Source organism: Magnolia sinica, chromosome 3 (assembly GCF_029962835.1).
Source record: "Magnolia sinica isolate HGM2019 chromosome 3, MsV1, whole genome shotgun sequence".
NCBI lineage: Eukaryota > Viridiplantae > Streptophyta > Magnoliopsida > Magnoliales > Magnoliaceae > Magnolia > Magnolia sinica.
This window is the reverse complement of record NC_080575.1, coordinates 102,697,831-102,769,919: the sequence shown is the minus strand read 5'-3', so window position 1 is coordinate 102,769,919 and position 72,089 is coordinate 102,697,831. Positions and strand designations below refer to the sequence as shown.

Genomic DNA, 72,089 nt, shown 5'->3' with positions numbered 1-72,089 from the left:
AGGATTTCATATAATCATTGTTGTGGACTAAAAAAAAAAAAATCAAGGGTGTAAGTCTCTTTTCTAATTGTTTCCTTTGATGTTGCTCACCTGAATCAAGGGTCAGTATGATCTTTTGGCCCTGGCCCGAACATGTGATTACACTTGAATGGTCAAAGTGAATTTCACATACATCTAAGGTGTACCCCTAAAAAATAAGAGGCAGGCATCCCTCTCCTGGCTGTTAAAAAAACTAATATTGTTATTTAAAAAAACAAAAAACAAAAAAAAAAAAAAACTGAAGTGGCCAACCCTTGATTTTTTTACGTGTATACCATGATTTGTATGTGAGATCCACTCCAACTATTAGATGTGTAATCTGACTTTAGGGCCATGGGCAAAAAATTAGGTTGACCTATCATTCAGGCGGGCCACATAGTTGGGAGAGACAACCACGCATGATTTTTACAGGGTCCATTGTGATGATTATATCAAATCCACACCAACCATTAAATGCCACACCAAAACTTAGTCCTGACACCCAAAAATCAAGCCCATCCGATGATTCAATTGGATCACATGAAGGGAAACAATTTGGAGGGTGATCATTCCCTATATACCATTACCAATCTTGTGCTCCATCTAAATCATGGATGGGGATGACTTGTGGGCTCTGAGCCTAACACAGGTGACACACCTGATGGTCAGAGTGGATTTCACGTAAACACCACCATGGGGCCCACCGAATGGCCACCCTAACATTAATTATTCCTCCCATATTTAAACTGGTTGGACATCCAACGGTTGGACTTCGTACTCCATTGATAATATCTTAGGGTTGTTTGGATGCATGGACACATCACCATGTGCAGTATTTAAATGATGGACATGGATGCCCATTTCCATGTCCATGTTGTGCTTCGGCATGTGAACATGGTTGTCCATGAGGTGAGCTATAGCACACGTACCAAATGACACACGCACATTTGAGACCTAAATCCCATGAGAAGTGGCCTTTAGAATGTGAACATGCTTTCACATAAGTCGGTGATGCAAGCTCAAAGCCGGCGTGCAAAGTATTTTCATAATAAATAAAATCATCATGTTGGGAAATTATTATTTAATGAAATAAAGATAAGAAATATTTTCTCAACATATGGAATCAGAGTCTTATATAAAATAAAATACTCTTCAAGAAAATATGTAACTCTAGCACCTATGTTTAAATATGCTAATAGACTATATTAATTTATAGAGTTGTTCCATTGCTCTCAAAGCATTATAAGTCATAGTGCTTCATGTTGTATTTATCACTTGAACGGTCCAAAATATCAATCTGAATTGTCTACTAGAGCCAGGTTATTAAAGGATTAAAATAATTCAATTGAAATTTTTTTATTTGCTAACATTCTGGCATACCAAGTGAGACATGTCATATAAATGGTCAGGATTATACGAATATTGCTGATATTATTTAAAGGCGATATTTGAGATGTCTTGTCTGTATTCAAACAAACCACTTCAAGTGTATTGAAACTATTCTTAGTTTATGAACTCAGCGTAGGGCCATCCAAAAATTTAGTCGAATCTAATAACTGAATTAACAAAGTGGGCCACCACATGTAAACATGCCTGTGTGGCCTGATGGTCGAATTTTCGTTTCTCTTCATTTATCAGATATATGCATGGCCCACATTATTGTTGCGCAGCACGCCAACGCAGTGAACCGAGATCCAATCTCCGGTCTCACTTACAAATGAGAAACAAGAAGAAATATAAACTACAAGAAAAATCAAAGCATTTCAAACAAAACACAAGCCAAGATATACGTGAAAAAACCCCAACAAGGGTAAAAAACCACCGATGCAAACTTCCACTATGAAGAAAAACGAAGATTACAAGGCAATATATTAATCTCTCCCTTAGAAGTATATAGAAAACCCTTTGCCCACACTTTAGAATTATTTCTTATACCCTAGAAAAGCTCTAGGGACACCTATTTATAGTTTAGGCAACTTCCCTTTCACACCTCTGCGAAAATCGACTCCAAAATCCGCAGTCGACATCAAATCTGGAAACAAATCTGCGTAACCTTGACTGGTCAAGCGAACCCCTCGACCGGTCGAGTATGGGCCACGACCGGTCAAGCACATTGGAACCCAAAAACTGATGCTCGCTGGACTTTGAGTCGAGCCAATCCACAACTAGTCGAGTGGGCCACTCGACCGGTTGAGCGGCCCCTAGATGTGGCTCTACATCTTAACAATCTCCCACTTGGAGACACATCGCCATAAACCTTCGTATTCTACATCTAGAGTGCACCATCTCCCCGTCTTCTAGCCTGAAGACCAATCAAAGCTAAACAGAGCTTCAACTTCTCCCGTGTGACCGCCTTAGTCAGCATATCCGCAGGATTCTCACTTGTATGAATCTTCTCCAGATCAATCGATCCATCTTTCAGTAACGAACGTATGAAGTGATGTCTGATGGCAATATGCTTGGTCCTTAAATGAAAGGCTAAATTCTTAGTCAAATGTATTGCACTCTGACTGTCACTGTATAGCTTGCAATCTCTTGCTTCTTATCCAACTCTTTCATGAAACCTTGCATCCACACCATCTCCTTGCACGCTTCTGTAGCCGCAACATATTCTGCTTCCGTCGTACTAATGGATACTATCTTCTATAACTGAGAGACCTAACAGACTGCAGCACTACCCGGAGTAAAGACATAACTTGCAGTGCTTCTTCTGCTGGCAATATTTCCTGCCAAATCTGAATCTACGTAGCCCTGTAGCTTGATTTTCGATCTACCATAGTACAACCCTATATCCACTGTACCTACCAGGTATCTGAGGATCCACTTCACAACTTCTCAATGTTTCTTCCCGGAGTTGTTCATGAACCTGCTAACAACTCTCACTGCTTGAGCAATGTCTGGCCTCGTGCTCACCATAACATACATGAGACTCCCTATAGCTGACGCGTGTGGGACTTTAGCCATGTAGTCTCGTTCCGCTTGCGTCTTTCCACCTTGCTTCTTAGAAAACTTGAAGTAGTTAGCTAATGAAGTGCTAACCGGCTTAGCATCTCCCATATTGAATCTATCAAGTACCTTGGCTATGTACTCTGCCTGTGACAAAACCAGTTTCTTGTTTTCCCTATCACGATTTATCCTCATACCTAGGATTTATTTTACAGCTCCTAAATCCTTCATGGCAAATTCTCTAGACAGTCGTCTTTTGAGATCTGAGATGTCCTTCATACTTGAACCGGCCACGCACAAGCATATCATCAACGTACAGAAGAAGGATGATGTACAACGAATCAAACTTCTTCAAATAATAACAATGGTCTGCATAACATCTCCTAAAACCGTTTCCCGACATGAAACTGTCGAACTTCTTGTACTACTACCTCGGGGCCTACTTCATGCCATATAGACTCTTCCTCAGTCTGCACACCTTGTTCTCCTTTCCTGGTGTCACGTATCTTGTCGGCTGATGCATATATATCTCTTCTTCAAGGTCCCCATGAAGAAAGGTTGTCTTAACATCTAGCTGCTCTAGATGCAAGTCCTCTGTATCCACTATATTCAAGACCATACGAATCGTAGACATTTTCACCATAGGTGAAAATATTCAGTAAAATTAATACCCGCCTTTTGTTGAAACCCTTTCACAACCAATCTGGCCTTATACCATTTCGAACCATTGTGCTTCTCCTTCAGTCTGTAAACCCACTTGTTATGAAGAGCTTTCTTACCTTTGGGTAAAGTGACTAGCTCCCATGTATGATTAGACTCAAGAGAGTCCATCTCATCATCCATAGCCTGCTCTCACTTAACTCGTGTATCCGACTGTAATGCCTCTTCAAAACACTTTGGTTCATCATTATCTGTCAGCAGTAGATAATGTAAGGAGGGTGAGTATCGGACCATGGGTCTCCTTTCCTGAGTAGACCTCCTCACAACCGGTGTATGTGGCTCTGTCTCATAATGCTCCTGTGCATGATCATCTTATGGCGCTGTAACACCCGTATCCGGTAACTCTTCCAACTCTACGAATTCCTTTTCCTAGGCCTTATTTTCCTACACACTGTCCTTATGCATCACTTTTTCATTAAAGACTACATCCTTGCTTCTGATGATTTTCTTATTTTCTGCATCCCAAAACCTGTAGTCAAAATCATACTACCTATAGCCTATAAATGTGCACCTCCTGGACTTCGCATCCAGCTTGTTTTTATGCTCTGCATCAATGTGAACATATGAAGTACAACCGAACACTCTGAGATATGCAAGGTTCACTTCTTTCCCAGTCTACGTTTCTTCTGGTAGCCCACCATCCAATGGTGTTGAGGGACTTCTATTGATGAGATATGCGGCAATATTTACAGCATCTATCGAAAAGGTCTTGGGCAACCCTACATGTAACCTCATGTTGCTGGTGCGCTCAAGGATGGTCCTATTAATGCGTTCAGCCACACCATTCTGTTGCGGTGTCCCTGGAATCATTTTCTGATGTTTGATTCCATTTGCTGCACAATACTCCTCAAATCTCTTATCACAGTACTCTCCCCCATTATTAGATCTGAGACATTTTACTATCTTACCTGTCTCGTTTTCTATCATTACTTTCCACTTTTTAAATACATCAAATACATCAAATTTATACTTTAAGAAATAGACTCACAGTTTTCTACTAGCATCATCAATAAAAGAAATAAAATAACGTGAGCCACCAAGAGATAGTACCTGTGCCGTCCCCACACATCAATGTGTACAAGCTCCAACAGATGCATTTTTGGAGTGCGTCCTATCTTCTTGAAGCTTACCCTCTTCTACTTGCCATACACGTAGTCCTTGCAGAATTCTAAGTCAATAGACTTCAGCCCTAGTAGCTTCCCTTTTGACAATAGTACTTTCATCCCCTTCTCACTCATATGTCCCAACCTCTAATGTCATAACTGTCCATTCACTCCAGTTAATGCGATTGCGAGTGAACTATACGATCCTGAAATCACGTACAAGGTACCTTCCTTCTTGCCTCGAGATATCACCAAGATACCTTTTGTGATCTTCCAGGAATCACTGGTGAATGTCGTCACATAACCAGTATCGGTCAACTGCCTCACTGAGATCAAGTTACATTTCAAACTCGGTACATGTCTGACATCCTTTAATTTTAAAGTTGTTCCGTCTTTCTGATTTACATGAACGTCTCCTTTTCCACCAATACTGTATGGCTCATCATCACCCAGGTAGACTCTTCCAAAGTCACCTGATACATAATCACGTAGAACTTCCTTACATGAAGTGGCATGAAACGAAGCACCCGAATCTATGACCCAAGACTCACTCCTCGCATCAAGAGACAAGATCAACGCCTCTGTGTCACTCTGATTCACTGAATTTTTTTCGTCTTGAGAATTTCTTTCTTATTTCTTGAGCGCCCTGCAATCACGTTTCATGTGCCTCTTCTTGCCATAATGTCAACACCTGTCTTTGTCTTTCGGTCCCTTAGACTTCTTCCTTGACTTAGAACGTTCGTGTTTATTGCCTCATTTGTTCAGCAATCTTCCGCTTCCTTCAACTTTTATAGCATTCCCTGAATCCCCTGAAACTCCTGATGCCTTTCTTCTAGATTCTTCGCTGAGAATTAGATCAACCACATCATCAAATTTCAACTTTGTCGACCCTGAAAAATTGCTCACAGCAATTACCAAACCATTCTAACTGTCTAACAGACTGGATAAGATCAATAACGTTGTGACATCATCCTCAAAAATAATACCAATGGATTCCAACTGGCTCGTGACTGTTTTGAACTCGTTTAGATATTCAGTCACGCTCTCACCATCTGACATTTTTATGTTGAATAGTTGTTTCATAAGATGAACCTTATTGGACGCTGAGGGTTTTTCATACACGGTGACTAGGGCTTCCATTAATTCTTTTGTAGTTTTCATTTTGGATATATTAAAGGCGATGCTCTTAGATAAAAAGAGTCGGATCATTCAGAAAGCATTCCGATCCAATAAAAATCATTCATCATCTGTCATCTTTTCTGGCTTCTTCTCTTTTCCTCCTATAAGAATATAGAGGTCATTCTGATATAGATAATCCTCCATCTGCATCTTCTAGAATTCTCAATTCTAGTCTTCCCTTCTTCCGTCATTACTCCTAATAGAACTAAACCAATAGCTCTGATACCAGTTGTTGCGCAGCACGCCAACAACGCAGTGAACCGAGATCCAATCTCCGGTCTCACCCACAAACGATAAACAAGAAGAAATATAAACTAGAAAAAGAATCAAAGCATTCTAAACAAACCACAAGACAAGATATACGTGAAAAAACCTCAACAAGGGTAAAAAAACCATCGATGCAAATTTCCACTATGAAGAAAAATGAAAATTACAATACAATATACTAATCTCTCCTTTGGAAGTACATAAAAAACCTTTTGCCCATATTTTAGAATTATTTCTCATGCCCTAGAAAAGCCCTACGAACACCTATTTATAGTTAAGGTAACTTTCCTTTCGCACCTTTGCGAAAATTGACTCCAAAATCCGCAGTCCACATCAAATCTAGAAATGAATCTGCGTAACCTCGAGCGGACCCCTCGACCGGTCGAGCATGGGCCACGACCGGTTGAGCACCTCGAAACCCAAAAACTGATGCTCGCTGGACTTTGAGTCGAGCCAGTCCACAACTGGTCGAGTGGGCCACTTGACCGGTCGAGCAGGGCACTCGACTGGTCGAGCGACCCCCAGATGTGGCTCCACATCTCAACAATTATCATGTTACTCTTCATTTATTAGGTATACGCATGGCCCACATGATCATTACATGGGCATAATTTCATAGACATGTTGTCTACACGAGAAAATTGCCTTATCATGAGCAGCTCCATCATCACACACATGCCCATTTTCACCTATGTGGTGAAAACAAGTAATTCTATTAGATTTTTTCAAGAGCCTTTTTAGACTTGAAAAAAAAAAAAAACTTAAGCCCTACTTCACAACGCATAAAATGAATTGATTAAAAATAATTAGAAATATATTAGTTTTCCTCTATGAGAAATTGAAAATAATGAGAAAAATATTAAATTAGATATACAAGAATTACAAATGACGTTGAAATTTTTTGAGGAGAAATATATTAATATCTCAACAAATGATATCAGAGCATTTTTAATTCAAAAAAATGATCTAAATGATATCAAAGCATTTTATAATGTAAGAAAATGATCTAATACCAATATCAAGATATAAAATTATCCTTCATGACAAATAAATAAACAGATATAATACTTATTTAGACTGTTTAACTTTTTTAGTTTTGGTTCCATGTGGGACCATATCCATCCAAAGGCTCTCGCATAAGCGTCTTAGAAGAAGTGTCAGCGGACTCAGGATGCATTTAAAAAACGTACAAGCTTCGCATGTGAAAAAATGGCATGGTGCCCATTTTCACCTATGTGGTGAAAACGAGTAATTCTATTAGATTTACTCAAGAGCCTTTTTAGACTTGAAAAAAAAAAAAAACTTAAGCCTTATTTCACAACGCATAAAATGAGTTGATTAAAAATAATTAGAAATATATTAGTTTTCCTCTATGAGAAATTGAAAATAATGAGAAAAATATTAAATTATGTATACAAGAATTACATATGACGTTGAAATTTTTTGAGTAGAAATATATTAATATCTCAACAAATGATATCAGAGCATTTTTAATTCAAAAAAATGATCTAAATGATATCAAAGCATTTTATAATGTAAGAAAATGATCTAATACCAATATCAAGATATAAAATTATCCTTCATGACAAATAAATAAACAGATATAATACTTATTTAGACTGTTCAACTTTTTTAGTTTTGGTTCCATGTGGGACCATATCCATCCAAAGGCTCTCGCATAAGCGTCCTAGAAGAAGTGGCAGCAGACTCAACTTCACAACGCATAAAATGAGTTGATTAAAAATAATTAGAAATATATTAGTTTTCCTCTATGAGAAATTGAAAATAATGAGAAAAATATTAAATTAGATATACAAGAATTACATATGACGTTGAAATTTTTTGAGTAGAAATATATTAATATCTCAACAAATGATATCAGAGCATTTTTAATTCAAAAAAATGATCTAAATGATATCAAAGCATTTTATAATGTAAGAAAATGATCTAATACCAATATCAAGATATAAAATTATCCTTCATGACAAATAAATAAACAGATATAATACTTATTTAGACTGTTCAACTTTTTTAGTTTTGGTTCCATGTGGGACCATATCCATCCAAAGGCTCTCGCATAAGCGTCCTAGAAGAAGTGGCAGCGGACTTAGGATGCATTTAAAAAACGTACAAGCTTCGCATGTGAAAAAATGGCATGGTGCCCATTTTCACCTATGTAGTGAAAACGAGTAATTCTATTAGATTTTCTCAAGAGCCTTTTTAGACTTGAAAAAAAAAAACTTAAGCCCTACTTCACAGCGCATAAAATGAGTTGATTAAAAATAATTAGAAATATATTAGTTTTCCTCTATGAGAAATTGAAAATAATGAGAAAAATATTAAATTATGTATACAAGAATTACAAATGACGTTGAAATTTTTTGAGGAGAAATATATTAATATCTCAACAAATGATATCAGAGCATTTTTAATTCAAAAAAATGATCTAAATGATATCAAAGCATTTTATAATGTAAGAAAATGATCTAATACCAATATCAAGATATAAAATTATCCTTCATGACAAATAAATAAACAGATATAATACTTATTTAGACTGTTCAACTTTTTTAGTTTTGGTTCCATGTGGGACCATATCCATCTAAAGGCTCTCGCATAAGCATCTTAGAAGAAGTCTCAGCGGACTCAGGATGCATTTAAAAAACGTACAAGCTTCGCATGTGAAAAAATGGCATGGTGCCCATTTTCACCTATGTGGTGAAAACGAGTAATTCTATTAGATTTTCTCAAGAGCCTTTTTAGACTTGAAAAAAAAAAAAAAAAACTTAAGCCCTACTTCACAACGCATAAAATGAGTTGATTAAAAATAATTAGAAATATATTAGTTTTCCTCTATGAGAAATTGAAAATAATGAGAAAAATATTAAATTATGTATACAAGAATTACAAATGACGTTGAAATTTTTTGAGGAGAAATATATTAATATCTCAACAAATGATATCAGAGCATTTTTAATTCAAAAAAATGATCTAAATGATATCAAAGCATTTTATAATGTAAGAAAATGATCTAATACCAATATCAAGATATAAAATTATCCTTCATGACAAATAAATAAACAGATATAATACTTATTTAGACTGTTCAACTTTTTTAGTTTTGGTTCCATGTGGGACCATATCCATCCAAAGGCTCTCGCATAAGCGTCTTAGAAGAAGTGGCAGTGGACTTAGGATGCATTTAAAAAACATACAAGCTTCGCATGTGAAAAAATGGCATGGTGCCCATTTTCACCGATGTGGTGAAAACGAGTAATTCTATTAGATTTTCTCAAGAGCCTTTTTAGACTTGAAAAAAAAAAAAAACTTAAGCCCTACTTCACAGCACATAAAATGAGTTGATTAAAAATAATTAGAAATATATTAGTTTTCCTCTATGAGAAATTGAAAATAATGAGAAAAATATTAAATTATGTGTACAAGAATTACAAATGACGTTGAAATTTGTTGAGGAGAAATATATTAAGTTCTCAACAAATGATATCAGAGCATTTTTAATTCAAAAAAATGATCTAAATGATATCAAAGCATTTTATAATGTAAGAAAATGATCTAATACCAATATAAAGATATAAAATTATCCTTCATGACAAATAAATAAACAGATATAATACTTATTTAGACTGTTCAACTTTTTTAGTTTTGGTTCCATGTGGGACCATATCCATCCAAAGGCTCACGACATAAGCGTCTTAGAAGAAGTGGCAGTGGACTTAGGATGCATTTAAAAAACGTACAAGCTTTGCATGTGAAAAAATGGCATGGTGCCCATTTTCACCTATGTGGTGAAAACGAGTAATTCTATTAGATTTTTTCAAGAGCCTTTTTAGACTTGAAAAAAAAAAAAAAAAAACTTAATCCCTACTTCACAACGCATAAAATGAGTTGATTAAAAATAATTAGAAATATATTAGTTTTCCTCTATGAGAAATTGAAAATAATGAGAAAAATATTAAATTATGTATACAAGAATTACAAATGACGTTGAAATTTTTTGAGGAGAAATATATTAATATCTCAACATATGATATCGGAGCATTTTTAATTCAAAAAAATTATCTAAATGATATCAAAGCATTTTATAATGTAAGAAAATGATCTTATACCAATATCAAGATATAAAATTATCCTTCATGACAAATAAATAAACAGATATAATACTTATTTAGACTGTTCAACTTTTTAGTTTTGGTTCCATGTAGGACCATATCCATCCAAAGGCTCACGCATAAGCATCTTAGAAGAAGCGGCAGCGGACTTAGGATGCATTTAAAAAACGTATAAGCTTCGCATGTGAAAAAATGGCATGGTGCCCATTTTCACCTATGTAGTGAAAACGAGTAATTCTATTAGATTTTTTCAAGAGCCTTTTTAGACTTGAAAAAAAAAAACTTAAGCCCTACTTCACAGCGCATAAAATGAGTTGATTAAAAATAATTAGAAATATATTAGTTTTCCTCTATGAGAAATTGAAAATAATGAGAAAAATATTAAATTATGTATACAAGAATTACAAATGACATTGAAATTTTTTGAGTAGAAATATATTAATATCTCAACAAATGATATCAGAGCATTTTTAATTCAAAAAAATGATCTAAATGATATCAAAGCATTTTATAATGTAAGAAAATGATCTAATACCAATATCAAGATATAAAATTATCCTTCATGACAAATAAATAAACCGATATAATACTTATTTAGACTGTTCAACTTTTTTAGTTTTGGTTCCATGTGGGACCATATCCATCCAAAGGCTCTCGCATAAGCGTCTTAGAAGAAGTGGCAGCAGACTCAGGATGCATTTAAAAAACGTACAAGCTTCGCATATGAAAAAATGGCATGGTGCACATGACTTTGGTTATAGTCAGTTCAAACTACTGTTTTTGGCAGCGCTCGTAGTGTATCATGTAGCGTAGCTAAGACACTAAGTAGCGTATGCATGTGGGTTAGATCATGGTAGCATTAGTTACAAGGCATGTAGCATGAAGCATGTAGCATAAGGCATGGTGTGTAGCGCAGGCAGTATATACTATCTGAAACCTCTATCCTTTTTTTTAATTTCTTCTTCTATGCCAGTTCAATACCTATTTTAAAATAGTTGGTAACTAATTCCTATCACAAACGACACTACATTAAATCAATCCAGACCATCCAAATTGTAGTCCATATCATGGATAGGCCATTTAGATCAATTTGAACCATCCAAATTTTGGTATTAAAAAAAGAAGAAGAAGAAGAAGTCACGGGTAAAGAGATAGCACAGAGATTTTGCTTGAAATTATAAGGTTGGCTATCTATATTCGCAGTCAAAAACTCATAAGAATTATGCATTTGATAAATTTTATCATTTTTTTAATTAAAAAAGATTAAGTATCATATAACTTACGCTACACGCTATAAAAAGCCAAATGCTAGGGCTATAACCTACATGCTATTTAGAACAATGGTTCAAGCACATAAACCCAAAGCCACTGGTCAAGTTGTGCACTATGTAAGATGCCATATCTAAAAAGTGGTGTGCCACGCATCACTGACCTGATGGGCTACATATTGCATAATGGCACATGTCCAACTAATCAGATCAAGGACTTTACTTGGTTGATGTGTTCGATTTATTGCTAACTATCCATTCCTTCTCAAAGTACTCCAAAATCTACGGCTAGAATTGGTTTAGTCTTTAACATTGTACGATCATAGAATAAGGAGATGAAGAAATCGCAGTTTTCTTCGTCCATATCTAACCTTGAATCCAGAAGGAAAGCTTTCAAGGTAAGCTAAACTGTTGAAATCAAATAAAATTGATAATAATGAATTTTTTTCTTTACAACATAATTGATATGAGATATATAAGTCATAGACTCATAACTTACATGAAATAATAAACCTTCTAAAATAGTAAAAATGTCTAAATCTATCAAAATTCTTAAGGATAACTCTAAAAGGACTTTAAATTAAGATTGGACTTTTCAAACGCTAAAATAACTAGCAAAATTATAACCTAGTAAAAATAATAAGTTTTGACTTTAAAATGAAATTATTTTATCCTGCAAAGTCATTTAAGAAATATGGACAATGGTTAAGTGGCTTTCTGACAATATCTTATATGCACGATTTCCATATTTAATTGTAAAATTATAGATTAGAAGCTAGTATACATTAGATCTCTTTTATCCTATATCGAACTTATGGGCCTAAATTTTTTTTTTTCTTATCTGGGCACTCTAATGTTATTTTTTTTACCTATCCTACATCATAGTTGCACATGGGACTTACCTATGACGTGTTTATACCATTCAAAATCAAAATAATAGTTGAAGGTAAAAATAAGTTTTTAAAGTGATAAATAAATGTTGGCATAAAAATATATTTTTCACCACATTATAAATCTATAGTAAAGAGCATATACAAGTAAAAATCCATTTGTGCTTTACTTGATGTGGTATTGAGAAGTACATACAAGTTCCTACAGACTCCATTATTGGATGGGTGATATGACATGCATCCAAGGGGCACCCCGGGTGGGCCCCACCATCTATATAGCCTGCTTCCGCAATACTCTCAACTAGGTGGGTCGCACACGTGCACTGAATGTGGAACACTTATTTATCTTCCGAAATGGGTCCGATGCTTTGTACACGCCCGGCTCATCTGATGAGTCAGGGCATTTACATGGTGGAACCCACCAGAAGAGCAGCAGCTTGGATCTGGGCACATCTGTCACATTGGCACGTGATTACATGACCAAACAGAGGGAGTCCTTATATGGGACGAGTAAAACACCAAGCTTCTGGGCTCTACCATGTTTTATATGTAAAATCCACTGTCATCAGGTTGTATTTTCGATTCTAGGACCTAGGGATAAAATCATCGAAATCCAAAACTAAGGTGGGCCACACCACAGGAAACAATGGGGATGGGATGCCAAGCATAGGTTTTTGTGTGGTCCATGTATCTTTCATCAAACCCGTTAACAAGGTGTATCTCAGCAGGATGAAGTGTAATAAATATAAAAAAATCAGCCAGATCCGAATATCAGGAGAGCCAGACCGTGTAAACTTGGAGGTCTTAGTAGCAGTTTTACATTGTTCTGTTGGTGTGGCCCATCAGAGTTTTTATCAGAATGATATCTTTTAGACGGTTCAAATAACGCTTCTCACATGGACCGAGTGGATTTGCATATAAAACATGATATCTTGCTACGGACGTGTTGTAGACTATTCCAGTCCCCTTGTATGCGGCTGTAGGCTGTCAATGGGTATTGGGGTACTGGGGTCCTACGGTATCCGATGGAGCCATTTTAATGGGTCTGGTCCAATTTTTTGTACCTATCAAGGGTTCTGGTCGGGTCCGGTTGAAATTCGGGTATAGTCATGTTCAAGCCGTGTCCCATCAATTACAACCCGGTTAAAATTAGGTCGGGTCCAACCTCTATATATTAAATATATTAATTATTCCAATAATGTCATAAAGTTTCCTAAGCCTCTGGTAAAAGAGACCATTTACACCACGTGTATCAAAGTGGCACACGTCTATCGGATCTAATCCATCCATCCGAGTAGGCCCAACATGTAAATGCACTTATTTGATCCGAATCCGACTAGAAACCTTGATTTAAACATCTGATGGACACCCAATGGATACCCGAACAGAGTCTGATACCTGAAAGATCTGAACCCAGTTAGCTCGGGGTACAGGTACTATAGGATCCGACCCAAAACCAACCTCCTAACAGCCTCCTTTGTTTAGATTTCACCAACTATTCAAGGGAACGTTTGCCAATCTATCTTCCACATGCTTTAGATCATAGAAGGAAAATGAAACAGCTACAGCACTCTCGAGAATGACAAAGGCTTAAAGAGTGATGGACGCCATTGAAGTCATTGATGGGAGAGATGAATGTCCTATCATTGAATATGAAAGTAATGAGCGCCCACACCCGAAGTTTTTTAGTTCTTAAAGAAAATGCTATTAAAAGAAATTCTATGACAAGTCCCAGGTTGGACAACTGACTTTCAACCAAATTGCTGAAGCAAAGGCTACTTGGGTGGGAGAAGCGATTGAGAGTCATGGAAAGGATGAAACCCTGATTGCATTTCTCCGAGGATAGTTCAAAAACCTAAAAACTCAACTTGATACAATGTCTAGTTGGGTCAGTCGACTCAAAGACTCAATAACATGACCCAGACTCCATATTTAGTTTTTAAATTATGTATTTTTAGTAATAAATATATTTATACTTAGTAGCAAGAATACAACGTTAGACACGAATTGATTACTTCGCAAGCACCCAGCGTGATAGTGAAGACCATTTCTTATTCAGCATAGGTCATGGATTCAAAACTGGCATATCTCCTCTTGTTAATGACAGAGCCTTGACTAGAGGAGTTTCCAGACTCTTAACTCACTGAAAAAGTCAGTTAAGAGTCTTGGCAAGTCTAGACTGCGTCAATATTGCCAACAAATTACCAAAGGGTGATACACAGCATTTATTTCAGAAGTTTATGATAGATTTATCACCTTGGTTCTGAAAAATAATAATAATAATAATAAAGAAAAAAGAAAAATATGGGTTGGAGAACTTGAAGGCTATTAGCTTAATTGAAAGCTCATACAAATGTTGGCAGTGTTTGAAAGAAATTCTTAATATGCCCTTATAGCTCATGAATGTATTAATTCAAGATATGAGACCAGTAAGCCGAATTTGAAAGTTAATGATCAATTGGTATGGAACTGTCCATTACATACTTTTCAAGGATACAATTTCAGGTCCAAATGGAGGTAACAGAATGAAGTTCCTAACACCTCTTTGTATTAGTAAATTGCCCAGGGGATTCTCAAGGGATCTCAAGGTTTGCGCAAATCCACCCTCTTCCCCTTTATCTTCGAAATGGTCAGAGAAGCTCAGTGAAATGTTGAACTGACCCAAGGAAGGGTTAGTAAACTGCTTCCCGGTTGAAGATGGGAACTTTCAAATAACCCATCTTCAATCTACTAATGATACATTACTGTTTTGCAAGGCAGGAAGGCTCAAGTTGATGATCTGTGTAAGATCATTCATCATTTCTGGGTGGTCTCATGGCAAAAAATTAATATTCAAAGAAATAAATTACTCAGCATGTGCCTGTGCCTGTGCCTGTGCCATGAAGAAACAAATGCTTTTGCCCACGGATGACAAAAAGGCAAACTAGCCTCTACAGACCTCAGGGCTCCCTCTTTGCATTAGTAAACCAGCCAAGCATATGTGAGATGTGGTTGTCGGGTAATTGAACCTGATCAAGGCTTGAAATTATTCCAGTTGGAAGCTTCAGCACATGTTCCTTGGAGGTTGCATTATTTCGATCAAGTCTACTTCAGCTAATATTCGGCCATATTACATATCCTTGTTCCATATGCACAACCAACTGGTTAACAACTTGAAAGGAATTCAACAGGAATATCTTTGGCAACAGCTGAAAATTTAAAAAATAAAAATAAAGTTTCATATTATGGATTGAGGTGCGGTGTGTGAGCCAGAGTTGGAAGGGCTCAATATTCAGTCTCTTAAGTTATTGAACATCTCTCCTTTAGGAAAATGGTTACAGAGATTTGAGGCAGAAGAGGTTAGTTTACAGAGGAAAGTCATAACTTGCAATTCCCAGATGCATATAGATGATTGGTTTGCATGACAATCGTCACAGCACGGAGCCTTGGTCTTTAGAAAGTAGTGTTTAGAACGAAATATCTTTCCAAAAGGGAAGTTTTCTTTTTATCTTAGGGGACGGCACTCACGATGGATTTTAGGGTAGAGGCCTCTTAAATTTACCCACCATTGCTTATTTAAGATGGTTGCGGAGGAAGGAGAATACATCACTAAGCGCCTGTCAATCTGTCGTCCAAATGGTTTGGTTCCCATTTTCAAAGGAACCTCTCTAAGGAGGACATTGTAGAATCTGTATATATATATATATATATATATATATATATATATATATATATATATATATATATAGGACAAATAGATGGGTGTGAAACTCACACAAATCTAATTGATTCTCAGTCAAATCATTTTATATATTCATTCAAAGCCAATTCTCCTCTACTATGAATGAATGATCCTATACTTGGGATGAGACATGCTCACAATATACAACTTAAAAGAAAAGACAAATGATCATCCCAAAGAGATGTATCATTGTCTTTGGGATGCAGAATCAATTAATCACTTATTCATGCATTGTCGCTTCACTTAGAAGATGAGGTGAAGCTCTTCGATCTCTGTGGTATTGCTTAGGTAATGCCCTGCATCATAAATTAGTATGTTTTGTCACATTTCGGCACACACTAACATGAAAAGAACTCTTTGGTGGCTTGCTCTCCTAGCCAAACTATGGTCAGGTTCAAGTGAAATATCAAATTGTTACAAGATATAAATCATTCTCCCAGAAGGCAAAATGGCTGATGGTAGAATGAGCAGGGGCTGCTAGAATCTCTGTCAAATTTCTCGTAGAATCCTTCCAAGTGTACCTTAGGGGACCTTTTCTTCTTTGTTTTGACTGAAAGATTTCTCATCACGGTTTTTATATTTATGCTTCTCTTTCAATAAAATCTGGTTACTCTTCGAAAAAAGAAAGGGATATTTATTCAGGTGATCATCATTAAAACACTTACTATTCAGTTAAACAATAGGACCCTGGTTTAATCTACTTGTTACAGATGATATCATGAAAAGTCTAATTTCTCCTTGAATCTAGGATTTTCTGTCCTCTTCACAAATTTGTCACCTGTTTACTAGCTGCAGAGACACGCCTAGTAACAGATCGCATTGTTACAAACTCCTCAGCAGCAGAAGGATGGATGCCCACCTGGTAAAATTACAAATACCTTTCTTAGAAATAACAGAACATACATATCACACCACTTTTCTCTCTCTGCTTTTTTCTTCTTCTTTTTTTATTGGAGCAAGCAACAATAAAATATTTTACTAAAAAGAACTGAAGTTCAGAAATACAAAGATGCCCACACCAAATCTATCAATAGTCCCACATTTAAATGGTGGCAACTAGTAGCTGTAAGCTCACACAGAGGTTGCAGATAACATAATCGCATAGCAGATTAAATGTGGAAATAAGATGTGATGGAAACAAATAAAAAAGAATAATGTGTAAAAGTAGGTGTATTCTCTGTTTCTTTAGTCCTTTTATACCGAAAGAAAACATAATTTGAATAAAAACAGGATTAAGTCATAAGTCTTAAGTTGAGTTTGATAGGGGTTCTATACTTCTCATCAAAGGCAGTACGTGCTGTCATTGTTTGGATATATCAGTTGGGGCAGTGTTGCATAACACCATATGTTCAATTTTCACATGTTCGATCCCAACAGATTTCTAAGGAATGAAGTTCTAGCTCAATCGGTTACCATGTCGTCAGAACCTCATTTTGTGGGGTCAGTGCTACTTTGTTCCCCCACATGAAAAGAAAAGCATCTTATGTATGTTTCTCACGTCTAATACAGGGAAACTTTTAAAAGAAAAAATGAAGAAAGTTTCAAGAGAGAAGTTTGGCTTACCGTGCTGTCAAATTGTGCCTTGGTGGCTCCACACTTTAGTGCAACGGCAATACCCTGTCAACAACACCCAAATAGATATTATAAGACTGTGTGTGTGTCCACACGTGCATGTGTCTGTGTGTATTCAGGAACAGTAGGGCTTGTTTGTTTCACCCATTTCCCTAGTAATGTGAAGTAATTGTGTCATAATTATTGTTTTACCACAGTCAAACCAAACATAGGAATGGCCAGTCAAATGCAGATCAGTCATAATTATTATTTTACCACAATCATAATTATTGCACTTTTTCATATAATGACTATAAAAAATCTCTATCCAAACTGCAACGTCAGTTTATTTTTATGATGATTTGGCATTGAAGTAATGAAAAGTTACCATCATTATGATTTTACCACGGATAAATCAAACAATGTCAAATTTTCATCATTGCAGTCCAATGCAGCTCTTGTTAGGAGATAAAATAATTTTTTATCTGTTGAAAGGTTGATAGTTAAATAAGGCCCATTGGGCCCATTCACATTTTTTACTACTATAAATAAGAATAGAGAGCTAGGATTTCAATATACCCTAAGCATCTCATGTTCTTTTTCTCTCTCCTCTCTCGTGCTCTCTCATTGTTTCTCTTTTCCATCTTTGTTCTCCTTCTTCTCATTATATCTTCTTATAAGCCCTCAAGATTAACACCATGTAGTCGTTTAACATAGTATAAGAGCCTAAGTGCTCCTGAGGTTTCTTCTTCTAGGGTTTTTTCTTCTTCTTCTAGGGTTTCTTCTTCTTCTTTTCTCTTTTCTTCTTTTCCTTTTGCTTTTCTTCTTCTTATTCTTCAATTCTTTCTTCGATTTTTTTTTTTTTTTTTTGAATGACTTGCTAATTTTTGTGTTACCTTAGCTAGGGTTTGCTGAACTTTTTCTATTGAAGAATATTTTTGTAATGCCTTGGCCAGATTTGCCTGTTTTTTTTTTTCCTGTTGAAGGAGATTGTTATATTGGCTTGGCTATGGTCAGCTAATTTTTTCTATTGAAGCAGATTTTTGTGTTGCTTTGGATCAAGTTTGCTGACCTTGTCAATTAGGATAGATTTTTAGGTATTTTTGTGTTACCTTGGCTAGGGTTTGTGGTTCCCTTCTTTTCCTTATTTTTCTAATCTTTCCCAACAAGTGGTGTTTCCCTTCTTTCCCTTTCTAATCTTTGGTGGGTCCTTCCTTCCCTTTCTAATCTTCTTTTCTTTCTTTCATCTTTTCCTTTTTCCTTTCCTACACAACATCAACTTCTTATTAAGTGGTGGTTCTCTTCCTTTCCTGCAAAGCAATACCTTCTTATTAACCTTTTTTTTCCCTTCACCCTTCATTCTTTTTTGAGAGTTGTTATCCCTTTCCTCACTGACTAATTGTGATTCGTAAGAAGGGGTGGCTTGCGGCTAAAATTATTTTTTTAGGGTTTTACATCATGTGTTACTGGATTTGAAGCCTATTTGATATGTAGTTGAAACCCTTGTTGATTTTTATGTTGTCCGGTTCAATATGTTGTTGGAAATTCTTATTCTATTCCTCTTCTTCTTCTTTTTTTGAAGGAAAAAATAAAAAATAAAAATCCGAGGGATTTGTTGTTTTTATTGAATAGTTGGAGATATTGTTGGACCTCCTAGTTGGAGGTACTAGACTGGATTGTCTCTTTTTGTGTGACATGTGCTCACCTCTTCTCCACCACCTCCTTTAACGACTTAGAAGCTTCTTCATTTCATGTGCTCCTTGCCAAGATAAGTGATGTGACCAATATTTATACCGGGTAGTTGACCTGTACCCATTTATGTACCAGACAGTTTGTTTGGGCTTGTTTGGACTGGTGGTTGTCCTAGCATTGGCTAAGACTTATGATTGCATTGGACTTGTTTGCTCTGAGCAATTGCCTCATACTCATTGTTTATATTGGACATTGGCCCATTCTTATCTGTTACGGATAGTTATTTGGACTTACAATTATGTTGGGCAATTGGCCCCACCTTAGTTGAGCTGGATAGTTCACCAGACTTGTTTGTTTATATTGGACAATTAGTCTATTCTTATTTGATCCAGATAGTTGTCCGGACTAATGATTATGTTGGGCAATTGGCCTAACCTTAGTTGAGATGGATAGTTGATCCAAACTCGTTTGTGCCAGATGGTTGTTTCAATGGCTCACATCACTGAAGTTGCAGAAGTGCTTGTTTGCCTAAAGTTATTGGTCATCTCATCGCCTCCACTTTTCATCCGCTCGCTCACCTCTCATCACAACCTACGTTACTTTTTTATTTTTTCTGCCTTTAAGATATTTTATGTGCCTCTCTAAACTCAAGTTCATCTTCTCAGAGCATCGATTTTGGAGAAGAATTTATTTCTTTCTTAGGTTTGATTACGTTAGCCCTTGTTCCAAGTTGGGCCTCATTAGGATGCTCTAGCTTAAGGGAAAGTGTTGAAATGTAGATAGTTGAATAGGGCCCATTGGGCCCAAGTCCATGTAATAAGGCACATGGTTCCTTAGCATATTAAGCTAACAAGGACTAAGAAAAGTGAGATTGGTAGATGCTAATGTTTACAAAAATGAAAAGCATGCACCCCCTTTTGAAAGTAAATAATTTATTGGATTGAAAAGGCCGAAGCCAAAATAATTACAACTCTAACCCAAATAGGAAAATAAGAGCTATCGCCTACTATATTTGCTACAATGGACCAACCCATTATATCCATTTTTGCCCTTAGAAACACCTTCTAAACCCACCCGCATCGATTCCTAAAATATCAAACGTTTCTTTCCTTCCATATGAACCAAATACCCGCCAAACAACCTCCATACAGCCTTCACTCTCTTCCCCATCCCAGCCCCCAGAAAAAGAAATTGACCCTAGCATCACCCACGATACCCCAAATAGCTCAAAAAACATGTCCCAGACTCCCTCTGTGATAGAGCAGTGAAGGAAGAGATGATAGACAGACTCTTCATTTTGAAGACATAAGATGCATGTGTTCAAAATTATCATACTCCTTTTTCATAGATTATCGATCGTGAGCACCTTAGTCCCTCCTGCGAGCCAAACCATTGATGTCACCTTGGTGGGTGCCGCATATCTCCACACAGGCACTGTGTGACTCACCTAATTTCCTGATGAAGACCATTGAGTATGCTATAAAACAATTTCACGGAAAAACGACCTAATTTTTCTTTGGACCACACCAATACATCTCTCTCTCCCACAAAAGGCCTTATACTTTGCAACATCTCCATCAGCCTGACGAATTTTTGTACCTCTTCTTCCAAGAGATTCCTATGACAAGGATGGGCCTAAATAACTTCTCCTAATCATGAACAACATCTTGCCACCAAAATGTTTGCCTCTACCGAAATTCTAGCTAGCCTTGGACACACTTGCCACAATGATCTATCCCTAATCTAAGGACCACCCCAAAATTTGATACTTTTTCCATCCCCTAAGGAGTAACCCATCCCCTCCATGAACTTTGCTCTTAATCTTGACACCGCCTTCCATATATAGCCTATGCCCTATACAAGGACGAAGGTTTAGTCCACCTACCTCCTTCTTGTATCCCATACTTCCTACCCACCACCTCCCTCCAAGGATTACCTTCTTTCACCCCAAATCTCCAATTTTTCCTATAAGTGTCGAATTCATCACCTCCAAATCCCATCCCCCCGTTCCCCCTTCCTCAAATGGTTTGCATGCTGCTCCCATCTGAATGAAATTTATCTTTTTCTTTTGCTCCCCACCATATAAGAAATCCCTTGTCAATTTTTCCATTCTGTTCAAAACTGATATCGGACATTTGAAAAGAAACATATAGTATACTAGAAGATTAGACATTGTTGCCTTTATTAATGTTAACCTCCCTTCGAAAGATAGATGCCTACTCTTCCCTCGAGAAAGCTTTTCTTCAAATCTTTCAATGACTTTATCCCATAATGACTTCATCCGCTTCCGAATATAAAGAGAGGCACAAATAGGAAGTAGGATATGTGCCTTCCGAGCATCCAAATATAACTCCAGAATTCCTCTTTTCTTCCTTTGAGAAACCAACCACCAACAACTTGCTCTTTCTCATGTTCACTTTTAACCATAATACAACCTCAAAGCATATAATAATCTTTTTGAGATTAGCCATCCTAGTTTCATCCGCCTTATAGAATAGGCATCATATCGCTCGATTACTATAAATGGGTGATTTAGAAATCTAACTTGTCCAGCTTAAAGACTTCCCCTAATACCACCGCCTTTATCTATAATCTTGCTCAAGTTCCACAACCACCATAAATGGGTATGGAGATAATGGGTCCCCCTGCCACAAGTCTTTAGATGCCGAGAAAAAGCCTTTTGGAGATCCATTTGCCAACGCCAAGAACTTAGCCGACTTTACATTGAATCCACCTTCTCCAATTCATCCTACATCCCATCCGATCTAGCATGCAATTGAGGAATTTCCGATCCACATGATCATATGCCTTCTCTACATCCAAATTACACACCACCTTTTTATTCTTTTCCTTGAACCAGAAGTCAATGCATTCTTGAACAATAACAGAACTATCTACTATCTGTCCTCCAGCCACAAAGCCCTTTGAGATTTGGAAATCACAATTGCTAGTACCGCCTAAAATCTAAATGCCAAAATTTTTGCAAACACCTTGTATGACCCCTGAGAAGACTAATTGGCATGAAATCCCTCAAACATCCCACACCTTCCTTTTTCAGGATGAGAGCAATGAAAGTCACCCCTAAATTTGCCACAAAGGGCCTTTTATCGAAAAGTCCATTCCTGGGGCCTTGTCACTACCAAACTCCCCTATTGCTGCTTTGATCTCTTCTTCCATAGCCAGTTTTTCTGATGAATCTACCTCCCCTTTGGAAATTCGATCAAGTTGCAAATTATCTAGTCTTGGCCCTTTCCCATCCTTCCCCTATGAGCAAATTCTCCTAGAACTTCACTGTTGTTGCGCCTTTGGAATGCTCTCTACCTTCTCCCCTTCTACCACTATATCTCGCTCGGGCACCTTTGGAATACCCTCTACCTTCTCCCGTTCTACCACTATGCTTCATCCGATATCTCCAACCCCTCCTCTTTTATATCTATCTCCTGTATCTCTCAATAATGCCTCCAACTAGGATTCCCAGATTCAAGTACCTCCTTCCTCCACACATTAACTTTGCCTTTAGAAGCTTAAGCTTTTGGAATAAAACAAAACTCACATAGCCTTGAACTGAAAAGAGAAAAGGGAAAAAAAAAAAAGGCCACCATTCCTTCACTAATTGTTTAAAACCTTCAACCTATAGCCATGCTAATTCGAACTAAAAAGGCTGAGGCCCCCAATTTTCCTCATCTAGCTCTAAAACGACAGAGCAATGGTCGGACACTGGCCTCAGAAACTGTATTTGATGAACCAATGGATATTGGTCAATCCAATCACCAGAGATTAAGAATCGGTCCAGTTTTGATCTCACAACCCTTTCTTGCCCATTGGTCCAACTAAATTTCACCCCACCCATCAGTAAATCAACAATCTCATTTTTTTCTAATATCCAGTTTGAGAATTCCTATATAGTTCGGTTAATACGAACCCATTTGATTTTTCAAATGGACATCTAACTACATCAAAATCGTCACCCACACACCATGGCAATCTCCACCCATCTCGGTTCTTGTCAAGCTCTTTAAACAACATTGAGATAGAGAAATTCCCCTTCCAGCAATCCTTTTAAACCCAAATCTTTGAGTCCCAGGGTCACAATGTTCCTCCCAATGAACCTATCACATCATTCAAGTGACACCCATTCTTTGTTGTTGCCTCCCCTTATAGATTCTACTAACCTGCGATCAATCAATTCCAATTCTTTTTTCTTTTTCCTTTTTTTTTTTTTTTGGTAGCACCCCCCATCTGTGCCTTGAAGCATCTACATAAATTCCTAATCCGTCGTCGCTTATGCTGACAACCCAATCCTCATACAAACCAGCTTATAATTCTCATTGGACACCTTTTCTAGCCATCTTACCCCTTACAGGATTGACAGGGGAAGCCTTCGCATCATAGTTGACAGACTGCCAGTTTTTGTAGCTCCCTCCTTCCCTTGACCGCCTTTTTTTTTTTTGCCCACCCTGAACCTCCAGCATCTTCTGGCGTCCCCTTTCTTCTACGAAGTGAAACAAAGCAATGCGATCATCTTCACTGTCACCAAAGGACACACCCACTAACCGTCCCACGTCCCATTGAATCCTTTATCAATTTCATCCCTTGGGCCATTGACATTTTACTTGACTTCCTTCTTTCTGCATCCCCAAAGTCCTTAGAGCACGACTCCTGACCATGACACAGCCTCTCTGCTTTTCTAGTCAACACTGCCAGTGAAGAACCTCCCAGGACCTCCACTATTCTACCCTGCACCACTGCCGCTGTAAATTCCTCAACCCCATCCCCCTGGAAGCTTTCAACAAGAGATAGTCTGATCCTCGACCCGCCTTGCTTTCTCCACATGATAAATATATATTGCCGTCTTGTTTTGATCTGATTCCTGATAGCTGACTTCCCAGCATTGACTTACAAGCAAACCGAGACCACCTTCAGAAGGGATATCTGCAAAGAGAAAGTGTTCATTCTCCACACTCTTCATTAAAGCCGGTATTGTTTCGTTGCAGGTCCCTCCAGTTGTAGACTTAATATTATAAATGATCAGAATAAACTACTAAAATCTCACTTAAGTATACCACATTCCCAGAACAAGAAAGAGAATTGCAGATAAAACAGTTCGCGTCGAAATAAGCATATTGTACTGGACTGATGACAGTGAATGTCCTAAAAGAACTAGTACCTGCATAATTTCAGGTGCGTCTGGACCACACATGGATGCCCCAAGAACTTTATCAGTCTCAGCGTCAACGACAAGCTTCATAGCTGTTTTTTCTTGCCTTCTGAAAACATAAAAAATCAAGTAGAAAATCAGGACAAGTGCTGATGAAATAGTCAAGAACTCTCCAAGAGAATGACAAACATATTCACGGAATGAAATGCCACTAAAACCAAGCTTTACTGTATATGTTAATATACACACATGCAAATGATCACATAACGCTTGCATGGAAAACATAATTATACACATGCAAATGATCACATAATGCTTGCATGCGCAGGCAGGACCGATGCCCATATTCCAGTACGCACGGCAGCCATCCAAGCCAGTCTCATGATCCTTGCCAAGCAAACAGATGGAGAGCCATGTGACAGTATTGCAAATGCAAACATGTATACATGCACGAGCACAGAAGCTAACATGAAAGATGAACGCATGTACACCCTTGTGTTAGGATAAGCACCTCTGCTAACAGAATGCAATATGCTCACATGGGATGCAACTGGATAGTTATTTAGCCAGTCTTTACATATGTTACAGCTATAACCAGGAATCCCTGGTCATGACCTGCATAGCTTCTTCTGGGACACAGGTTATATAGGGTATCCCTGTATCCACAGTAAGAGAGTTAAAGCCTTCAATGAAAAAGGTAGGTTATCATAGTCCATCTATGCTCTTTCTCCTAACTAACCGGATGGGAAAAATGCAGACCATTTAGGGAAGTTCCATGTGTGATCTTTACAAGGCATACTTGCTGGTTGGGCTCCACGCTTCAACTCGATAATGTAATAGATTGCCCTCTTAGGGGGCACTAGGGCTGTTAATTCATAGGGCATCACATCTCCAAGGCCCTCCAGTACTAGCTGCACTTTCTAAGAAAGCAATCTTGGTATTGGATCTGCTCTCCTGTTAGCATGAACATGAATTAGATCTATTCTTCTTCTTTCCATCATCATCAACATAGCCTTGTCCAGCTTATTGGGATCAGTTGTACTAAACCTGGATGCCAATATTGCCTAAGCCCTACCCTTGGTAAGTGTACAGCCTTCACATCCTTCTCACCACCTCAATCCAGACCCTTCAGCTCTTCAAGCCTTTGTATCTTCCTTTCAGGCTCTTCAACCCACTATTCTTCTTTATCCTTAAACAAGAGAAGCCCCACAAGATTCTTTTATAGTCTTATTTTGTCTTTTTTTTTAGTAGTGAGGGTGGTTTCTTCAAAACCCGATGAATAATATATATATATATATATATATATATATATAGAGAGAGAGAGAGAGAGAGAGAGAGAGGAATGCTCACCTGCGCACCTTCTTATGTGAGCACCCGTGCGCACATTTGCACGTGTCTTAGGACAGAATCTGAATGGTCAACGTGATGCGGCACCCCTTGAAACCTCACAAGCCCACCTTTCAACCCAATACAAAACTCTAGTGGGCCACGGCAAAAGGAAACAGTTTCCTCCCTTGATTTGCATTTCTCTTTGACATGGCCCACTAGAGTTTTGGATCATGCTGGAAATTGGGCCCATAGAGTTTCAAGGGGCATCACGTGGACCGTTCAGATTCCATGCCCATGACATGTGTGCAAAGGTGCTCACGTAAGAAGGTGCGCAAGTGAGCATTCCTCTCTCTCTCTCTCTCTCTCTCTCTCTCTCTCTCTCTCTCTCTCTCTGTGTGTGTGTGTGTGTGTGTGTGTGTTTGTGTGTGTGTGTGTGTGGATAGATAGATATAGAGAGAGAGAGAGAGAGTCATGCTCACCTGTGCACCTTTGCACACATGTCATAGGCCCAAAATCTGAAAGTTCCGTGTGATGTGGCACCCCATGAAACCCCTAGGGCCCAACTTTCAACCTGATCCAAAACTCTAGTGGGCCGTAGCAAAGAGAGGCAAATCAAGGGAGGAAACTATTTCCTTTTGCCATGGCCCACCAAAGTTTTGGATCAAGGCAAAAGTCGGGCCCTAGGGGTTTCATAGGATGCTGCATCACGTGGACCGTTCAGATTTTGGGTTCATATCACACGAGATGAGTTCTCAAAAAGTTCTCACATGTTCTTGTGAGAACTAGTGCGCAGGTGAGCATATATATATATATATATATATATATATATATATATATATCAAAATCTCATGGTGATTTTGATACCTTTTGCAATCCCCTTTTTTTTTCAGACATCCATACCACATTTTTTGAATTGAGACAGTACCTGTGATTATCTCTTTATTGTATCGGTAAGAGGACATCATAAATGTTAGCACACACAAAGACAAGAATGCAAGTGTCTGCACTCTGCACATGCACAGTATAAGGATTGATAGAGGTAAATGGGATCAAAATAGAGTCAAGGTGGCAGGTGTCGGATCTTGGGTAGGACTTAGAAGCAATGACGGGCAATGGCCAACACTATTATTCTAATTGGTAAAGAACAATCACTAAAGGATTTTGAAGCTTATCCAATCATTTCAACATTTCAGATTCACTATGCTTACCCAGAAATGGTGTTCTTCATTGGATTGAAAGTTGAGGTGAAAATCAAAATATCTCCCTTTGCCTGCTCTACAGCTTCTTGTTCACTGACTCCCACTACAGAGAGAGGTGGTATACTACCAAAGAGCAAGTATGAACATTTTGTCACAATCATATTATGAGAGAATAGGAAAACAGAAGATAACACTTGCATGATTAATAAATTCTAATTTTTACTAAAAATGTAAAGGAGTTCAAAGAAAACAAAGGTTCAACTAAACTAATAAAGAGTGTATCAGTCCAACCATACAAGTAATCCATTCTGATGCACCTTCAAACTTCCACCAAATTCTCACTGCCAGATATTTAGATTTTTCAATCAAATGAATCAGAGTTATCAATTTGTTTTCTATAACCTCTAGAACCTTGAGGAATCACCATACAAAATGCAACTTCAGTGGGTAGGGAACTGTTCGACTAGTTGGTAAGCCTAGGGGTGGCAATGCATCAAGTTTGGGCCGGGTCGGGGTCAGCCTGAGCCCAACCCGTTTAATAAACAGGCCAAGAATTTTAGCCCAAAACTGACCTGCAGCCCATTATCCTAGGGCCCAATCTGACCCATTTAAAATTCGTTGAGCTGAAGCCTGACTAGTCCCAACAAATTTAATTGAAATCAAGTCGGACTCAATCGACCTGGCCCAACCCAATGTGACCAAACTCAAGTTTAAGAATGAAATACGGGGCTAAAGGTACGCCCAGCCCAGCCATCATGTGTGTCTCTATACTTATATTCTATTATTTTGTTTGGTTTTGGGCTAGGTGCCTAGGTCAGGTCAGGTCATCTGACCTAACCTATTGACAGCCTATAGGGGCAGGTCGGATAGTGTACAGTTCAATGAAAGTCCAACCCCTTTACCTAAATGGGCCAGTTGACCCACAGGCTTACCGAACCCAATGTCACTCCTAAGTGTGCTCCAAATGATGGTCTGGTTGATATTTGGGCCCATATGGTCCATTCTATTGGACTACTGCATTTATTTAGTAGTTCGTTTTTTTAGCAATGGTCTGTCCCTTTTTTGGCCACTTACTCTTTGGGCCACTTTTAAGGTAGTAAATGATAGCTAAATGAACACAAGTCTGATTTGGAAACCGACTGAGTTGGTTTTCAAACAATTTCCTAAAATCGTGTGATTTTGAAATGAAATGAGCGAGTAATGACTGATTTGTGGAAGGGTTGTACAGTTGTGACAGAAGTTAGGGACATCTTAGTCACTATTATTACTTTATTAAAGACAGTTGGGATAGAAATAGTAGATGGTAGGATCAGCTTAGAGTTTCTTTTGCTTTGGAGAAACCATGCATATACATAAAGACATATGAATGAATGGTAAATAGTGCGTGATGTCTTCCTCTCTTTTTTTTTCCTTCCCTTCATCCCATGTTGGACTAATTTGGGGGTATGATGCTCCTATTGGTAGTTTGATGCAACCAGAGGCTTTAGGTTTGAAGTGACTTAAAACCATAAACTTTGAATAGGTATTGAACATATTGCTTTGATTCATCTATCTTGCATCAATATAACTTCTAAATTTAGAAAGCAAGCACATTCAAATGCTGACATGTAGGTTGTGACATATTTTCATTATTATATCTTTTTTTATGAATATGGGCGAATTATATTGAGATGAAAAAGAAGAAAAAGAGGTACCAATCAAGGTGCAAACAGTCACTCTTAGAAAAAATAAAAAAGGTATAAACAGTTGGTATCAGAAATCATGCTTTGTAGCTTCACTGGGATTGATGACAAGGACCAGTGGCATGGCAACAATTTAACAAGCTGACTTCATAGTCAAATGGACCAAAACTTCCACAGATATAACGATGAACAAATGCATGGCAACTACTGCAGTTCCATTCTCTCAGCAATTCTAGGTTTCATTGGATACTAATGAAATTCTTTGCACAGGAAATTCGCACATAGAATTTACTAGATGAGCAAAAATGTGTAAAAAAAAAATAAAATCGGAAACTTCCCTTCTACGATAAAGACAACTGAAAGAATTGTCACATTTAAACATCATCAGTACTGTAGACCTCATCTCAAACCATTGGGATTGAGTCCTATGCATCTTTTTCCAGAAACATGGTGAAACTATGTTAACCAAAGCACCCACCACTTGCATACAGACATCTACGTGATCTACTGTTTTTACTTGTCAAGACGAAAAGAGCCAACATGAATAAACTCTCACATTTGTGTTTTCACTTGTAAATCATGTCAATCTACAGAGACTCACTAAAAAGAAAAGAAAAGTCATCGGTAAGGTGTGAAAAAAAGAAAGGGGTCAGGCACCAGTTGCAATGCAAAAGAAAATTGGGGCCCAAAGTCGATCAAAACAAGTAAAAAATGGAGCTCAGTAGCAAGCCTGACAGGCGCAGCAAGAAAAGGCAGCAAGGGGCTCTGTGCAGCAAGTTTGGAGAGCAAACAACAGCTGAAATCATGTTGACATTAACCCCTCACTGATCTTACCAATAAAAAGTGTACAAGAAAAAGAGGACAGATGTTACCAGAAATAAAAGAGAACTAAATAAAGAGCAAATTTTACACATTCCTTCCTCTCAGGATACTACAAGATAATTCATTAGCTTCACGAAGCACATGGCTGAGCTCCACCTTAGTGGACTGGAATATATAACATACATCTACCAAGATCATACATTGAAAAGGGCTCTAAAAGAGAAACTGACAAAAAAAACCTTTGGGGAAGGAAAAAATGCATGGTAAAAATCCAGAAACAAGGACATGCAGATGATATTTATTGGAATTTTCAGGGAGTTTCTGGTGTCTGGTTTAACAGAGGATACACAACATTGACACATTTATCAATTGATATGTGAATTAGTGTATTCCAAATAATCAGTTATGCAGCGGTACTTTTTTCTTGTAATTTACTTCACACAGAATACAGCAGTGTCATGTAACATAACTTTGAAATTCTTACCAGAATACAGCACAAGGTATATGATTGTAGTCAGCTTTAGTAGGCTGTCCACCGAAAACAGTTTTCTGCAGGAGACATAGAAGAAAGGAAACAATATGAATTTTTTTTTGCTTTTCAATGGAAGGAATAAAAACATTTCAGTGAATTCATTAATGGTAGCTCGTGAAGCATCAGATAATTGACATACAGAGAAGCAGGTTCCCTCCATGAGGGCCACAGGAGTGAGATTCACTCGGTTTGTCACATCACCTACAGCCCATATGCTGGGAATATTGGTGCGGGAGTACTCGTCTACCTGAACACACACACACAATTGACCACTTTTTATAAAGGTACAAAATCTTGACATAAACTTATGAAGTCAAAGAATGTAATTTCTTGCTCCAATCTGCATCTCAGGGTACATTATAGTGCGATGTTAAACTAAATGTCATACATTTAACCCAAATAGATGTCACACTTCTATGCAGGAGAAAGGATTATCCAATCTACTTCTTCTAGGTTAAAGTAAAATGATGGACAAGTTTACAGAACATACAAGACAAACATACAGAAAAAGCAAGTTACCTTCACAGCTCCTAATTTATCTAGTTCAACACCCACGGCTTCTAAGTTCAACCTCTTTGTATTTGGAGATCGACCTGCAATTCCAGGATAGAGAAATTATTCGATAGTATAATCATTGCTTCTCATAATTCATATTATTTTTTTCACTTCAAAGATGCAATGCCTCTATAAATACAAACTCGAGCAAAAGGAAAAATGCATCATGGTTTATAGATCAGATTTTGAAGATTAAACATAGAGGAAACAGCAAACAGTCCCTGCAATTTTGAGAAGTTGGTAATGCTCCAAAGTTAGGAAAATAGTGGAATTATTTCTTTTAGATTGCAACAAATGCCAGGTTATGTAGTCAAATTTCGTGCAGAAGAAGAAGCAGAAGAAGTCAGGTTTACAAAGCACACCTATTAGGGAGCTTGCTGGATCAAGATTGAAGTAGTGAGGATTATTCTCAAAACCCTGAAGTGGAAATTAGCAGAGGCCATGAAATAGATATGGAAATTGATAGAAACAGTGTTCGAAATATCGGTATCGCGTTATGTATCACATCCTTGAGATACAAATACACGTATCGGTTATCGCATGGGATATATCGTTTGTATCGGGTAATTTATCGCACTTTTTGGGAAACATGAGGAAACATTGAGAAAATGGTTGAATTTTTCAATGAAACTTCAAGGATTGTTAGAAAGGACCTTAATACACACTTTTAAATCATAACATCTCAAAAAAGAAGTGCACGTATTAGGTTTCCTTTGTATAGGGTCCTAAGCTATGCATTGTCTAACTGAACTAATGCAACTATATTCAAATTAAATGCATAATATTTATAGTGTATGCGATGACCATTTCATCAAACACTCCTAAATAGTTCGAAATTAATCTCAATTGACAACTGGTTGAAGGAAAATTTTGAAAATAATAATAATAATAATTTTTTTTATTAATTTTAAATTAAAAAATGAATTTTATTTTCTGAAAATTCACAAGGACTTAACGAATTAGTAGATCATCCCTCATACATGCTTGATTTCATGTTTAGAGTGCAACATTGCAAGCAATTTGGGAGAAATTTGGAAATTTTTGAATTTTCCTCAACTTTCCCCAAATCGGACCACCAACACTCAAATTTCAAAATTAGAATGAATGTGATGATCATTTCATCGAATACTCCTAAATGCTTTGAAATTAGTCTCAACCGATAGTTGAAGGAAATTTTCAACAACCAAAAAAATGGAGACCATGAAGAACCAATGGATATCAAAATCAAAGCTCCAACTCCATGATTTTTCAAGCAAAACATGAAGAACCAATAGATTTATAACCATTTAACATTTATTTAACATAATTTCAACAAAGAAAAAAAAAAAAGGATTGGAAATTGAAAATGCTCAGTGGATCAAACATGTGAGATATATCGGCACTACTGTGTGTTTTGTATCACACAAGTGGGATACAAGCAGTGTTCGAAATATCGATACTATCGGCCGATATTATCGTTATCGCACCACTGCGAGACGAAACTCCTCCGATAACACCCGGAAGATACCAAAAATCTAAAACTTCAGATATCGCACGATATTATCGTCAATATCGCGCGATATATCGTCGAAAGATACCAAGTAAAAAAAAAAAACACCAAATATCGTCCGGGACTGTGTCATTATCCAAAAAAAAAATTGGAAAAATTACAAAAATATATAGAGAAACTTTTAATAGGTGGATTTCGATACCTGTACAAGAGATTTTTATGATCGGAAGCTTCCCTTTGGTGGGCCATTGGAATCAAAGCGTCGTCCGTAGGTTAGTGCAAACAAAATCTCCGATTTGGAAGAGAAATCCATCAAAATCTGGAGAAATCCAAGTGTTTAGGCAAAATCCGGCGAAATCCTTGCTGAAATCCGGAGAAATCCTCGCCAAAATCCGAAGATCTGTGAGATTTTGGAGAGATTTTAGGTTCCGGAAGGCCGGAACCCTCTCTGCTTCGAAAAAAACGGCGTCCGATCCCCCTTTTTTTGGAAATCAGGTGGCAGATGTACCGCACACCACCGAGTTGACTGGTGTGTTGACGTCACCAAGTTTCGTGGGTCCCATCATAAGGTATGTGTTATATCCAAACCGTTCGTCCATTTAGCAAGCTCGTCGTAAGGCTTGAGCCGAAAAATAAGACAGATCCAAAGATCAAGTGGACCACACTACAAATAGGAGTGGGAGATTAAACGTTTACCATTGAAACCCTTTTGGGGTCACGGGAGTTTCCGATCAATATGATATTTGTTTTTCCTCTTCATCCAGGTCTGTGTGACCTAATGAACAGATTGGATGGAAAATAAACATTATAGTGGGCCCTACGAATATTTTAACGGTGAGAATCAGCCCCACTACTATTTGTGGGGCGCAGCAAGAAAAGGCAGCAAGGGGCTCTGTGCAGCAAGTTTGGAGAGCAAACAACAGCTGAAATCATGTTGACATTAGCCCCTCACTGATCTTACCAATAAAAAGTGTACAAGAAAAAGAGGACAGATGTTACCAGAAATAAAAGAGAACTAAATAAAGAGCAAATTTTACACATTCCTTCCTCTCAGGATACTACAAGATAATTCATTAGCTTCACGAAGCACATGGCTGAGCTCCACCTTAGTGGACTGGAATATATAACATACATCTACCAAGATCATACATTGAAAAGGGCTCTAAAAGAGAAACTGACAAAAAAAACCTTTGGGGAAGGAAAAAATGCATGGTAAAAATCTAGAAACAAGGACATGCAGATGATATTTATTGGAATTTTCAGGGAGTTTCTGGTGTCTGGTTTAACAGAGGATACACAACATTGACACATTTATCAATTGATATGTGAATTAGTGTATTCCAAATAATCAGTTATGCAGCGGTACTTTTTTCTTGTAATTTACTTCACACAGAATACAGCAGTGTCATGTAACATAACTTTGAAATTGTTACCAGAATACAGCACAAGGTATATGATTGTAGTCAGCTTTAGTAGGCTGTCCACCGAAAACAGTTTTCTGCAGGAGACATAGAAGAAAGGAAACAATATGAATTTTTTTTTGCGTTTCAATGGAAGGAATAAAAACATTTCAGTGAATTCATTAATGGTAGCTCGTGAAGCATCAGATAATTGACATACAGAGAAGCAGGTTCCCTCCATGAGGGCCACAGGAGTGAGATTCACTCGGTTTGTCACATCACCTACAGCCCATATGCTGGGAATATTGGTGCGGGAGTACTCATCTACCTGAACACACACACAAAATTGACCACTTTTTATAAAGGTACAAAATCTTGACATAAACTTATGAAGTCAAAGAATGTAATTTCTTGCTCCAATCTGCATCTCAGGGTACATTATAGTGCGATGTTAAACTAAATGTCATACATTTAACCCAAATAGATGTCACACTTCTATGCAGGAGAAAGGATTATCCAATCTACTTCTTCTAGGTTAAAGTAAAATGATGGACAAGTTTACAGAACATACAAGACAAACATACAGAAAAAGCAAGTTACCTTCACAGCTCCTAATTTATCTAGTTCAACACCCACGGCTTCTAAGTTCAACCTCTTTGTATTTGGAGATCGACCTGCAATTCCAGGATAGAGAAATTATTCGATAGTATAATCATTGCTTCTCATAATTCATATTATTTTTTTCACTTCAAAGATGCAATGCCTCTATAAATACAAACTCGAGCAAAAGGAAAAATGCATCATGGTTTATAGATCAGATTTTGAAGATGAAACATAGAGGAAACAGCAAACAGTCCCTGCAATATTGAGAAGTTGGTAATGCTCCAAAGTTAGGAAAATAGTGGAATTATTTCTTTTAGATTGCAACAAATGCCAGGTTATGTAGTCAAATTTCGTGCAGAAGAAGAAGCAGAAGAAGTCAGGTTTACAAAGCACACCTATTAGGGAGCTTGCTGGATCAACATTGAAGTAGTGAGGATTATTCTCAAAACCCTGAAGTGGAAATTAGCAGAGGCCATGAAATAGATATGGAAATTGATAGAAACAGTGTTCGAAATATCGGTATCGCGTTATGTATCACATCCTTGAGATACAAATACACGTATCGGTTATCGCATGGGATATATCGTTTGTATCGGGTAATTTATCGCACTTTTTGGGAAACATTTGGAAACATTGAGAAAATGGTTGAATTTTTCAATGAAACTTCAAGGATTGTTAGAAAGGACCTTAATACACACTTTTAAATCATAACATCTCAAAAAAGAAGTGCACGTATTAGGTTTCCTTTGTATAGGGTCCTAAGCTATGCATTGTCTAACTGAACTAATGCGACTATATTCAAATTAAATGCATAATATTTATAGTGTATGCGATGACCATTTCATCAAACACTCCTAAATAATTCGAAATTAATCTCAATTGACAACTGGTTGAAGGAAAATTTTGAAAATAATAATAATAATAAATTTTTTTATTAATTTTAAATTAAAAAATGAATTTTATTTTCTGAAAATTCACAAGGACTTAACGAATTAGTAGATCATCCCTCATACATGCTTGATTTCATGTTTAGAGTGCAACATTGCAAGCAATTTGGGAGAAATTTGGAAATTTTTGAATTTTCCTCAACTTTCCCCAAATCGGACCACCAACACTCAAATTTCAAAATTAGAATGAATGTGATGATCATTTCATCGAATACTCCTAAATGCTTTGAAATTAGTCTCAACCGATAGTTGAAGGAAATTTTCAACAACCAAAAAAATGGAGACCATGAAGAACCAATGGATATCAAAATCAAAGCTCCAACTCCATGATTTTTCAAGCAAAACATGAAGAACCAATAGATTTATAACCATTTAACATTTATTTAACATAATTTCAACCAAAAAAAAAAAAAAGGATTGGAAATTGAAAATGCTCAGTGGATCAAACATGTGAGATATATCGGCACTACTGTGTGTTTTGTATCACACAAGTGGGATACAAGATATATCGTAGGATATATCGGCCAATATCGTCGATATTTAAAACATTGGATAGAAGTGAGTCTATGAGGCTTACTGCATGTCATCAAAATTTGATTTTAGTTTTATTTGTTAAACTTCTAAACATATACATATTGGCAATGGGATATTTAGACTTGTATATGTACTTAATGTTGCATAAAATTTACTTAACAATTGACTAATTGACAGCAGGAAAAGTTTTAACTTTATAGCATCGACTTGTTGACTTTGTGCCACAATAGAAACAATTGAAGTGAGATCCTTCTGAGTTTTATGAGAGCTCAAAAAGATACCTGTTCATATGGTATATAGGAATAGAGAAGCACAATATTTGAATAATCCACAATCTTCCCAGTGGCACCATAAGATAGTGTGCAACTAGGTTCCATTTGAGTTTTATGAGTGAACAAGATACTAGTTAATGCAGGAGCATTTTCACATCGGGCTCGAGTGGGGTGGCCTGTGGGATGCAGGGGCACACTCGGTGTAGGCAGCCCATGTGAGGCGGGCCCCACCCGTGTGAGGCAGGTGGCTCATGTGAGGCAGAACCCATGTGATGTGGGGCCTACGAGGGGGAGTTCGGCCGAGGACCTAACCCATAGGATGTGGGGCCTGGGCTATAAGGTAAAGGGATTGATTCGCCATGCTCTATCAATTCGATCTTTTCGAGCAAGTAATTAGTTGTCTTGCATCACTAGTGATGTAGGACATGAAATTCAAGTATGATGTACAAGATTCTCAGGCTGAAGATCACGTTAGTTCAAAAACGATTATACAAATTTCCACATCCCACATAAAAGTGCAAACACTCAATCAAGGGGAATCTTATGCAGATCCAGGCCTACACATGCTAGGGCCGGATCAATCAAAGTTATAGACCAAACAAGAATCAAAGGAGGGTAAATTCATCCACACATGCACAGAAATAATTCCCCAATCTAAGGGGTTTGCAAATTTCAATTCAGGGAACCTTAAGGTTGAAGAAAGGGCATGAAATTGGGTTTTTGAGTAATTTAGGGTTAGGTTTAGGGATTTTGGGTGAAAGCGGAGTGAAAGAGAGGAGAGAGACGAACTAGAGAAGTACCGCACACGTGGACAACAAAAATGGCCCAGATGCACGTGCGTGTGATCCCGGCCGCACATGTGCGGGGCCCACTATTCAGAAAGAGGCCACCTTGACCCTGGTCGGCCAGGGTTGGACTCCAAAACCCCCAAATCTCAGCTCGATCCGATGTACGATTTGTGCATGGTGCTCCGCCGAAGTTTCAGCCTTTTTGTAGGGCCATATTCTGAAATTCTGCTGTGGGGATGAGAATTGCTGCAATAGATGATTGATATGAAGTATAGATGATGGGGTGAGTTGAGAAAAGGGGATGGTAGAAGATGGGTAGTAGAGATGGCGATAGATGGGGGCGAATCGGGATAGATGTGGCTTCGCACCACGGTAGTTAACCCTTCGATAAAGGAAGAGTTTCGCACCCAATTAGGCTTCACAACTCAGAGAGTAGGAAAACGCATAATTTTTATTAATCTTTAATTAATTAAAAGAGCTACAAGGGGTGCCTATTTATAGGAAAATTCTATACCTCAAAACTCACGCTATGTGCACAACCTATTACTTGGCGATGAAGTAAACTAAAATAAAAACCAAATAAAGAAATCTAAAGCGTTCATGATGCTTTAAATAATAACAATAATCAAAACCTAAAATATGAAATCAATCCGACTAGTGGGCCACGATCATGAGATCCCATGATGGGCTTTTCTTGACTAATGGGCCCACTCTTTTGAATCAAAACTTCGTCTTCTAGCTAGGAGACCCTCCCTGGACGTCGTTATCGATCCAAATCAATGGTGGGGCCCTCTTTCTAGCATACAAGCGTAGGGGGGGTAGTGTTCGTGCACGTGTGGACGTCATGCGCGGGATGTCCCCATCAACTAGTCTATATGGTAATAGGGAAGAGAGAAGAAACGCAGCATTTGAATAGTCCGTAATATTTCCAATGGCACTATACGGTAACCATTAGAGACATTTTCCAATAACCCTCCCTTAGACATAAAGGGAGGGTTATTAAAAGAGGATCCACCAGAAAGGGCAATGGAGGAAAAAACAAAAGGTTAACCATCTCATTAGACATGGCATAAAATGTATCAGTTGAAGGAGCAGAAACCCCAATAATGAAGTTGATCAATGGTTGTGAACCATGTCCTTTATGGCCATTCAGCAATAAGCAGTCATTCTTAAGAGGACAACAAATTAATGATGCTAGTTGGTACCCTAGGAGGATCCAACCGAAAGCATCCATCCATTGTCCTAATTCATCCCTTATGATTGAGATGTCCTCAAAAAGGCAGTATCCTCTAGCCTAACCATAAGCTCCACTAAACCTCAAGCTTCTACTGTGACCACGATTCTGAAAATGCTTTTCTTCAACCTCATGAAACTATCAAGACTCAACCAGAAGAAATAAACACATCTGGGAAATGCTTAGAACGACATTATAAGCACACCATATCTCTATTAAAGTTCCTTGATATACATTGATAAACCATCCTCTTCCGCTCAAGCTTTTAGAGCAAGTTGTTCTTTGACGTGGTATCAGAACAAAAGGTCAAGTGTTCAAATCCCAGGAGCAACAAATTTGGCTCCGTAAGACATGGTATCAAAGCGGAAGGTCAAGTTTTTGAAACCCAATAGTAGCAAATATGCCTCCATAATATGTTCTCCCATAGGGGGCCAGGAAAATCAAGTCTAGCCCAAGGACCGGGAAATCAAGCCTGGCCTGTTTATGGTGTGAGTGATTGAGTGTCCCTCCACCCTTGCACCTTAATTTTTCCTATATTTTATTAGGCATCCAATCCGCTGATAACTTCACATAAGTTTGAATGAAGAGAAAAAACAATTATCAGCATGATCCAAAACTTTTGTGGCCCACTAATGGTCAATCACCATTGTTACCTATGGTATGGTCTACATAATTATTGGATCTGCTTCAATTTTTGGATAATGTCCTAAAATGATATGGAAAAACAGATGGATGGGGTGGATACTGAATATAGTTCTTTGAGTTCAATAAGACAACGCATAGCTTAGACCCTATACAAAGGAAACCTATTATGTGCACTTCTTTTTTAAGATTTTATTAGTTAAAAGTGTGTATTAAGGTCTTTTTTAATAATCCCTGAAGTTTCATTGAAAAATTCAACCATTTTCCCAATGTTTCCCCATGTTTCTCAAAAAGTGCGATAAATTATGCGATACAAACGATATATCCCATGCGATAACCGATACGTATCTATATCCCAAGGGTGCGATACATTGTGCGATACCGATATTTCGAACACTGGATACAAGATATATCGTAGGATATATCGGCCAATATCGTCGATATTTAAAACATTGGATAGAAGTGAGTCTATGAGGCTTACTGCATGTCATCAAAATTTGATTTTAGTTTTATTTATTAAACTTCTAAACATATACATATTGGCAATGGGATATTTAGACTTGTATATGTACTTAATGTTGCATAAAATTTACTTAACAATTGACTAATTGACAGCAGGAAAAGTTTTAACTTTATAGCATCGACTTGCTGACTTTGTGCCACAATAGAAACAATTGAAGTGAGATCCATCTGAGTTTTATGAGAGCTCAAAAAGATACCGGTTCATATGGTATATAGGAATAAAGAAGCACAATATTTGAATAATCCACAATCTTCCCAGTGGCACCATAAGATAGTGTGCAACTAGGTTCCATTTGAGTTTTATGAGTGAATAAGATACTAGTTAATGCAGGAGCATTTTCACATCGGGCTCGAGTGGGGTGGCCTGTGGGATGCAGGGGCACACTCGGTGTGGGCAGCCCATGTGAGGCGGGCCCCACCCGTGTGAGGCAGGTGGCTCATGTGAGGCAGAACCCATGTGATGTGGGGCCTACGAGGGGGAGTTCGGCCGAGGACCTAACCCATAGGATGTGGGGCCTGGGCTATAAGATAAAGGGATTGATTCGCCATGCTCTATCAATTCGATCTTTTCGAGCAAGTAATTAGTTGTCTTGCATCACTAGTGATGTAGGACATGAAATTCAAGTATGATGTACAAGATTCTCAGGCTGAAGATCACGTTAGTTCAAAAACAATTATACAAATTTCCACATCCCACATAAAAGTGCAAACACTCAATCAAGGGGAATCTTATGCAGATACAGGCCTACACATGCTAGGGCCGGATCAATCAAAGTTATAGACCAAACAAGAATCAAAGGAGGGTAAATTCATCCACACATGCACAGAAATAATTCCCCAATTTAAGGGGTTTGCAAATTTCAATTCAGGGAACCTTAAGGTTGAAGAAAGGGCATGAAATTGGGTTTTTGAGTAATTTAGGGTTAGGTTTAGGGATTTTGGGTGAAAGCAAAGTGAAAGAGAGGAGAGAGACGAACTAGAGAAGTACCGCACACGTGGACAACAAAAATAGCCCAGATGCACGTGCGTGTGATCCCAGCCGCACATGTGCGGGGCCCACTATTCTGAAAGAGGCCACCTTGACCCTGGTCGGCCAGGGTTGGACTCCAAAACCCCCAAATCTCAGCTCGATCCGATGTACGGTTTGTGCATGGTGCTCCGCCGAAGTTTCAGCCCTTTTGTAGGGCCATATTCTGAAATTCTGCTGTGGGGATGAGAATTGCTGCAATAGATGATTGATATGAAGTGCAGATGATGGGGTGAGTTGAGAAAAGGGGATGGTAGAAGATGGGTAGTAGAGATGGCGATAGATGGGGGCGAATCGGGATAGATGTGGCTTCGCACCACGGTAGTTAACCCTTCGATAAAGGAAGAGCTTCGCACCCAATTAGGCTTCACAACTCAGAGAGTAGGAAAACGCATAATTTTTATTAATCTTTAATTAATTAAAAGAGCTACAAGGGGTGCCTATTTATAGGAAAATTCTATACCTCAAAACTCACGCTATGTACACAACCTATTACTTGGCGATGAAGTAAACTAAAATAAAAACCAAATAAAGAAATCTAAAGCGTTCATGATGCTTTAAATAATAACAATAATCAAAACCTAAAATATGAAATCAATCCGACTAGTGGGCCACGATCATGAGATCCCATGATGGGCTTTTCTTGACTAATGGGCCCACTCTTTTGAATCAAAACTTCGTCTTCTATCTAGGAGACCCTCCCTGGACGTCGTTATCGATCCAAATCAATGGTGGGGCCCTCTTTCTAGCATACAAGCGTAGGGGGGGTAGTGTTCGTGCACGTGTGGACGTCATGCGCAGGATGTCCCCATCAACTAGTCTATATGGTAATAGGGAAGAGAGAAGAAACGCAGCATTTGAATAGTCCGTAATATTTCCAATGGCACTATACGGTAACCATTAGAGACATTTTCCAATAACCCTCCCTTAGACATAAAGGGAGGGTTATTAAAAGAGGATCCACCAGAAAGGGCAATGGAGGAAAAAACAAAAGGTTAACCATCTCATTAGACATGGCATAAAATGTATCAGTTGAAGGAGCAGAAACCCCAATAATGAAGTTGATCAATGGTTGTGAACCATGTCCTTTATGGCCATTCAGCAATAAGCAGTCATTCTTAAGAGGACAACAAATTAATGATGCTAGTTGGTACCCTAGGAGGATCCAACCGAAAGCATCCATCCATTGTCCTAATTCATCCCTTATGATTGAGATGTCCTCAAAAAGGCAGTATCCTCTAGCCTAACCATAAGCTCCACTAAACCTCAAGCTTCTACTGTGACCACGATTCTGAAAATGCTTTTCTTCAACCTCATGAAACTATCAAGACTCAACCAGAAGAAATAAACACATCTGGGAAATGCTTAGAACGACATTATAAGCACACCATATCTCTATTAAAGTTCCTTGATATACATTGATAAACCATCCTCTTCCGCTCAAGCTTTTAGAGCAAGTTGTTCTTTGACATGGTATCAGAACAAAAGGCCAAGTGTTCAAATCCCAGGAGCAACAAATATGGCTCCGTAAGACATGGTATCAAAGCGGAAGGTCAAGTTTTTGAATCCCAATAGTAGCAAATATGCCTCCATAATATGTTCTCCCATGGGGGGCCAGGAAAATCAAGTCTAGCCCAAGTACCGGGAAATCAAGCCTGGCCTGTTTATGGTGTGAGTGATTGAGTGTCCCTCCACCCTTGCCCAGTATGTTCTCATGTAGAGCTCCACCCCGCATGTGCAAGGAAGTGTTAAAGTCCCTTGATATACATTGATACACCATCCTCTAACAACTCGAGCTTTTAGAGCAAGTGGCTGTTTGACCATCTCTTCCCCAAACTTACCCTACTAACCTTGTTCAACCTATACCTAAACTCTTTCCCTAAAATTCTCACCCAACTTAGTAGTCACGCCACAGTAAAAGAAATGACATTGGCATCCCAAACTCAAACCTAAACAACATATATACCTCCAATAACCCTCCTCTTAGGACTCCCAAACCTCTGCAACCATCTCCCCTTTAGAGTCCTTACTAAACTTGCTAAGACTCTTTAATTCCAATCCCCAAAACCCCATCTTTATTGGGTACAATACAAAACCTTATCCCACCTCCAAGGTGATACTTCCCTAGACTTTAGGGGATAAACAAGGACATAAAACAGTTGGCATAACAGAGCTTTTATTAGGGGAATCTGCCCTCATAAAGAAGTTGACTACGCCATGATGTCAGTTTCCTTCAGATCTTTCCGTTCAGTTTTGACAGGCTTGGCACTGCATGACTGCAATATGAATATTAACTAAGCAGAGAACCTGCTTAGAACCAAGACAACAAGCAAGGTCAAATAAAAGAACTTCCTCAAATCCGCTCCCCTATGAATATACCTTGTCCAAGTTTAGTGGGTTGCACCCACTGCTTCATAGCATCTAAGGATCAATCTTGGGTGTAGGACCCGAGGCAAAGGCACATGAAAAGAAAGGATCAACGGCAGAATAAAGGTAAGGACCTCAGAAGTCTGAACTGTCCACTTTAGAACCCTTAAAAAGCCTGACAACATTCAAACCATCAGCCTCATAAAAAATGAAAAGTGAACAGAAAGGGACAAAGGGCGTCTCCTCTATTCAGACCCTGAAATTTGAAAGAAACCTTTAAGAGATCTGTCGATGAAAATGGAGAACCAAGCTAATTAGATCCAGATGATAATCTGCCATCCGAGATCTAAAACCTAACCATGTAACATGTACTCCAAGAAGTCTCAGTTAACATTATCATAAACCATTTCCATATCATCATCACCAAAATCATCATAGCCTCGCCGCAGTCATTTGGGGTCAACTATCCGTTTCCCCAACCATTTCGTATCTAAGGCCCTATCTTCAGCAATTTAAAAAGCCCACATATCCCTTCTAACCATCTCCTGCCAAGTTCTTTAGGGCCTGTTTGGTATGCGGGATTAAATTATATGGAATTAGCACTATTAATGCACAATGATTGCATGTCTAAAAATACCATGTTATTTTGATCATCCCATCCTACGTTTGGGATCAAATTATTTCTTTGAGAAAAACACGGTATTAAGTGAAGCCTGCGTTTGGTGGAATATGGAATTGCAATCAACCGATCAGATTTTACAACTGATGTCGTCCACCTGTATGCATATGCAACTCCAATGTCATGTATAAAGGGTGTATGTGGAAGGATGATGTGGATAAAACACATGCATCAATGTTGGACCCACAGATGTAGTGGATTTCGAAGTCCTCCAAAAATCCTGCGGTATCTACTTGTGGCACTGGATGATATGATACTAGGATTGATCCAGTCTGTCTCATCATGCTTCCGAATGCTGAATGGAATTTGCACGGGACCAAATGCAATTCCATACCAGCTAATATCATGCACCAAACAGGCCCTTAGGTCTTCCCCTCAATCCTAACCAAAGTTCCCTTCCTTTCCAAAACAATCACCAGTCTTCATTGCATGACAATTGCGACTGTTATTTCTTTTGTTTTATAAAAATGGGGACAGTTTTCTTTCTTTTGTTTTACCAAAATTGAGACCCTCCCTCCTCCTATGTGTGTGTATGTGTGTGCGTGTATTGTGTGCATGTCGCTGTTTCGTCTACATGTGTTTGTGTATGTACACATATGCGTAGCACACGCACACATCCATATGTGTATGATGGATATTGGATCAAATATGTCACATATATGTATAAATGTTATCGTTATGATGGATATTGGACAATATATGCCAATCGCCACCTGACTAAAATCATCCAGAAAGGAATTAAAATCCTTTCATAAACGAGAACTCACCAATTTTCATGCTATATTAGATAAATTATTAGGATCCCTTAAAAACTGCAATCCATCCAGACAAAGTCCCCACATCATCCAAGGTGATCTGCACAATCGTTATAGCTGTTGAGTCAATTCCATGAGTGTAAGATTTCTATACATGACAGTTTTGAAGTCATAGTTGATAAATCCATCATGGATCTTCATTCCTTTCATGATTAATATAGGCTTTCCCATTTCTAGCTGCCAAACTAGGATATATAACTAAAAAGGTCTGTCCTGCACATACCCAGGTGCATTCCTGCTCGCTAGGGGAAACAAAGTGAACAAAAAGTTTTTATAACTTATAGGTGTCAAAGCAGGCATTTAAGCAGTACCACAACGTGCAACCTACAAGCTTTCTGTAGATGAGTGTAAGGTTTCTAAGATGACAGATTTGAAGTAGTTGATAAATACATCAGCAGATGCTCATTCTTTCATGATACAGTAGGCTTTCTCATTTCTAGTTGATGAACTAGTACACAACAAAACAGTAAAGAAACTAAAGATCAAAACTGTGCATAGATTATTAGAATAATTCCCCATTAACTACCTAGTACCTACTAAGAACCTAAACTGCATGTCCTAAACACAGTAAGGTCCGTTCCTGCACATATGTAATGTGAACAAGGATATTTTTCTATAAGATACAGCCATTGAAACTATACATTTAAGAAATATCATGACGTGCAACCAACAGGCTTAAGTATCTACCTCTATAAGTTCTAGGCATCAATACCTGTTACAACTTACCCTTTATACAAAATAAAAATACTCTAGTGCTTACAAGATGAAATATCATTTTCTATAGTACCTCTCTATTCTCTAAATATGAAATCACCTAGAACTAAGGTTAATCTCAGGAACAGAAATGAAATGTAAGCATTAACTATTCCAAGCTTCTACAACTTGCAATTACCAATATGTACATAATTTTACATGGAAAAATAAAACATTTTCGTGCTGTCCTTTCCTCCTTTTCTTATTGCCACCAACATATGCATTGTGACTATGCATATGGCTGAACTACCATTTTGCATAAACCATGGCAATTGAAGTACTGCAAATGCTTTCTTTATAGAAATCCACGAACATTACACCGGACGAGAAATCATAGCTTCTGTCACAAGGCGCCCAACAGAAATACCATTGCTCAAAAAGACTTTCTTATGAATTATGATAACAACTCGATCAACATAACATTGCAAGATTCTACAGTTCAATCAGGTAACTAAGAAAGTCATTTGATCATTGCAGCTTGAAAATCTTCATGACTAAAAGATGGACTTGAAATTACCAGTTGCAAATAAAACAACATCTGCAACCAATTCTTCCCCACGGTCTGTGAGAACTCGTATGCCATCTTCTGTCTTTATCAACTATATAAACAAACAGGCAATCTTAGCAACAGGCTCAATGTCACCATAAAGGAAAATAGTAAAATTACAAGAAATGGCTTATTCATGAGTAAACATATCTGCTATAGGATTAGGGATACCTCCGACAAGTTTGTCCCTGGGTGCAATTTAATCCCCCTTCCTTCCAGATTCCTTGCCACTAATGCCCTCATTTCATCATCAAAACCTCTGTAAAAAGAAGTGCATAGAGAAGATATTACAATCTACACCCAGACATATGTAAATTAATTCATTAGTGGCACAGAAATTTAAACCAAATGAAGCACAGTAAGAGTAATCAGTCTAAACAGATGTGAATGAACTATTGTAGAGAGATAGAGTATTCATGTTTAGTGATGCAGAGTAACATATCAGTCTCCTTTTATTATTAATAATAAACGTTAGTCACATTGCATAACAACAAATTATGCCCTAATCCTTTTCTTTCTTTTCCTTCTCCCTCTCTCCCTCCTTTCTTCTCTCTTCTTGTCTATCTTCTCTCAACCTTCCCTGTCTACTCGGTATAAGGGAGAGCACTTGGTCAAAGTCAGACTTGGGAGACCACTGCTGACGTCACTAGGTTGTACAACTAATTTTAACACTGTAAGTGCAGAAATCCCATCGATGGGAACAAAAAAAAACTATGGCTTCTAAGAGATCTTGATTGCAGAGGAATAATTGGGTGTCCCTGTTACTCTTCTGGTGGAGCTTCGTTGTGAACTTGTGATAGGTGGCAACAATTCATGTATCTTCCAATCGAGTTTACCATGAAAGCATAGAGCATATGGAGACGTTGATGGTAGAGGAATAATTGGCTCTAGCCATACAAACCCTTTGCCAACCTTAGATGAAGGTTCAGGTAAAACATCGTTTTGCAACTTAGGCGGGCCCTAGTGAAAATCAAGCCTGGGCGACCCCTCCCACATTGTTGTGGCCCACCTGATTTTTGGATTGGGTTGATTTTAGGGCCGTAGGGGTTTCATGATGTAACAAGTCGTTTCCTATCCATTAAGATAGGACTATAAAGGCCTATACATATAGGTAACGGCCATAAAGGCCTATAAATATAGGTAACGGTTGTGACTGTTATGTGATACAGAGGTGAAACGGGGCAGTTGGTTTTTTGGGACCGTAACGGCCATTACGGAGCATAACGATCATTACCCCCCTAACAATCGAAAAACGGCTACCTTTTTTCTATTTAAATCCATTTTCTCCTCATTTTTCCAGTTTTCTTATTCTAAAAACTTTTCTAGATAATTCTACAACAGATTTCAACCACTCTTACTATAGTTTTTAGGATTAAAACTACAAAATGAAGTAATTTGGGTGAATAGAAGCTCCGAGGGTCATTTTTTCAAAAAATTGGTATTTATGCCTTTTTTTTTCCAATTCCTAGTTCTAATGCTTGATTGTGATGTGTAATATATACATACATATATATATATATATATATATATATATATATATATATATATATATATATATATATATAACCATGTTCATAGTTCACCAGACAACCATGTACAACACTCTCACCAATGAGTGGACCATTACGTTACCATAAACATGTCCAAAACACCAAAAAAAAAAAAAATGAATACATATTTGGAATATTTACATTTTTTTGGATTTTTAAAATATTTTTCTAAAAATTTTCGAGCAAGAAAAAAATCAACCATTGTAAGATTGTAATTGTTGTTACGAGCCCGTATTAGCCGTTACAGCCAATACCCGTATCGGTAACAGTAGTGACCGTTATGGCTACCATTACTGATACAGAATACCATGTGAGGTAATGCATCTGGTGACACGTTGCAGATTGGATGTTGTGCATACACCATGTGAGATGCGTTCCCAAAGGGCTCTCACAGGTTCTCATGAATAAGCAGCTCCTAGTAGAAAATGTTTGAAGTGCACTCCAATGGTATCAACACCACCACAAGCTTGCAGTGGTATCAACTATCAAGTGGATGTGGTCTCACGTGGTGTACATATCACATCCAACCTGTCTATTAGATACCTCCCCTAGCTTACCCAATAGGGTCGAAGAATTAGCTCGATCCAAAACTCTAGTAGACAATTGCACAAGGAATAAGGTGGAAGGGGAACCCCACCCTTGATTCTCACTGAGGCTCACTAACATTCAATGGTGGGTGTTCCCTCTCAACTTGTCCCCTTTGTTGTGAGTTTCCATTTGGACTATTTTTGGGGCTCGAGGATAACGTGAGAAGCATCCAACGATGGGTCAGATGTCATGAATACATCACGTGGACCCCGCTTTTGCCCCACACCATCGTAGCTTAAGGTGGTAAATACAAGATCATTCAAATCAGGTTCCTTTGTTATTGGGAGAGGTGAATTCTTATGGATCCATCCCCCGAAGGAACCAGACATGAGAATTTTTCATCATTTGGCTCAAGCAAGAATCAAGGAAGAAAATGGATCCCATAAAAAAATCCATGTGTTATCCAGGCAAGTCTCTATGCAAGAAAAGATTGATAGGATTCCATTTTCCAGAGTTACAACTATCATCCATAGGCTCCAAACCATCAAGTGAATTCTCCCCCTATATTGGAGCCAGCTCAATTCTGTCATCCAATCTAGATGGTGCCTTGGTAAAGGGAGAGAGAGCCTCATCTAGTAGAATTCATATCAAGAAACTCTAAGGGAGGTAGAGGGTCCTTGGAAATCCTCATGTTTTTCATTGGGGTTTTATGGAATATCCTCCTAAGGCACTGTCACTTTCCTCAAGTCTAAGATCATCGCACGTGCACACCCCTTGAGCTATGTTGAACTTGAAATAGGTACTTCGAATCAATTAACTATGCAACAAAACATTTTTTGTTACAAGAAGGAAAAAAAAGTTATGCAATAAAATAACATACAACAATTTTTATTCCATGCCCCTAATATTAAGCACCATGGAGCACACTATCAAAATAGTTATCCATAACAGACCTTAGAACCTATTGACCACAATCCCATGCTAGCACATTTTAATGGTGTTACCATCTAAGGGAGTTCTTTAATGTCCTAGCAGAGTACAACCATTGAAACACAGCCATAGGCACTAAGGGGGTGTTTGATTTTTTATTTTTTTTCCCATGGTAAATCACAGTAAATAAATAATCATTTTTTACTTTTGTATTTATGGCACCGCTCCCAATGTGAAACCGACAGCTATCCTACTTGATAGGTTCCATCTTTAAATTTGAGGAAAACGTTACTATTGTGGGGCCCACCATGATGTACGTGTCTTATGCATGCCATCCATCTATTCTACCAGCTCATTTTAGGGCATTAGCTAAAAAATGAGGCAGATCCAAAGCTCAAGTGGACTACACCACAAGAAACAATAGGAATTGAATGCTTGTTGTTGAAAACTTCTTGGGGCCCAGAAGTTTTGAATCAAGCTGATATTTGTGTTTTCCCTTTTTCATGAGTGTGTGACCTTATGAACCGGTTGTATGAGAAATAAACATCAATATATTATGGACCCTAATAAGGAAACAACTTTCAACAGCAGACGTCATTAGCACTAATATTTCTCATGGTGTGATCCACTTGACCCTTGGATCTCCCTTGTTTTTAGGCTCGTGCCCTAAAATGAGCTGGCAGAACGGATGGACGGAGTGGATAAGATGCATACATCATGGTGGGCCCCACAAATTTTGCACACTACTCGAAAAAGCCGATTCCCACGCATGCAGTTACGAAAATCGAAGTCAAATTACTCACCCTTTTTCCTCTCTACCAAACACATGTAGAGGTCATTATTACGATTTTACTTGTATTTACTTGCATTTTCAAAAATCAAACAGCCCCTAAGAAATTGTACACGTGCCATATGTTAAATTAAACCAACCAAATTATGGAACCTATTGTCATTAAGTCACAATCCGAAGGCCAAATTGGTTGAACAATCCTAACATCTATAAGTCACAAACCCTTGCTTGTTAGAATACGACCAAATGTATATTTTTCATTTTCAACTGTCCAGTAAATGTGCACCGATCTGATAGATAATCATATAAGCAAGATTTTTGGTTCATGATACATTAAGCTGGGATCCATTATTTGGATACTGTAATTTGAATTACTTGTATGCAATTGTGCAATTTCTAAGTTCCTGTGTATCTTTTCTTTTCTTTTCTTTTTTTTGAATGATGACTAATTTCATGAAAATAAAAAAGGAACAGAGGAGCCACACACCTCCACTACAAAAAGCAGTAAATAGAAGCAAAAGCGAAAACAAGAGAGGACCACACTAGTCACGGTCACTATGATCCTCCCTCTAATCTCCCAAAAATTTTAGAGAAGAGAGGCCACTGAGTTCAGGCCTTGTTATAGCCCAATTAATGTCATTAAAGACCCTGTTGTTGCTCTCCTTCCACATCCTGCATAGCACCCATAAGAAAGCAAGGGTCTAGATAGTGTTAACCTGACCTTTAAAAGGGCTGTTTAAGCATTCAAGCAGCCCCAATTCATTCAATGCATTAAATACCCAATAGATGTTGAATTTCGCAAGGAAGAATGCCCAAATTCATTAGCTATATCACAATGAATAAAAAGGTGATTAACTGTTTCTTCTTCCGACTTGTACATCAACACATCTTTTCGACAGCATAAAATTCCAGTTATTAAGGTTATCCACTGTTAGAATCTTGTTGGTTGACTTGTCACAATCCAGAGTAACACTTTTAACTTATGGAGGAGCAGCAGTGTTCCAATCTAAAACATGTGGAGGAGAGACATTTTCCTTCATCACCAACCTAGAGAACATCAAAGTTGCCAAGAACAACCCGTTCATGGACCATTTCAAGGTCTCCATATCCTTGATAGAAATATCCATCTCCAATTTTCTGAGCATGTCAAAAAAAAAAAAAGATTCCTCATCAGTTCTCATCAAGATTCTTCACTATCTCTGGTATTCCACACCTCTATGCTTCCCAACAAAACAAAATCTCAAATCATTTCCCCCCTTGTTAACAGCAAGAGAAAGAGACATTGGCAAGAGGTTGCCAATCATATGTTATCAATCCATGCATCCAACAAGAATCTGATTTTGTCCTCCTCCGCAAAATTATATGTTGTCCATCCATGCATCCAACAAGAGACTGATTTTGCTCTCCTCATCAATAATTGCATGCTGTCAATCCATGCATCCAACAAGAATCTGATTTCATGTAACAGGTGCCACTTTCCACTCTTGACCCTATTTTGCTTGCCCAATTCCTTCTCACCAGTCCTTGATTGGACACCCATTTACTGATGTCTTTCCAAATCACTGACCAATTCCTCTAAATCCCATTGCATGGAACCAACCACCTTCTAACTAACCGTATTTACCCCTAACCACCTTCCTCCACACCATTGCCTGCTCCTTGGCTCCTTGCCAAATCTCCACCACCACTTACATAGAAGAGACCAGTTTCTTGCCTTGACATTCCCAATACCAAGCTCTCCTTCAGTCATGGGATTTTATACATCTTTCCAATTACGGAGAAGAAACATACGATTCACCTCACAACCCATCCACAGGAAGTCCCTTTAGATGTGCTCAATTTTTGAAGCCACAGATGCAGGGATCTTACACAGACAAAAAAGTACATTGGGAAATTTGCTTAGGCCGCCTTAGTACGGGTACTTTCCCTCACAAAAAGAGATACTTTCCTTTCCACCTAGCAAGCTTCTTACCAATCCTCTCCACAACCGGTTCCGAAAACACATCCAATCTTGGGTTTCCACAAAAGGGAGGGCCAAATACACTCGAGAGGGTAGCACCCGTTGCACTCTTCTAGAGTATCAAAGTGTTTCTCTACCAGCTTACTAAAACTCCTAGTCATCAAGAGGAATGATCACAATGGGTCAATCCTATCAAAACTTGAGAAAGAGTTGAGGAAATGTAGGCCCAATGTGATATGCGTATGCCATCCAACCTGTCCATCAGGTACACTTTCCAATGAACATCCCCATCTTGGGGCTTCACTTCGATCAAATCTTTTTTACCGTTCTTTTTTTCTTTTCTTTTCTTTTCTGGTTTTTTTTTTTTTTTTTTTTTTTGGTGAAAGGTAATGAAAGTAAAACAACACACTAAAATTTCCAAAAAATAAAAATAAAAATTGAAAAAGTACGAAAGTTAAGAAAATGCAATCAATAATAAAACCTAAATAACATAATAACAGAGAAAAGACAACCATTCACCAAAGTTTGGCTCCAAAATCCTAAGAGAGTGACACAAACATAGTAGAATGACATAAAGTCACACAGAAAACACTACCTTAAAGTCACATACCATATATTAATACATTAACCAAAGTCAAGAGGGACAAAAGGAAATGTTTCAGCAAAAATGGACGAGATTTACTACGATACACTAAATCTTGAATGTATTTCTGCCCAATATGTGTTGGTTGGTTTATTTGGGTCCGAAACATATTCAATGCAACTAGGTACAAGAGAGAATTTCAATTTTCACACTTGATATCATTTATTTCACATATTTTCAAATATCCAACCCTGTCTAAAAGAATCCCAGAAAAAAAAAAAGGTGGGAAAATTACACATGCATTTCTTTTATTGGAGGTTGGCATGTATGAGTAAACAAAACATTAGCACCTAATGGAATATCCACGGGTGAATGCTGAGCTTAACATTTGAAAAATAAAAATAAAAAAAATTGGAAGTGTGGGAATAATGCAGACAGAACACAATGTTAGGAAAAATAATAATAATAATAATAATAACAACATTATGACCATAAATTTTCATGTCTAATTGTTCATAAAATTTATGAATGTGAATGAGATCAAAGTAATTGAAAGTGTCGGTAGAGTAGAGAAATGTTTGGACTGTTGGAAGAGCCTTCATAATGTGGAAATATCCAAACAAGGAGAGCCTGCTAAAAATACGTTCCATCTGACCGAATAAGTACGCTACTGAACTATGTTGACAAGGGCACTTCTCTGAAAATTTGCCATATCTGAAATCCATATCAAACACTTCTCAAACACGTCGATGCAACCGTTGTGATGCTTTAAGTGTGTAATCATGTCTCTTTTAACATCTTTTGAAGTTTCATTGAAATTTTCCATCATTTTCCCAATGTTTCCCTCAAATAGCAATACATTCCCCGATGCATGCGATATTTCTCATGCAATACCTATATGTTTCTATATGCCAAAGGGTGTGATACATGCATCGATACTGACACTGCAAACATTGGTTGCAGTTACCAGTCATTCTTCTAGACTAAGTTTTCCAGGTCCCTCCCTCAATAACATAGTAACTAATAGGAAGAAGGGTACAAAGGGAATCCTGCAAGAGATTTCTTCAAACTAACAGTTTGTTTATATTGCCAATGGTTTCAGGAGGAAGTTCAAGGAAAGACATGGCAAATGACATTACTAAAATACCCGTGCTTTTCTTTGAATTGCAGTCAACTACAATCAGCATCATGGTAAAGATGCAATCAGTACCAGACTAGCATGACAATAAAAGATGGATGCCATCATCATGGTAAAGAGCCTTGTTCCAGCTATTTGGGGGTGGCATATAAATCTTAATTGGCCAATCAGTGCCGCATTAGAACGACATCAAAAAGATAGATGGCATAATAGTGAATAATTCACCATTGGCATCAAAGAAATTGATTTATAAAACTCAAAAGAGAAAGAAATAATATTGAAACCTAGCTACAACCTCAATGGAAGTTCCTTTCTGTAAAACAGGTCCACATCAACACCCATCCCTCTCCAAATTGAAGCAAATTCAACAGCAATATACCTATATAAGACAGGGTTGTATCAGGAATCAAATCATAAAAATCGATACACCAATACGGAATTAAATTTAACATGAAAAAAGAATGGATCATGTCCCTACCCTCCGCCAAGAATCACAGCACGTTTAGGTAACTCATCCAAGCTCAAAGCTTCATCAGATGTGATAGCCAACTCCTACATCATATTAGAAGTAAGATGGTACAAAAGCAAAGAGAAAGAAACAAAACCACGGAGTCTTCAAAGAAAATGTTTTCATATGTTGAATGAAATGCTCAATGGTTTCAAGTTATTAACAATCCAACAAGCACCAAGCTTCTCCATTTGAAGAGGATTTAAAGTGTGAAGAATTCTTTCCTCTCTTTTTTCCCCAGAGATATTTGAATGAATCTCCAGTCCAACAAGTGGAGAAAATAAGCAATTAGTTAAATGCCCTTTCAGAGAGAGGAGTGATGTACAAGAGAAGCTTCTCAAAATATGAAGATTCAAGAGCTAAGAGCTGACAGCCAGAAAATAAAAGTCACAAAGGTAGTGACAGAAAAGTGGCATTTATGAAGGTTCAATACAAACACAACAATTGAAAAAGGGAATTGTGCAGACACTGGTAAGGGGTATTAGAAGTTGGAACAGAAACTGGGAGTACCAACATGTAATGAAGTTTCATAAGAAAATCCTTGAACCATCTGATGGACATGATACAGGCTTATCAAATTAGAAGATAGCTCTCAAAAAGAAGTCCATGGTGAAACTGGAACATGTTCTTGAAAAAGGAAATGTTATTTGATATACATTTGTTTGTATGTCCACATATAAAATATGCTATTTTTCCACATGTTAAGCCTTTAGTAATTCTGACAAATAGTTAAATAAGTGTAAATTCATGTCATCTAGAACAAAAGCAAGGTCAGTATTTATAAAAGCAGCTATACTAGAATATTCGTGATTAAAAATAAATAAATAAGCAGCTAAAGCAGGACCATTTGTCAATGGGATCTGAAGAGCAATCAAATTCCAATGCCATTTCCATGTAACTTTAAGAACAACAATTCAGAGAAATTTCTTACTTCGGAGAAATTAAAGAGAAACACAGCCTAAGAGAGTAATTGCAACTTATATGGTGGTCCTGAGGAGAACACATAGGTTTATCATGTGTTATAACAGGTCAATTTCTAAGCAATCTAGCAAAAAATTTACCTGCCCTGGAATTTGAGGACGTTGAGCCCGACTTCCTGTTGCAACCAAGATATGCTTTACTGAATACCGGTGCTTTGTACCATCTGGTTGTGTCAGCTCAACTCCATGAGAATCAACCACTTTTCCCTCCCCTTCAAACAACGTTACCCCAGCATTCAACAATAACCGCTTGTATATTCCATTTAATCTGACTATTTCCTGTGTCTGCAACATCAAGAAATGAAATTTTAACTACAAATTCTAACTATTATGTTTAGAGTTCCAAAGTTGGGGAGCATTTGGAAATATGGGGGGGGGGGGCGCGGGGGGCGGGGGGCGGGGGGTGGGTGTATGATTGAAAACAGTGCTACTGAAATTGGGAATAGGGCACAAACTAAATTCTTGGATGACTTGTCATATGGTGAAAAAGCCTTCTTTTTTTTTCTAGAATTTTCTAGGTTGCATACAGTGGCTCCAGTGAAAGATAGTCCTTTAATACTATGAAATTTCTGGCAACCAGGTGACCTAAGAGATGAGGAGACAATCGAGCTTATTGGTCTCTTGGCAAAGCTAGAGAGGAATCCCTATCGCTGGGATGGAAATAGATGGAGGTAGAGTCATAATGATACAAAACTTTTACTGCTGAAGTCATCCTATGACTTCGTGTGTGTGTGTGTGTGTGTGTGTGTGTGTGTGTGTGTGTGTGTGTGTTGGAAGGGAGGGATGGGATGGGGATGGGGATGGATGAAGGAGACAGTGCAGTGCCAATGGCAGAAATCCGATCTAATCAAGGCACCCCCAAAGGTAATCGCATTTGGATAATTAGTTGGCAGAGACAAGATGTTAGCAGTTGATTACGTAAGGAACAGAAAGATAATAATCACATATGCTTGCATCTTATGCCTCAAGGATACCTAAACAGTGGATCATTATTCAGTATTGGATATTTTCAACAGAAATGTGAGGGGATTCTTTAAGTAATATGTGATGGATTGGGTGATGCCTGAGTCAAGGGAGAAGCATGAAATAGGGGCAGCCTTAGAAGCATGAAACAGGGGCAGCCTTAGAAGCATGAAATAGGTGCAGCCTTGGAAGCATGGAATAGGGGCTGCCAAGGTAAAATGAAAGATGTTATGGAGATTGTCTTTGTAAGTAGGGATATGGGCCACTAAGAAAGAATGAAGGTACAGAATTTTCAACAACAAGGCAAGAACCTCTAGGAGAGGTTTCGATTAGGGCAAAAAAGAAAGGTCATGGGCTGTTTTGATTAGGACCATTAGGAAAGAATGAAATAACAGAACTTTTCCATAGGCTGTTTGTACAATAGCTCTTTTAAGGTGTTGTAAGGCTGGGGAAGAGGACCTATTGTAGTTGGTGACATATGATTCCACACCACCTCCTCTACTCCTCATCTCCTTTTCTTTAAGTGGTCTAGCTTTACTCTTCCTACAATAAGTAATCGGTATCCATAAAAAATAAAAAAAGAAGAGATGATTGAAAAGTATTCCATACATATCCCTTGTGTGTCTATGTATTGGCTATGGAAGAATGGGGAATGATAGTTAAAAGAGATAGAAGGGTATAACAAAAAAATATCCCATGCATATCCCTTGTGTGTGTGGGTATTGGGGAATCATTATTAAAAGAGGTAATAGGGTATGACTGAAAAGCATTCCATGCATATCCCTTATGTTTATTTGAGTATCCAGGTCGGGTAGCTAAATCCCTTGAAGGATCAAAGTATCAAAGTATGAGAGTGTGAATGATTCTCATGAAGTGAGACTGAGGAACAAAGACCTCATTAAGTGGACGCTTGCGTCCTACCCCCGCCCGTCTCTAGCCCCAAACGGGCAGCGGGTAGTCCCACCTTGATGTCTCTGTTTATCCAAGCCGTCCATCCTTTTTTCATATCATTTTAAGGCATGATGAAAACAAAAAATGAGGAAGATCCAACGCTCAAATGAACCACACCAGAGATGACTCTTGCATTTAAAGCAACTGGCATTTCATGCTTTGTGCATTTAATGCAACCAAGCTTATTATTTGGTGTGGTCCACTTGATCATTGGATCTGCCTCATTTTTTTATCATGCCTTCAAATGATCTAAGAAAAGGGATGGACAGATTGGATAAACAGATACATCACGGTGGGACCGCCCACAGAACTGCCCGTTCGGGGCTAGAGACAGGCGGGGGTAGGACGCAATCCACGTCCTCGTCAAGTATATTTCACAAGAATGATAATAGATATTATACCCCTTGGAAAGCAATAACATATTATTGCAAGCGTAGCTCCTATAGGCATACATAAAGAAGCAATGCACCTATAAACCCCTACCTTATTATGCAAAAGCTTTTTCCAATTGAAGTCGACTTGCTCATTCAGCTCCCACCCATAATTCTTCGCATCCTACAAAAGGAAACCACTTTCAAATCAATACGTTGCATATGCAAAATGACATCATAATCTACACAAACCGATATTGATGTAACATGTCCCAAAAAATATAGTTGAAGAAAGAAATCACTTAAAAGAAGTTAGATTTGGGTACTCGCAAAATGTAGTCGCATTTAGGACAAACTCGACATATAAAACAAGACTTCATCTGGTAAAGAACATAATATGAAATGGTTTAGTGACAAAGGTTCATCAAAGAAGGTATGAGGTCACCCTCAATGTCATATGTTGGGGAACCAAAATCGGTGCTCTCTTTTGGAGTATGGCTTGAGTTCTAAGTGAGATATTTGATATTATCCTTAATGTGGGGCACATTTCGTCTCCCACATCCATGGGACCAACTAGGGCTATCAACGGCCCAAGCTTAAGGCCAGGCCGAGGTCTGCCCAAGCTCGACCTGCATAGTAAATCCTGGGCCCAATAAGGACCCGGCCCTATGATAGACCAAAACAAGAAGGCCTTACCCAAACCCCTAACAAATACGGCCCAAGCCCAGCAACCAACTTTTGTGCAAGATCTAGGATGTGCGTTTGATCTGACCATCATGGATGATGTATGACAAAAATCACACTAAAACCCTAAATGGGCCGAGGTCGGCCAAGCATGGACTAGGCTAACGAGATCTTAGACATAGCCCAAGCTCAGGCCTATGATGGGCCAAAACAACAGACCAGACCTCGGCACAAGATGTTTATGCATGATCCGAGTCCAAGCTCCACCACCCACTTTCATGTGCAAGTTCTAGGCAGTTCATTTGGTATGCCTCATAATGCATGATATATGACAAAAATGACCTTGAGACCCTAAATAGGCTAGGTTGGGTGGAGTGCAAAAGGACTGACCTAAGGGTAGGCAGTCATTGGCCCTAGCCCTAACAAGATGAAAAGGCCTCAGCCCTAACCCTGGCCCTATAAGGAAAAGAGTTGAAGGGATTAAAGGTTTTTAATAGGCCCAATTACAGAAATATTTCTGGGGATATCTTCCATCCACAATAAACCCTATTTATAAATTGCAATGTTGTCAAAATCATAATCGTATTGCAAATCATAATAGGTGTTGACTCATATCAAATCACAAAATGTATTGAACATCGTAAGATTTTTTATGATTTACTTTAAAAGATGGAAAAATAAGAAAAATATAAATAAAGCAGAAAAATTAAAAACTCATCAACCATCCTTTTGCCATCAATATGCACCAAGTAATACCATGTCATGAGTGTTAAAAGATTCTTATCTTTCGTGTCATAATAGCGTTAAAAGATTCCTATCTTTCATGTCATGATAGTGTTAAAAGATCCTTATCTTTCCTTTTCTTTTCTTTTCTTTTTTTTCTTTTTTTGTCTTTCAAGAAATTTTCCTTAAAAACATACAAGGGTACTTAATAATTTATGTTCTTGTTACCTTTCTTGAATGTAGAAATCACACTGGAAAAGTGGCATTTGATTCTGTAGACTGATGAAAAAAGATATTTTGATTTCTAACCATTATTCTAGATTACATGTAAAGTCAACATGATCGTAACCATCCAAAAAAACATTTCAGATAAGTCATAAATCAATTTAGTGTTTCGACCAGTTAAGAAGTAAGAAATTATTATTATTATTATATAAACTCTTTGATTTAACATTGAAGAACAATTCTTAAAGCCCCCAACAATTTAAAAACATAAAACAAAAGCCAACTGAAGCTTAAAATAGAAGAGAATAAGTATAATTTGAATCATAATTGTAGGATTCGAATCATAGAATTGTAGGTTTCATATAAAAAAGGATTCAAAGGTGGGATTCACATGTTTTTGCTTAAGATTCGACTTAGATCATAAATCGTAAATCGTAGGATTTTGACGAACAGTTTGGATCATTGAAACATGACCCATATCCAATTATTATATTTAACCTACATAGGTAAGTCGATAGGGAACAATTAATAAGTGTCAATAAACCATTATAACAGTGACCGCTTTTTTTTTTGGGGAGAGATAAAAATTAGTATAACAGAAATGTACAGAGATAGCCCGACCAGTTGATAGCCCTAGGGCCAACCCAGCATGGAAGAGTTAGCTGACAGGTATATCGAGTTGACAGGCTTAGAAATCTTTAAAATTAATTCTGCCAAATTAAGGGATTTATTTTTTTATGTACCATAATTATTATTTCCTAGCGGTAATATTACTCTTTTTCAATGAAGAATGAAAGAGAGAGAGAGAGAGAGAGAGAGAGAGAGAGAGAGAGGAAAGAATTAGGAAAGCTGTGAAGCTTTCAGCTGCAATACATTCAATTCGTGGGCTTTTATGCCCTTGAAAACAATATATCCCCTGGTTAAGCCAGGTTTTACACTACAAGTGATCAATGCAACATGGGTACTACTTAGGTGCAAAACATGGTTAAATGCATTGGGGTTGTGCTTGAATGCATAGTATGGCTCGACCCATGTAGTCCATGGATATTGCATCAAGCCTTATGCATGTGGATAAGCCAATGTTACAGAAGAGATAGGGCTTGAGATTTCTTATCCATGAGAATTCTGAAACTAATCATGTATTTGGCAAGTACATGTGTGAGGTTGCCATGGTACTGGATGACTGCAGTAGTAGTGTTGGCCTTGTCTCGTGCAACTTGAGGTGCAGACTCACATTAGTATATGGGTGTCAAGAAGACTAGTAGTTGGCACATTAAACAGAGGGTTGCAGTGAAGGAATGCTCCTAGGTCCCATAATGGGAGCATCCACTTCCATGAACCCCAGCTACATGTCCTTTGATCCAAGGGCTAGGCATGGAGATTTTTGTCCGCCTTCTAAAGTGGCTTTGACACACGATGTTATTCTCAAGGCCCAAGGTAACATACGCATGTGATTGAGACACTTGAGAATAAACATGTAGTCCCATGTGAGCCTAATAAGGAATCAACAAATGGTAGTCTCTTGTATAGATTACTGTTTGCCAACGAAGATCCACATGAATTGAAATGGTTCAACGCATCTCCTTTTGTCCTTCTCACTTTCTCCCCTCCACCTCTTCGGCTCTCCCCCTAGATTTTAAGTGTGAAAGGGCTCATCACCCAAGTGGATGGCTAGGGCATTGGAGGCAGAAACTCTCATCAGAGTTGTGGGTTGACGCCTCTCCGTATGTCCTTCTCGCCTTATCTCCTCCTTCACAAGAGGTTAAGCTCCATCTCTTCTTCTTTCTTTATGCTTTCGTATCTTAAAATTTTAAGTTATCCATGCATGATGCCTTACTTGAAACGTATGGCAAACTGGGAGTTTCTTTCTTTCTTTTTTTTCCCAACACAGAAATGACGGTTGACCCATTGAATAATGGCAGGAAAGCTACTAGATTCATTGCCATGAAGTATGGACGCATTTCTGTATTTTATCTTCTTTCAAAAAATAACATAGGCAAATTGATGAAAGTGACATGAGGTTATAGTAATATGTACAACATCCATAGAATATGCATTTGACAATGTACTGGGCAACAAACAAACCGAAGTCAATCCTAACACCAAGTGTGCATTAAGACCCCAATAGATCAATTCCAAGTAACTATCAATTTCGATATGTGAGAAAGAAACAGGAAACAAAGGAAGCACAATGCAATATCATTTACTTGATTATAGCTCTTAGTGAAGGATGGAGATTTTTCTTTAGATGTGATTCCTCAAGAATTGTTCGTGGCTCATGCACACTACTGTTCAGAGTAAAATATGGAAGCAAATTCCCATAACATTTAAACTTTAAAATGCCAAACATCAGAAAGCTTCTAGAACCAAGCACGGGCAAAATGCATTTAGCATTTGGCAGTAAAGATGAACAAATCAAAGTAATATGAAGTGCTAAAGATGGACAACGCAAGAAATCATAAGAGCTGATAAGTCTCAAATGTATGTTATCTAAGTAGATTAAATTACCTAGCCAAAAAAGCGACTAAATGCATGTTCAAATCAGCAGGGAAGAGATATTAATGGATCCAAGTGGATGCAGAACTATCTTATGCCTACAGCCCATAAGTCGGTTCCAAAATAAACTACTGAAGAAGACTTCATCACTAATTCACATTAATCCATCACAAATACATGTAAGCTGAATTCCAACAAAATTTCATAAAATTCCAAATACCAAGATCTCACCTCAAATTCACCTCGAAATGATGCTCCATACACCAAAATCTTTTTTGGAACACAGCCACGAATGACACACCTACAATGTAGATTGTAGGGCTCTCATGATTGTATACAAGATAAAACTACAGTCAGCAGAATCACAGACCAGTACGAACAAACACTACTAATCTAGAACCATAAAACAATAGAGAACTCCGTCAAATGTCACAACAACGACTATTTACTTTTTCACTAAATGCAATTCTTCAGCAGAATATTTGCACATTTGATGGATGCTAGACAGCAACAGCCATGTTTATCGACATCTATCTGCCCATGGCTAGAAAAGTTCACAAAGCCAAGCGAAACTTCAAGTTAGACAACTACGTTATTACTGATATAAAGCTTAAGAGAACTCCATCTGACATAATAATGATAAATAAATTTATATGAACCATTACTCATCAAGAATATGTTGTATTTTAAATTATTTTAAAATAATTTAGTGTTTCAAAATATCCGTTGGGACGGACCATGGCTGTGGCCATAGGTGCGCATGTGCCCTACGGATGTGTCTTTTCACTGAAAGGTTATATCCTTTCAATTTTTGTTTTGAAAAGTTGTATCTTTTGAAGCCTAGGGGTCGCACCACTTGGGTTTAAACCCAATAGTCACAACCCTTTGTGAAAGGGTGTCTTCACAAAGTCTATAAATAGACTCTCTCATCTGTTTTTTTTTTTTTTAAGTAAGAAAAAGTTCTTTTTTTAATTTAAAAGTACAGTTTAAGTGTTTTCTAGTTCAGGTTAAGACTACAAAGTGGTTCGATCCCGTGTACAGTGAGTGCACCACTGGGACCAGGTCATAGTCGTTGTATCCTGGAGGTCGATTGCTCTGGAAACCTGTTGCACTTGGGACGCTGTCCAAGGGGAGCAAATTCGATTTCAAGCCGAGTGACTCATGTCATGCCTCGACTTCTATAAACCGATAAGTTTTCTCTTTTTCTCAATTTAAATTTATTTTATTTACATAGCTTTTCAAAATCCATATCCCAACAGAATAACCATGCGAATCAATGATCATTAGTTACCCTTTCACAGAAACAAAAAAAAAAAATTTAATATGAATAATATTTTATACTTTAAAACAGTTAAAGATATAAGTAACAGAAATAATATTGTAAACTAGTGATGCAATTTGAGAGCATCAAACAGCTAGAAAATAACAGCAATCCCAAGGACTGCAGCACAAATAATAGAAATTAATCAAAGAAATTGTAGAAAGAGATGAACTAAGATAAATAGATCATCCAACCCTATTGACAATCTATAGTACCAAAATCTCACAAAGCGAATAGTGATGTGAATGGTATCAAGAGCCATTACTTTTTTGTGGATGGCAACCAAAAGAAATATATTACCAACCTAAACTCTGCTGCTTGTGACTCTTAAGTAGTCTCCAAATAAAAACCTAATTTGTTGACTGACAAAGGACTCATTAAACAACTCTTTACTACTTAAAGATTGTTTTGAAATGTCTACAAAACAAGAAGTCCCAATTTCATATTCAAATAGGTATCCTGTTAAGCACCCTAGCACATGTTTTCTTTAGGGATTGTTTAGGTTTTATTTAAGATTACACAAGTTACATGAAAAGAAAACCTGCTATTTTTGGAATGCAAACATATGAAAACAATAAAAGGTGATTAATGATGATAAATTCATGTATGAGACAGGTCCAGGTTGGGTTCTAGATGGTCCATTGTTGGGTGGTCGAAGCCTGACGGAATTATATCTAGGGTTAAGGGCAGACCAAGTCGTATTTAGTTAACTTCAAGAGGCTCCAAATCCAACCCATTTGATTATCCAGGCAGTTTTGTGAGCCCATACATGACGCATAGGATCCAAGGATCTTAGTATTCCCACCACCCATTATTGCAGGCTCATTCATTCCTTGATCCCCCGAGTATTGGTTTCTATCTTACTACTTTGGATTGAATTACCCCGTGGAAAAAAGAACGGAAAATAATAATAATAATAAAAACCTCGCCATTCATCAAGAGGCAAGAGCGTAGACACGTATGATAGACAAACTACATTCAGATCTCAGTTTTATAGTGTTGTACTGGTAAGTATAACAGTGTACATTCCATTATTTTTCAATTATATACTAGCACAAATCATTAAAAAGCAAGGCAGAATATACCGGCAAGCATCAATCTCCATGACTAGAGAACCCTCTCAAAGGTACCTATTACAAGCAGAAATGCTCACTTTTTTTTACAAATACAAGAGTGAGCTTCTGAACCAAAGGCATCAGCAGTGATTCAAATATTGGTACCAATGCACACATCACATGTATTGGGGACATTAGTGACAACTGACAAGTATTAAATGAAGGCCCCTATTCATAAATAATAAATAATAAATGAAGGCTCCTGATTTCCTTGGGCAGCAACCATTGGGATACGGAAATATATCGGTATCGCATAGGAAATATCGCATGTATTGGGGAATGTATCGATGTTTGAGGGAAACATTGGGAAATGATGGAATTTTTCAATAAAAATTAAGGATATGTTGAAAAAGGTATGATTATACACTTAGAACTCAAAAGATAATGAAAAGTAAGGTTTTTTTATTTCTAGTGGGAAAATGTATTGCAATGTATCACATGTATCAACAATAAAGGGGGATTTTATGTAGGGTTTTTAGCAAAATATTGCAATACATCAGTGATGCATTGCAATATTTTGTGTACTATGGAGGAATTTAGTAACTCCCCATGTATAACGTATCAGCCACATGCAATATCAATAGTATCAGCCAATACTATCCAATGTTTCCCATATTGTCATTGCGTAATGTATCGCACCCTTGGGATAAAGATACATATCAGTTATTGCATGTAAATTGTAATACATCAGTGTATCATTGTTGATGGGAAACATTGGGAAATTTATTGAATTTTTCAAAGAAACTTCAGCGATTGCTAAACAAGACATCAATACACACTTAGGGCTCGTTTGGGAGCTTGCAAATGGAGGTAAATGGGAAATGGAATTGGAGGTAAATGAATTGGGAGTAATGGCTCACTCAGTTGTGTGTGCATGGGAGTAAATACAATACATTTGAAATCCAAAATCAAAACATCGCAAGAAAAAAGTGCACATAATAGGTTTCCTTTGTATAAGGTCCTAATCCATGTGTTGTCAAACTAAACTAATGCAAGTATATTCAAAATCAATTCACATAATTTACAAATATAAAAAGACATATATGGAAACACAAGCAATACATTTAAAAGCAAAAGAAGTAGAAAATTAAAATTATACCTGTGAATAATGTGCGTAGTTGTGGGCCTTGTGGCTCAAAACCACATAAAGTTGCACAATGGCTCAAAATCATCATTTCCATCTCAACGGGGCTGAGCATAGTACTACTGCTTCACAAATCAACAATACTATGCCCATGTCATAGTAGAAGGATACCAGTGAAGATGCTCTCTAGCATAAGACTAGTACTCATCCTCTCCAATTTGAGAAAATTTAGAAAAATTTTAAATTTTTCATAAATTGGCCATCTTCGCCCAAATCCCAAAATTAGTGTGTATGTAATGATGATTTCATCAAACGCTCATGAATGCTCTAAAATAAGAGCCCATTGACCGCTAATCAAAGTGGAATTTCTAAATAATATTTTTTAAAACTTTTTTTAATTATTTTTAGTTAAAATTTTATTTTTTCCCGAAAAATCTCCAAATTGCCAAGAATCACTGGATCAAGTTACATGCATGTTTGATTTTATGTTACACTAAGATTGCAATCGATTTGAGAGAAACTGGGAAATTTTTTATTTTTTCCAATTTTTCGTCACTCAACCAAGGTATTCAAAATCGGTTACATAACAATCATAACCGATATCAACAAATATCGTCAATACGAAGTATTTTTTGTAGAGGATTGGTCGCGATCTCTCATAATATTTTGTGATATCTACAATAACATTCAATACATTGTGATATATCCTACGATACAAAATATTTTATACACTACCTGTGCGTTTTGCATCACATAGGTGGCATACAAGATATATCGTGGGATATATTGATATATCGGCCGATATCGTCAATACTAAAAACATTGATAATATTTATACTTAAAAACTAGGCATCAAGATCCCCTTAAAAACAACATTAGACAATTATTAAATGAAGGCCCCAAGTTTTCTTAAGCAACCACCTTAATGGCTTTAGATATAGCAACTTCTACTTCTGAGTAGATAATAGCAAAGTTAGGAGGAACTTCTATTAGAAAATGCATTTGAGAGAACTTAGTAGTAGCACCAATAGGTATTAAGATGAGGGAACCTTAGATGGTTTGGTCATGTGTAATGGAGACGAAGAACTGTGCAGGTTAGGAGTGAATTGGTACAAGTTCAAGGCTCTAAAGGGCAAGAGGAAGGCCCAAAAGGACCTGGATATAGGTAGTAAGAAAATACTTAATGACCTCTGCTCTTATTGAAGGTATGGCCCTTCATAGAGTGGAATAGTGTAACAAAATTCATGTAGCCTACCCCAATTAATTGGGATAAAGCTTAGACGACGATGATGATGACAGTAGAGTTAATAATCACAAAATCATAAAGACAAATGACACCATTGGTGACATAAAACAAGTTGGTGGCATCCTACCCAAGACCATGTCACAGCATAAGAAAATATAAACTTAGAATTCATAATGCCCGTTCATATGTTCATAGAAAAACATTATGAAAAACCAAACACCAATACAAGCCTTTAGCTTTCATCAACTTACGTTCCACCTATTCCTCCAATGACCTCTGAGCTAATTGGATGAAACGGGAGCTCACAAATTGCAACCTTGAAGCATAACAATTCATAAATTAGTTAGTGCAAAATTCACTAGAGCATGTTGCCAATGGATAAGAAAATAACAGCATCACATGCATTGCAGCTCATTAAACAAAAGTGAAAATACAAATAAATAAATAAATCTCAACACCCAAATGGAAATTTTGATGTAACTTACTAAATAACAAAAAGCAGATTTTTTATTTTTTATTTTTTTTGGTGTCATCAAATTCACCGAAAAATTTATTTTATTTTTTTTTTTTTTTTTTTAAAGTCATGTAAAAAGGTACTTCAGAAAATAGGTGCATATGATAATAACTTGACCAGACCCAGGTAAGTAAATTGAACAAAGGTAATCAAAGTAAAATATGCAACTTTCAGGGTGATAAGAAGTTTATCAGAAATGCTCTCCATCTCAAGTACGCATTTTACTCCCTCCCTCACTTCCATCTCTAACTTACGCATAGCACACACCAAGGGAGATCAGGACAAAAATCATGGTGATCAGCTAGTTACAGGAACCTTCTAACAAGGTGCCAGGCACACTCCTGCTTCATACTTGTGCTCCTGCTCCTGCCTCATAGGCATTTATATTATCTATTTAAAAACAGACGCTTGCCTGTTGCTGCACCCGAATTCCCTCCCACTTCACATCACACTTTATGAGTAAGGGTTGGACCATCTTGGTAGTTGCATCAGCTGTTTGCAAATGGGTGGTTAAAATGTCTTGAGTGAAAGCATGAAAAATGGCCAGAATTAAAGGAAAATTTTGCACCAATCAGATGGCTAGTACTGTCTAACCACAGCTAGGGATGAAGCTTGGTCCCTATACATGGGCCCATGAGAACAGCAGTCTCGAACACCAACGACATGTGCCAACTGCCATGGATACATGATGAGGGAGAAAGAAAATTGGTAGCTGAAAGTGGGATCCTTCCTAGTGTTCTCCAGATAATAATTTCATCAACAAGTTAGAACAACAGAAAAATGGACCTCTTCATGACTTTCGAATGATAAAGAAGTTATGCAGTCTGCTATTTTGATCAAGTTTAACCTTGATGCATTTAAGCAGAAGCTGTTTGTGTGATCTGGACTCTGTACCAAGCAAAACAATAACATCTTGCTTTGGAGGAACAGAGAAATGATGAAGCAATTTATGAAAAATTAAAAACAGATTAAGGAGGAGATTCTGCACATGCATACAGGATCTGGGCCATCAGCATGTAAGGACCACCGTAGATGCCATGGCCCAAGAATCAGTATGGCCACTCATCAAATAGTCAATAGGTGTATGAAATGGAGAGAAAGAAAATGACCAACATGCACATGTGGACTGGCCTGATCTCTAGACTGGGGTATGCCCAAGGTGGGTCTGCCAAGTGACAAATAGTCTAAATCTTGCACATGTTTTGCATGGGAACATTTCCTGCCAATCTCATCTTCAATTTGGATTTACACAAATTGCTATAGCATGTCTCAAGAGTGACTATAGTTCCTGGGGCATCATGAACATTACATGTCCTAATGCACCAAGTTATGCAAAGTGGGGTGATGGTTTGGTGATCCAGACTATCGATTTGATGGAGCCCACCATGGATGGTTGATGCCCTGAAATTCTTCCAGATTTAAAGATCCTAGCTACCAAAACCTCAGCCTTTCTTCCAGACCCCAGCTGCATTTTTCTTAACCATCTATCGATAGCCATACATCAATCGAAGGGTTAACATCTTCCAACCTGAGCCATTTCTGCGAGCATGATCCATCCAATGAAACACATCAGATCAATGAAATCATAAACCCCACTTGTACAGACTAGCATCAGTTCATACATGGGGTCACTATAGATCCTCCTGATGTATGGTGGCCCTGCAGATCCTCTTTGCCTAATGGGTTCTTACTCTCTCTCTCTTTTTCTCTCTTTCTTTCACCAACACTATTGAGTCGGCGAATGCAATCAAATGAAACAATTTTAGTGATTCAAAGAAACACGAATACAACAAATATTATAACAAAAACACAAACTGAAGTTTTAAGAATTTCTTTGTTCTCATTTTTACCTTAGCTCCGAATCCAGCTGAAGTCCTAGATGCCCGGACACCGCCACTGCCAGCTCCAATAACAAACAGATCAAAGTCGTACTGAGCTTCTTCTGCAGTAGAACTGCTCAGCTCACCATCAATGAGCATCTTCCTCGACATTTTTACACTACAAAGATAACTAAATACACATCGAAATCAAAATCATTACAAAGAAAAAACCAGACGCCCAAAAAGCCAGTAAAATTCAAGCAATGAAGTTCAGATTGAAATCTTCAAGTCTCCATTCCAGTAACAAAAGATAAACTGAAGAAAGGAAAAACAACAAAATTTGCAGAATTTATGGAATCGGAACGGATTTGAATGAGAAAAACGTCGCAACGATCCGCAAGAAATGCTTGTTTCGAAGAAGAACAGATCAAACGACTAATCGGAATTTCTTACCTTGTGGAATGGTAGATATGAAAGAAATCGGTCGCTTGATTTTTCTAGAGTTTTGGAGAAGGAGAAGCTACTGATAGTGAGATCACCACGACAGAAATCGTGGAGAATGGAAAGAGGGCAAGAGCTTTGATATTATGTAATTTTTGACAAGAGGAGGAGGGAAAATAATCACTCGATCGGCCTTTTGTTTTTTTGCCTTGATTGGGTGAGAAATAACCGTAGCGACGGTGTTTGTTGGACGCTGCAATGGGTAAAAGAGTCATTTTTAATTTTGTAGTTTAGTAGGAATGAACGCATCGACGCGGATTAGCTACTGATCTCTGACAGTAGCATTCTCGCTACTGAAGTGACGTCACCAAAATGTGGGCCCCACCATGATATATGTGTTATATCCACACCGTCCATACATTTGGAGAGGTCATTTCATGCGATGAGAGAAATAATGAGGCAGATCCAAAGCTCAAATGGACCCCACCACAGAAAACATTGGACATTAAACACCTATCATTAAAAACTTTTCTTGGCTATAGAAGTTTTCGATCAAGCTAGCATTTATGCTATCCCTTATTTCATGTATGAATTAACTTATAAACAGGTTAGATCTCAAATAGACATCATGGTGGGGCCAAGGAAGGTTTCAACGGTGGTCATCACTGGCCCTACTCTTTTCACTGGTGGGGTCCACTTGAACTTTGGATCTGCCTAATTCTTTGGCTCATGCCCTAAAATGATCTCTCCAAATGGATGGATGGTGTGGATATAACACATACATCATGGTGGGGCCAAAAGAAACGTTGTGACGTCACTTCAGTAGCAAGACTCGCTACTGTTGGGTACAGTAGCCAATCCGCTTCACCGGCGGAGCGATTCCCACGTCGGAAGATCAACTGAGGAAGATTCCGAGCGATTTAAAACGAGCATCCTGCACTTGTACATCCAAGTAGACGGGGATTGCTTGGTATCCCCAAGCACCACGTAGCTCCGTAGTCCGTAGCGTTGAAACCTGGCGATATTTGATTGGACCACGTACACCGTGGGGCCCACCTGCTCAGTGATCTGATGGAAGCGTCTAGGTACATTGAACCAATGATCGATGAATATATAACAATGAATGTGAACGGGAATCTAATCGCATCAAATACACCAAAAATTCCCATGGGCTCGGTGTTGTGGGCCCCACCATTTTTTATTTTTTATTTTTTTTTTACACACGCAGACACACCCCCACACATTCACGGGAACGGATTGGCTACTCCCCCTGACACCAGCCCTGGGGCTGTGGTCGGTGCTCTGTGGGCCCCACTATGATGTATGTGTTTCATCCATTCTGTTCATTCATTTTTAAAGATCATTTTAGGGCTTTGGACCAAAAATGAGAGGTATATACATCTCAGGTGGACCACACCACATGAAAAAAAAGTGATTGGATATCCACCATTAAGATTCTCCTAAGGCCCACTGTACTGTTTATTTGACATCCAATATGTTGATTAGGTCATACAGGCCCAAATTAAGAGAAAAACAAAAATCAGCTTGATCCGAAACTTTTATTGCCCCCAAAATGTTTTTAATGGTCAACACTCATTCAACACTGTTTCCTGTAATGTAGTCCAATTGAGATTGGGATATACCTCATTTTTGGTCTCATGTTATAAAATGATCTGTAAAAATAGATGGACGGAATGGATGAAACACATACATCATAAAGGGCCCCACTGAGCACCGACCATCAGCCATTGGCTGGTGTCAGGTGTCCGGGGGAGTAGCCAATCCGTTTCCCTCACTCACGCTGCAGTGGATTTCACCACCTCTCTTTCTTTCTTCTTTTCTCTTTTCTTTTTTTTGGTTAGCGTGTTAGTACACACCCATGTTAGTACACACACGGTGGGTGTGTGGATTTCACTTACCTATGGATACTCAACCCTTGACCGGGCCTTGAAACTCCTGAGAGTCTACCACCAGAGCAAGAGTAAGGATCCTGTGGGCCCCACCATGATGTGCATGTGTTTTATGAATGTAGTTCATCCATTTTTCGTGCCCATTTGGGGCAGCACAAAAACAAAGCAAATTCAAATCTCAGGTGGGCCACACTTACCAAACATATTAGAATTTTCAGGGCCCATTATAATGTTTATCTACACCTAACCTATTAATTAGTTAATTATGTTAGATAGACATGGCCAAAGAAAAGACACAAACACCACATTGATCCAAAACTTTTGCAGCCTATATAAGTTTTTAACAGTGAACCATCAATCACCACTGTTTCCTATAGTGTGGTCCACCTGATATTTGGATCCGCTCATATTTGGAGTAGTGCTCTAAAATGAGCTGGCAAGATGAACTGACGTAATAGATAAAACATACACGTTATGGTAGGGCCCACAGCGCCGACCACTAACGGGGTTACCTTTGTCGAGGTTGCGTCCCTACCTTTTGACGGAAGCGGCTTGGCCGGTGTACCACACACCAGCTATCTAGTTGGTGTGTTTACATCAGCAAGTTCCATGGGTTCCATCATGAGGTATATGTTATATCCAAACCGTTCATCCATTTGGTGAGCTTCATTTGGTGAGCTTGTAATAAAGCTTGAGCCTAAAAATAAAATAGATCTAAAGATCAAGTGGACCACGCTGTAAAAAGCAAGAGGCATTGAACATTTACTACTAAAACCCTTTTGGGGTAGCAGAAGTTTTGGATCAATATGATATTTGTTTTTCCTCTTCATCCATGTATTTGTGACCTTATGAAGATATTGGATGAAAAATAAACATCATGATGGGCCCTACAAATGTTTTAACAGTGAAAATCATTATCCTCACTTCTATTTGTGGTGTGGTCCAGTTGATCTTTGGATATATTTCATTTTTTGGCTCATACTCTTAAGTGATCTCTATAAATAAATGAACGGAGTGGATATAATAAATACATCAATTTAGGGGCCATATAACTTTGATCTCCTTTGAACCATTGTATAACTCGAAGATAGAGAAGCGTCAGCACTCGTCTTCGCACGACACGTACCCACACCTAGGGGTGTACAGGGAGTCAAACTGAGTTGAGTTGGCCTCAACTTGACTCGACTCGGCCACTAGCTGACCTCAACTCGAACTTGGCTCTGCTTGGTCCTCAAGCCTAATTGGCCAGCTCTACTCAATTCAATCAATAGCTCAGCTCGGTTTGGTTAGTAGCTCAGGCCACTTCGAGCCAAGATGGAGCCGAGTTCGCTATTGTAGCATTTCCACAAACATCTTTACTGCACCTTCAAAATTTCACTATTTGTAAAATACAAACATAAGCAATGGTTTTACAAGTTTTTTATCAAACAACTTCTAAGCAACAAAAAAACCAAGAAAAAAAAAGGTGGGGGGAGAGGGGTTCTTTATTTCACCTGCATACATTTCGTGGAAACTAAGACAAAAAACATTGCAAACTTTACTATCAATGAATAGAACTTTGTGGACAAAATAAGAACAAAATAAATAAATTTTAAAAATCCTTAAAATGCTGTGCTTAAAGAGTCTAGCACCATTCATTAAGTCGACCCAAGACGAATTTGCACACTCACCATTAAAATCAATTTTGTCGGATGGGTTATGAGTTATCAGAATGCATGCAATTATGTTAATGATTACTAAAGAACTCACATGCATAGACTCATTCATACAAAATATTAGCATATAAATAAATAGGAAAGAGAACGAAGAACTTGCATACTTTCATTTACCAGCCACACTTGGTTAAGTCATTTCATCAAACACCTGGTGAGCAACAT

The 72,089-nt window shown here is 38.0% G+C and overlaps 1 protein-coding gene across 7 annotated transcripts; it reads right to left on the bottom strand.

Annotated features, from left to right (window-relative positions):
* Window positions 1–14,122: 14,122 nt before the first annotated feature.
* Window positions 14,123–68,501, bottom strand: LOC131240473 (glutathione reductase, cytosolic-like). Of its 7 annotated transcripts, none has more exons than XM_058238727.1 (18): window positions 68,315–68,499; window positions 67,892–68,051; window positions 65,779–65,843; window positions 60,993–61,062; window positions 56,746–56,817; window positions 54,430–54,633; window positions 53,339–53,412; window positions 53,156–53,239; window positions 45,553–45,640; window positions 45,352–45,433; window positions 34,252–34,325; window positions 30,347–30,454; window positions 30,160–30,224; window positions 27,181–27,294; window positions 24,653–24,752; window positions 17,806–17,859; window positions 17,021–17,101; window positions 14,123–14,161 (listed from the first exon to the last, which is right to left on the bottom strand). In XM_058238727.1, the coding sequence occupies exons 2-18, from the start codon at window positions 68,030–68,032 to the stop codon at window positions 14,138–14,140; spliced, it is 1,500 nt and encodes a 499-aa protein (XP_058094710.1). In that variant the 5' UTR covers window positions 68,033–68,051; window positions 68,315–68,499; the 3' UTR covers window positions 14,123–14,137. The 7 variants fall into 7 exon arrangements, with proteins under 7 accessions (XP_058094710.1, XP_058094709.1, XP_058094713.1 ...); XM_058238726.1 differs by lacking the exon at window positions 14,123–14,161 and adding an exon at window positions 15,596–15,661 and having other exon boundaries at window positions 68,315–68,500; XM_058238730.1 differs by lacking the exon at window positions 14,123–14,161 and adding an exon at window positions 16,266–16,538.
* Window positions 68,502–72,089: the final 3,588 nt, after the last annotated feature.

Coding starts and splice junctions, on each gene's coding strand:
- LOC131240473 (XM_058238723.1), bottom strand. CDS start 68,032: ATGTCGAGGAAGATGCTCATTGATGGTGAGCTGAGCAGTTCTACTGCA. Junction 34,326..45,351: donor TGTTGTTTTATTTGCAACTG/GTAATTTCAAGT, acceptor CTGGAATTGCAG/GTCGATCTCCAAATACAAAG. Junction 30,455..34,251: donor ATAAATTAGGAGCTGTGAAG/GTAACTTGCTTT, acceptor GTGTGTGTTCAG/GTAGACGAGTACTCCCGCAC.